At 37.0% G+C, this 72,089-nt stretch overlaps 3 protein-coding genes across 3 annotated transcripts in view; 2 read left to right on the forward strand and 1 right to left on the reverse strand.

The window, feature by feature from the left end:
* Positions 1-19,506, reverse strand: part of LOC144368669 (vomeronasal type-1 receptor 90-like) — a 22,654-nt gene extending 3,148 nt beyond the window's left edge. Inside the window, exons 1-2 of the mRNA XM_078027826.1 lie at positions 19,285-19,506; positions 7,596-8,543 (exon numbers count right to left, since the gene is read on the reverse strand). Of these exons, the coding sequence (XP_077883952.1) occupies positions 7,596-8,543; positions 19,285-19,506 (1,170 nt within the window). The remainder of the gene's footprint in view (positions 1-7,595; positions 8,544-19,284) is intronic.
* Positions 19,507-28,515: 9,009 nt separating this feature from the next.
* Positions 28,516-29,448, forward strand: LOC144368670 (vomeronasal type-1 receptor 90-like). Its single transcript, XM_078027827.1, has one exon. It carries the CDS (start codon positions 28,516-28,518, stop codon positions 29,446-29,448), a length of 933 nt encoding a protein of 310 aa, XP_077883953.1.
* An 18,405-nt stretch (positions 29,449-47,853) lies between these two features.
* LOC101957603 (putative vomeronasal receptor-like protein 4) lies at positions 47,854-48,798 on the forward strand. The gene has a single exon (XM_005342502.4). The coding sequence runs from the start codon at positions 47,854-47,856 to the stop codon at positions 48,796-48,798; it is 945 nt and encodes a 314-aa protein (XP_005342559.4).
* The last annotated feature ends 23,291 nt before the right edge of the window (positions 48,799-72,089 follow it).

A 72,089-nucleotide genomic window follows, 5' to 3' on the forward strand; every position in this document is an offset into this window, starting at 1 on the left:
TGTCATTGGAAAATAATTTTATGAAGATTATTTTTAATTCTGAACATCATTAATAAAGATTTGGGTGAGTGGAACAGCAAAAATGCTTTAGAATATTGTATATTTTTCATTAAAGATGAAATATTTTTCCTCTAGGTTATTTTAAATTGCTGTTATTTGCTACAGAAATTTCAGTGAGAATACAAAAAAAAAAAAAACAGGACTTTCTTTTATTTTGAGGGGATTCAGTAAATTTAATATAAGCAAAATATATCTTGCTTTTTAAGAAATTGCTACTTATGCAAAAATTATTGTTTTAAATTTTATGTATTTTCCTAATGATTGTGCATTAGTAAAGAATAAAGCTAGTAGATCAGCTGGGAGAAGGCAACAATTCTAGACATTTTCTGGATCAAGGAACAATGATTTTTAACATAGGGGATATAACCTGTAGCCAGATCAGTGGGCCTATATTTATGTATAATAGTATTACTCTGCCAAGCCATGAATAAAATAATGTTTATTTCATCAAAAGTTTAAAATTCTTCAGTTTTCTCTCTTTGCATCTCTGGGAATTTTTTTTTTTTTTTAGAATAGAAAATTCAGTGAAGCTACATCAAAGAATGACTAACTCTGGAATATTTTGATGTTAAATTCTATGTCCTTTCTCAATTATTTGCATTAATAGAGAAGAACTCATCTTACCAACTTGGACATGATGCCAGCAGATTGGGCTAGCATGAGTAAAGCTGTGCTAAATGGAGGACAATAACTGTTATGGAAGGTTGCTAATCAGGAATTTTGCATGGAGACAGCTAGGCAAAATGCAGCAACCGATTATCCTCAGAGAAATCTAGATATGTTGTTAGGAAAGGGACCTTATGAGGGAAAGCAGCAACAAATTGCATATGATCCTGCCATATACTCACAAATTACTGCAGATGAGGATAGGGCATGGAAGACTTTACAAGGACATGTAGATTTACAAGGTCAATTATCTAAGGTCACACAAGGAGCTAATGAACCTTATGCTGAATTTGTAGATGGGCTTATTCAAACAGCTACCAGAGTTTTTGAGGATACAGAACAGGCAATGCCATTGATTAAACAGCTAGCCTATGAAGGAGCAAATCGATGGTGCAAGGAGGCCATTAGACCATGGAAACATGAAGATTTAAATACATATATTAAATTATGTAGAGACATTAATGAACAGGGGCAAGTCTTGGCAGCTCCAATACAACAGGCTTTAGATGCCAGGCCAAAAACATGCTAAAATTGTGAACAAACAGGACATTTTAAAAGGAGTTGCCCCATAGGAGGAGGGTTTAACAAAACTAAGTATCAAAGGGGTAGAATACCGGGTATTTTCTCACGATGCATATAGGGAGACCTTGGGCTAATGAATGCCATCCTCAAACCAACATGAAGGGTATTCCATTATCAAAAAACGGACAAGGAACAGGTGTTTACCCATGATATCATGGAGAAAAGCACTGGGCTTCATTGCCAAAAAATGGACAAGGGGGCCTAATGTTCCAGGGCCCATGACCACAAATATATGGGGCACTGGAGGAACTCGGCAACACCACCAGGGTAGTGCCAAGGACACATTATCCATTAGATCTCTCATCAGACAAACCAGAGGGAGCACAGGGTTGGACATCTGCGCCTCCACTGAAGCAGTACTAATTCCAGAGATGGGAGTTAAATCATTCCCACAGGGGTAAAAGGACCTCTTTCCCAAGGAACAGTAGGCTTATTATTGGGACACAGTTCTTCTACTCTAAAAGGACTTATGATAAGTCCTGGGGTAATTGATCCCGATTATGAAGGTGAAATAAAAATTATAGCCAGTTCTCCAAGGGGTATATCAGTAATTTCACCAGGAAATAGAATAGCACAGTTATTAATACCCAGCCTACATGATAAATTTTCTAGTCGTACTATAGAAAAAGGTTCCAGGGGATTAGGCTCCACAGGTGTAGATTGGGCTATGCTTTCTTTAAATTTAGATTCTCTCCCCATGCTAAAACTAAATATTCAAGGACATGAATTTAATGGGCTACTGGATACAGGTGCAGACCTTAGCATCATCTCTCTTCAAGAATGGCCAAAACATTTGCCATTACAACAAGCTACTCAAATGCTTCGAGGCCTAGGAGTGGTGACTCATCCCCATAGAAGTGCAATGGTTTTAGATTGGAAGGATGCTGAAGGATGTGAAGAAAATATGCAGCCATATGTATTAAATCATCTTCCTATAAATTTATGGGGATGAGATGTCATAGATCAATTAGGACTAATATTAACAAATAACATCAATCCAAATGTGCCCACTATTATGGCTAGACAAGGTTTTAGGAAAGGAAAAAGATTAGGAGAACAAGAACAAGGTATAGCAGCACCAATACAAATAGATCAAGGAACAGACAGACATGGATTGGATTTTCAGGAGGGGTCACTGAGACAATAAAAATTACTTGGAAATCAGAAAGACCAGTATGGGTTCCTCAGTGGCCCCTGACTAAATGAAAGATACAAGCAGCCCATGACCTGGTCAAACAACAATTAGCAGAGGGACGTATACAACTTTCCATATCTCCCCATAATACTCCCTTCTTTGTCATCAAAAAAAAATCTGGTAAATGGAAGTTATTGCAAGATTTAAGAGCCATTAATAATGAGATGGTTATTATGGGACCTGCTCAATCGAGGATTCCCCAATTGTCTACTTTGCCAAAAACCTGGTATGTTTTAGTTATAGATATTGAAGATTGGTTTTTTTTTTTCAATTCTAATTCATCCTGAGGATAGCCCATGTTTTGCATTTACTGTACCTGCGGGGAATCATGAAGGTCCTGATCAGAGATATGAATGGAAAGTACTCACTCAAGGGATGGCTAACAGCCCAACTATATATCAAATTTATGTTAACAAAGCAATTCAGCCACTTAGAAATCAAAATCCAGAACTACAAATATTTCACTATATGGGCAATGAATTAGTAGCACACAAAGATAAAAACACAGTGCTAGAAAGTTATGCCACACTTACAAACTTATTAAAAAATTATAATCTAGAGATAGCAATAGATAAAGTACAATTACATTTTCCAATTAATTATTTAGGAGTTCTGTTATCCTCAACCATGGTCCATCCACCAAAAATTCAAATGGGAGTAGATCAACTCAAATCACTTAACGACTTTCAAAAGTTATTAGGAGACATAAATTGGATAAGGCCTTATCTAGGCATACCAACAGGAGATTTGGGACCTTTACTTAATATCCTAAAATGTCCATCAGATCCAAATTCATCCCGCATGTTAACGCTTGAAGCAAGAAAGACAATAAAAATTATTGAAACATATATGGAAAATATGCATTTGGATAGAATTGATATAAGTTTGCCCTTATTATTTATTGTACTACCAACAAAAAAATATTCCTATAGGAGTATTTTGGCAAGAAGGTCCATTATTGTGGATACATTTATCTTATTTTCCTAACACTATTCTTACTAGGTATCCTGAGGAATAAAAGCAGCAAAGGGAGTGTTTAGAATTTCTCTCAATAAAATTATTACTCCCTATACTATGGATCAAATTGATGAATTAGCTAATGAGTTAAATACTTGGGCAATAATCATGTGCAAATCTAATGTTTCATTTGATAACCACTTACCATCTAATCCTTTGTTGTCTTTTTGGTCTTCGCATCCTGTATTTTTTCCAAAAATGACAAGAAAAACACCTATCATGAATGCTTCAAATATATTCACTGATGGGTCAAATAATGGTGCAGCAGCAGTAGTGAACCCTGATCAAACTTTTACATTTTAGTACTCAAACAATCAGCTCAAAAGGTAGAGCTTAATGCAGTATTACAAGCTTTTGTGATGTTTAAAGATTCTGTATTTAATTTATTTTCTGATAGTCAGTATATAGTTAATGCTATAGTATCCCTTGAAAATGCTGGTAGGATTTCCCCTTCCTCTACTGTTTTCTCTTTTGTTTTCCACTATGCAAAGTCTAACCTGGGACAGAAAAGATCCATTTTTATAGGACATATCATGGCACATACAAGATTGCCTGGAGCCCTTAGTTTGGCCAATGATTTAGCAGGTAAAACTACACGTGACATACATATTTTTTCTATGCTAAAAGAAGCTACAAATTTTCATAAATCCTTCCATTTCAATGCAAATACTTTAAAATAATTTTAAAATAACTAAGAAACAAGCTAGACAAATAATAAAACAATGTCAAAATAGTGTGACCTTTTTACCACAAGTTAATCTTGGAGTTAATCCTAGAGGAATGATACCTAACCGTATTTGGCAATGCACGTCACACACTTGCCAGAATTTGGAAAATTAAAATATTTGCATGTTACAGTTGATGCTTCTTCTTGATTTTTGATGGGCTCCCTTCATGTCGGATAAAAAAAACTGAAGATATTATAGCTCATTGCTTACAAAATTTTGCCACTGTTGGTGTTCCAAAACAGTTAAAAACAGATAATTCCCCTGGTTATACTTCTACCTCTTTTAAACAATTTTGCTCATCATTTGGCATTACTCATATAACAGGAATCCCATACAATCCACAGGGACAAAGCATAGTTAAAAGAACTCATGAAACTATTAAAATGTACTTATTAAAGCAAAAAGAGGGAATTGGAAAGGGGTATATATCCCCCAAAGGTAAACTTAAAATAACCCTTTTTACTCTAAACTTTTTAAATTTGGATTCATCAGGGCTTAGTGCTACGGAAAGGCATATGTGTCAAAAAAATGTACATAAGCCTAAGGTACTTTGGAAGGATATTCTAAAAGGACAATGGAAAGGTCCTGACCCAGTGATTGTCTGGAATCGGGGGTCTGTGTGTGTATTTCCACAGGGAGAACAGCAGCCAATTTGGATTCCAGAGAGATTAACTAAGGTGCTGACCCAGTGATTGTCTGGAGTCGGGGTTTTGTTTGTGTGTTTCTACAGGGAGAACAACAGCCAATTTGGATTCCAGAGAAACTAACCAAAGTGAATTCTATGGACCAAAACAAAAACGAAAACAAAAAAAGGTGATTTGACTCAAATCCATAACAGCTGATATCCAGAGCTCTAGTTTAGCTATTCTTACATCTATGACAGTGATTAACCAGGATGCTTTTTTCAATATTTATTTTATTATTGCCTTTTCCCACATCATAAAGTTCTATTTTATTTTTGAGCTCATACAGCCCTAGGTTAATGTTTTTCTGATCAGTTTTATTTTTTGACTGTGGAGTTTTTAAACATTGCAATGGAGATTTCACCTAGGTAAAGCTACAAGGCCTTTACTATTGTCTTATGTGTTGTATGTTATGTGCGCACACTTCTGTTTTGTGTTGTATGTCTGTATGTGTGTATGTCCATATATCTTATTTGAGGAGCGCTCATGAATAAATGGATCCGAATTTTTTTTATTCACGTGATTTTAATGGTTTAATTTATTTATTTATTTTTATTTATTTTTTTTTATAAAGAGAGAGTGAGAGAGAGAGGGGGACAGAGAGAGAGAATTTTAACATTTATTTATTTTTTCTTAGTTCTCGGCAGACACAACATCTTTGTTGGTATGTGGTGCTGCTGAGGATCGAACCCGGGCCGCACGCATGCTAGGTGAGTGCGCTACCACTTTAGCCACATCCCCAGCCCTTTAATGGTTTAATTTAGACTGAGTAAACAGCTGTTGAAAATTGTTTTAATATGTGAACAAATAAGGAGGTTAACAGATCTGTTTGTTTGCTTTCACCTTGCCTTCTCATTATATTTAATAATTCTGTTCAGGATAATGTAAATTGTTCAAAAAATTGTTTTCTTAGTGCCTGTTGGAATGTTACATAATTTTTTTTTCCTAGCATCATTGCCAGAATTCCTATCTTCATCCCAGTGCTGGTGAAGACAAAGATAAAACCAAACTACAGCTTCTTCGGTAGTTATCACAACAAACTGTATAAACTGATGCATCAGTGAATAATAACTCAACAAGTAATGCTCAGTCAAGGAGTCGATTTACTTTGGGAGGAAATGGACATATTGACAGATTCCTCTGCTTTGAACTGCTTGCAGAACTTGCCTGGACTATGTATCACTTGTATGCATTGTGGACTATCTGTTGGTGCAGCGAATTGTGGTAGTGCTGGAGTAATTTTGCTGATGGTGTCACCGGTGGTACAATTTTTCAAAGGAGCCCTCAATTGGCTTGCTGTCATGGCATTTTTCATCCTCCTCCCTTCTAGTAGTGATGGTCTAAAATTTGGGGGCCAACAGAGGTGAAGCAAAGAACCTCACCCCCCCCACTGGCACCAAGGCCAAATTTGGGGGCCAACAGAGGTGAGGCAAAGAACCTCACCCCCCCCACTGGTGCAAAGGCCTATCCACAAGTATGGCTGTATGCTGGACCAGTAGTCAGTGATGGGTATGATCCGATTGCAGTGGTACCAACCTAAGACAGGAGGCTGACACCTAGAGGTCAGTTCATCCGATGATGGGTAAGGATCATATGTTGAATTAGACTGCCTAACAGGCACAGTCCCCTAGCCACATTACTTGTTGTTTAATTATACAGAAGGGGGGAGATGCTGAGAGCCACAGCCGAGTCTGTATGGCTCCTGGGTATTTTGCCAACAGTATTGATTGACAGGCAAGGCATAAATATCCGCCTCTGCCGCTACTTTTGAGTTCTCAGTTATTTTGGACTTCTTGCGCTATTTTGGAGTTCTCATGGGGATTTCCGGGGATTCCCCGGGAGTTCCCATTGGTTGGGAAGTGCAGGAGGGGGGATTTCCCGGAGAGCTATTTCCGGCTGGGGGTCCCTGCAGGAGCCGAGTGGCTTTCGGGAGGATTCCCCAGGAGCTGTGTGAGGTTTTTTCTTGCAGTTCAAAAATAAAGTTTGTTCTTGCTTCGGTGGCTCGTGATTTGTGCCCAGCCAGACTGGGGCAATATCACATGTTAATATGGATCCATTTTAACTTATACTATAAAGTGCCCATAGATACTTGACTTATGTAAAACACATTTGTAAGAATGACAAAATGCCATTTATATGTACATACATGCCACAAAATAAGATAGCTGTATTCTAGTGATTCAAAATGATCCATAAAACCTGGGACACATATAGATATTAGATTACCAACTTTCTTTTTTCTGGAATTATCATGGGAGACAACTCCCAAGACCTGAATAAGTGAATGGAAAAATTTTATTTTACCTAATCATTACTTGGTAGAAAAATTGTCATTGGTGGTAGAGAGTTTTAATTTTCTACAAATAGTGCATGTTGGCACTCATGCCTTGAAGTTGAAAAAGTTTATCACACAGAAGCCAAAAACATAAAGACTTTCTATATCAATAACAAGAAAGGGAATTAAATAGATGGTGGGTAAGGAGTGCAAAAAAAAAAAAAACTTAACAGAGCAAAGTTTTATAGAAAATAGAATGATGAGGCTATAATGATGACTTATACAATTAAAAAAAAATAGAGAAGACTTTGCAGGTTTCCAACATAAAAATGATAACAAATTGAGAAGATGAAAATTGCCCTGATTTGATCACAACACACTCTACACACATCTTGGATTATAATGCTAGGTCTCATCATTTGTTTCTTGGTGCTGATTAGCACCAAAGGACTCAGTGTGGCATAGCCATTGCCCACCAGCATCTGGACACAATAACGAACTGGATCACTGTTCCATGACATTGCAGAAGAGGAGGATACAGCAAAGTCACAAAAGTACATAACCACAAAGAGACCCATGAGCAGCAGGATGGCCCTTGTGTCCCTCTGTGCTGGGGATGCTTTTGGAGACAGGTTGGTATTATGAAGGTGCTGGCACTGCCTCTTATGCCTGCACAAGAGGGTCACCATGTAACCACTTGAGAGGGCCATGAGTCCTATAAGGAAGACATCCTGGAAGGTCACAAGAGAGAAATACATATACCTGAGCATGTAATTTGTAGACAAAAGAGAGCAGGACTTAGTAACAAACATGAGACTGTGTGTGGTGACATTGGGAGTGGCAACAATAGAGATCAATAAGCGACCACTGATGAGCATATTAAAGACCCACAAGAAGGAAAAGCAGCAGAGGCTCTGAGGTGAGGAGCTACACTTGAACTTTGTCAAGCAGCAGCTTCTGGGGCTGAGGGTGACAGCCTGGAGGACACTCAGCAGGCAAGTGGTACAAAAGGACAGGCCCCTCATCAGCCTGTACAAGTAAATCACTGACTTACATATTATGTCATCCCTTAAACTCTGAGACCCCAAAGTGTCTGCAGTTATGAACCCCACGGTCAGCAGCATCACTAGGTGGACAAGAGCTAAGTGACCAATGGTCAGGTCAGTGGGCTTGGGCCTGTGCTTGACAGGAAATGTGGGGATGTGGGAGAGAAGCAGAGCAGTGTTGGCTATGATCCCAACACTGATTTCACAGAAAAACATGGTGCTCAGGTGAGGAAAGCTGGGAGCTTCACTGTTCCTATTCATCCTCATGAAGAAGCAGGTTTTGGTGAGAATCTGAGAGAAAAATTTTTACCATGAGTATCACCATCCTCATCAATCCTTCCTACACTATGGTCATCAACAAAATGTGTGTGTTCTTCCTCAGGCATTCTTTCTCCCTGCAGAGCCCAAGTCAATCCCACATCCTCCTGAGGTTCAGAACTCTCTCTCCCCTGCCCTCCAGGACAGACTCACAGCTGGATGGACACACACAAACTGCCAGACCCCACAGCATCTCCACACCGCCATGTTAGACTTTTCAAATGTAAGCAGAATGCCTCTTCCTCTCTACAAACCTGATAAAGGTCTCAGTTCAAAATAATAGCTCTAAATATGGGATTGAATTCGAGTAAAAAAATTGTATCAGCGTGGGGGCTGGGGATGTGGCTCAAGCGGTAGCGCGCTCGCCTGGCATGCGTGTGGCCCGGGTTCGATCCTCAGCACCACATACAAAACAAAGATGTTGTGTCCGCTGAAAACTAAAAAATAAATAAATATTAAAATTCTCTCTATCTCTCTCTCAAAAAAAAATTGTATCAGCGTGGAAATAAGATCCTCTTGCGCAATGGCTGCCAAGAGGGTAGCCATGCAAACACTTGTATCATTTGAGGGTCTTCTTTGTTCTGGTTAATGGCTAGAATATGATTTATTGGTAGAACACAAATGTGTCTAAGGAGTGTCTGAAGTCACAAACAGTGACTTTACATAAACCATCTGATGCTATTAAATTCAGGACTAGAGAGGTCAACTAACACAACTGGACCATTAATATTATTTGAAAAAATGGGTAATCACAACAATTGCTTCTTGTAGCTATTGTCTGTGTGACTGTATCAAATATCCAATAATGCCCAGGACACTAATACCAACCATTATTGTTATTATCAGATAGTCCTCCATGTATGACTTGAGAGTTTTAAAATATTTCCAGCTCTGCTATAGCTTGAAAAATCAAAGAAAAATTAATATGAAAGTAGCATACTTTTAATAATCTCTAAATGTTGGACACATGCAAATTTAAAACTCATTTCTTGGAATCATTATAGGTAACTCTAAGTCTTAAATATTTTAGAAACTCAAAACAGAAAAACCTAGTCTTATCAGAATGCAGTTATCAATTATTATCAGAAACACACTGTAGGCTTTTTTTCAGCAGGTCAGAGGCATATGCAATCATAGTGGTAAACACAGACATATTTTAATGGACTGGGATGATTCTTTTCTAAGGATTTAGTTAGTGGTTTTCCATGGGAGTCCAAGTTTTGAAGTCTTCCAAGAGCAAGAAACAATGTCTCTACAGAGTTATGAATATCTAGTGTAAAATTATACTAGTCTTTCAGTGAGCTTTGTTCTACTGTGACTAAAAGACCTGCCAAGAACTATTTTAGAGAAGAAGATTCTTTGGGGGCTAATGGGGTTGGGGGGGGGTTTTTAGAGGTCTCAGTTCACAGATGGGCAGCTCCATTCTTCAAAGCCTGAGATGAAACAGGAGATTATGGTGGAAGACTGTGTCAGAGAGAAGTGGCTCACAAAATTATCAGAAAACAAAGAGAGACTCCATTTGCCAGATATAAAATATACATCCCCAATCATGACCCACTTCCTCCAGCCACACCTCACCACCCTCAGTTTATACTCAACTAATCCATAAAGGTATTCAAAGTGAATGCACTGATTAGATTTAGGCTCTCATAACCCAATTACTTTTTCTCTAAATCGTCTTGCCTTGTATCACACATGAGCTTTTGGAGGACACCTCAAATCCAAACCACGCATTGCAGAACTTGGGGGTGCCCACCATGTTGAATAATGTTCTGCACCATGCAGCTGTTTGCTTTAACTGAAGCCTTTATTCATCCATAAGATGAGGGAGAGAACATGGGAAAATAGGTTTCTGTCATGTATTAGCACAGATTTATTTTCTGAAACTAAACCTGTGAGTATACACTGTTTTCACAGCCACACAGAGATGCAGTTCTTCAATTACTGAGGGACAGCTGCACTGTTCAGATGTGGTTGCAAGTAAAACATCAGAGGTGGGTAGACTCTAGGTCTCAACAATTTGAAAATTTTGATGTTTAAAATAGATATTTCATAATAACAATTTTAAAAAGTTTGGTTTCTAACATATTAATCAAGTAAATTTATCTATTTACACACTCAGATAATTAAGCTTCATACCTCAGATATGCCAAGTAGAGACATCAAAAATACTCATGGTATCATCCCATTCTGAGTTTTACAAGTCACAGGCTGTCATGAAGTCATAGACTGTCTTTAAGCACACAGCACCAAATGGTCTTCTTAACCTTTCATTTATTTGTAAACAATATACACCCATTCTCTAAACATCTATTGCATTTAAGTTACAAAATATATCCAGATAATATTTCAAAGGAGTAGGATCAATGAATGAGCAAAACCTTTTACCTCATATCCTAAAAGAATAATATGAGATGAATCCTGCTGTCAACTTGAATTCTCAAGTTATTCCCATGAAATTCAGGCTTCCCTTGAAAACTATTTTGAAAAATTGAGTCTTAAAACTACATAACCTTATAAACAGGTGAGGTAGTAGCCTGTTTGAAAAATCTGTAATTTGAGGAGATAGGACTACATAATTCTCAGATTTACTAATGGACTGGAGTCCTACAAACATAAATGGATGAGCACAGACAGATGTACGAAGATGCTGCACAAGCTGTCAGGAGGTAAGGGGGTTACTACCTGAAACCAGCAAATCTTCCTTGAGGCAGAAAAGATGATCTCCTTTCACCATGCCATGAATCCAGGAAAGTGACCCCATCAGGTGCATCCACCAGCCACCCCTGATGTTAGCTTGCATGGAGCCCCCCAAAAGACTATGTAAACTATCACCAAGCATCAGTTCACTCCAAATTTATATACCACACCTATATTAGTGAAGCCCATGCTCCAGGTATCATTGTTATATCTGTATGTAATTACTGAAAGATAGGTAGATAGATATTTTGAACATTGTATTAGACAATCATTTTTCTGTAGAAAATCAATATGTTATGACAACAAGCTAAAATAAATCTGCCCTGTCTTTTCCTATCCATGCCTCATCCCACTCACATTGGGGGAGACTGCACAGTTCAGGGGGTCAGGGGACAGGACAGATGCTCTCCACACAGAGAAGGATAATATAGAGGTTCTTACAAATGACAATTCCAAAATGGAGCTGATTCACCTAATGATCCAAGTACAAGAATGTTGTCTTGCATATGGGAGAAATCCAGTTGCTTTCAGACAGACTGGAGGAAGATCAATAAGGAGTTAAATCACAGGGAAAGTAACGTGGAGAAAAATCTCTAAAATAGCTCACAGTTGTAAGCCCACAACAAAAAAGAAAAGGGAAAGGCCATATGAGGAGTGGTGTGAAAAAAACAATATGTAAATGGAATAACAAAATTCAGCTTCTCAGGTTGAAGGACCTTGTCATTCATGGTGAAAGCTGGCCAACGCATAAGAGAAAGGGAACACCAATCACATTCCTACTAATACCTGAATCCTTAAAGCATTCACTTCAGACATTGTTTTATTTTGCAATTACTAAGACCAGAGGCAATCTTGAGCTCTATACTGTCATCAAATTGACCAGAGATAAGTGAAAAATGTTCATGTTGGTGCTCCTGAGCCAGCACTCAGGAGAAATTGGGAGTACAATGGAAGAAAGAAAGTCTTCAGCAAATCCCACTGTGAGTGTGGGTACGTATGGTTACGTCACTGACCTGATGACAGGGTAAGGAAGGGAAGGGAGGAAGGAATTGTATTTTTTTCCATGACATGAGCATAATCTGCATATTTCTCAAGATGAATGTGAGGCATGGTGATTCATGACTGGCCTTTAGCCAGGTGACTTAGGTACCTGAGAGAGCACAGCTTGGCTTGATATCACTACACCACAGTAGCTGACTTCACCATGATTGCCATTAATATTCTTCTTTTTTATAAACAAAGGTAAAAATAGGGGAAAATTTCCAGGAAATGAGAGTGACCATGCACACTGAAGTGAGTTAGGTCTGCAGGTATGCTGGTCAACACACCCCAACTTTTGGCAGAATTTGAGCTGGAAAAGAACAAAGGGAACCTGGGGAGACTGATGAAACTGGGGGAAAGCAAAATCATCACCAACTCCACAGCTGCTGCTAAGGATGACACAGCCACAAGGTACCCACCAAAAAAATCCTCACCATAATTGAGCTTTCCAAAGACCCCATCACAATTATAACCTATAAGCTTCTCTCCTAGTCAACAAGAGCTTTACAAAGACTGTCAGCAGGATCTCTGTGGAGAGCTTATTGTGGGTCAAAGATTCCTTGGTTGTAAAGGGCAGTTTTCTCCTTGTAATAAGTAGGTCTGTAATCAAGCTTCTTATTGTGCAAAGGTTACTATTTTTGTTTTTTTTTTTTTGGGAAAAAACTTGTAAAACATCTGTATGACCTAAAATACGAGACAAAGAGTTACTTTTTTATTGAAGTTAACTTTATTTCATTTATGTATTTTTATGTGGTGCTCAGGATCAAAACCAGTATCTCACATGTGCTAGGCAACTGCTCTACCACTGAGCTACAAGTCCAGCCCATGAAAGTAACAGTTAGGTATCCACCCACTGTCATGACTAAAGAAATTTCTAAAGAATTTTCACATCATGTGTCCAGAGATTTTTAGCATTAGCTCCTCTGAACCACTGCAGCTTAACTAAAATTGCTTCCTAAAATTCCTCAGATATCCATACTCATCTGTTCTACATCAAGGGCACAGCATTTGTGAAATTCATGAGGTCAGGGAGGATGAACTAGAAAATCTGAGGACTACGTGAAGGCAAGAATGGCATCCATTTGCCCCCAAACTTGCTCCCCATACACACACAGAGAAAAGTAAGAATTATATACTCTGTGTTGTAAATTAAAATATTTTTAAAGTATAGTATAGAGTGCTTGCTTACACATGGGTATCTACAGAGTCAATATTTTACACCTAATTTAAGAAAACTATCAAGAATGGGTAATTACTATCGCAAAGGAAAGAAGCAAAAAAGACCTAGAGCTGCTTTCTCAACAACATTAACTGTCAACACTCAGAAATACTAAGTGTCCTCTGTGAGAAGGTCTCTCTGATCAACCCAATAATGCAACAAAGACAGCATCATGTTCTCAATAAATGACTTTCCTCTTCCTTTTCCATCATATCCTTTGTGTTTTATTACCAAGAAAACTAGATTTATGCACATTTATCTTAAGTACTTATAAATACTTATCAGGAAGTGGGCAGCAACTAAAATGTAACACAAAAACATGAGTTCAGGGAAGAGGAGAGCATTTTGTTGTAACTGGGCACATGTGTAATTCCAGCAACTCTGAAGGCTGAAACAGTGTAATCACAAGGTTTAGGGCAGCCTGGGCAATTTAGTGAGATCATGCTTAAAAAATAAAAAGGTGTGAGAATGTAGCACAGGTGAATAAAATTATTTTTATTTTATTTATTTTTATGTGGCACTGAGGATCAAATCCAGTGCCTTGAATGTGCTCAAGAAGTGCTATATCTATGCCCAGTTCCATTAAATACATTAATAATCAATGAATAAAATAAATACAAATTTTGTTTTAAAATTTTACCCTCATGAATGGGTTTGACATAACCACTATTAATGAAATTATAAGAGGTATTTTTAAATATATGGTCAAAAAAATACATGGACAGGGCTGGGGATGTGGCTCAAGCAGTAGCGCGCTCGCCTGGCATGCGTGGGCCCAGGTTCGATCCTCAGCACCACATACAAACAAAGATGTTGTGTCCGCCGAGAACTAAAAAATAAATACTTAAAAAAAAATTCTCTCTCTCTCTCTCTCTCTCTCTCTCTCTCTCTCTCTCTCTCTCTCTGCTCTCTCACTCTCTCTTTTAAAAAAAAAAATACATGGACAGCCTTCATCCTCACCAAATTCTGATAAATTACATTCTAAGCCCTTTTCTACCAAGGTAAAGAAAATTTCTACCATCATTGGTTCTTTTATTTATGATGTAATTACAGTCCAACTTTCATTATCCCCTGATAGGACATAGCCCAATGGAGAGAGCTCATGTGAAGTAGTGTCTCCACTAATGTAATGTTTGTTAAGTTAGTAGGAGTGCAAAAAAGGTTTTGGTGAGAAAATGCTGGTTCATATCTCCTATGAATGAGCATATTCAAATTCTTTCAAAGGTGATACTTTAAATGAAGAATCTCTCTTCAAACTAAATTTTTTAAAATTAACTTTATTTTATTTATTTATTTTTACGTGGTACTGATAATCAAACCCAGTTCCTTAAATGTGTTCTACCACTGAGCTACCACAAGCATTTTAAAAATTCTTTTTAAAAACTCAAATTACAGATCACTTATTTTTAAAAGCTTTAATAGATTACAAAGAAGCTAAAAAAAATTGAGTATATTTAGCGAAAACTCATAGCAAAAGTCTGTAAAATGAAAGGAGAATAACATGTTCCTTGAGAACTGATATTAAGTTAACAAAAGTCATTATATTCCAGCAAAGGAATGTATAATTGAAACCAATTATAGGATTTCATATCCAAATTTATTAATAGCATTTTATATTAAAAATTACTAATTTTATGAGTCACTAAATTAAAACAATAAGAATGCTAGCAAGAAATTCTTCCATGGAGTGAAAGGAAAACAGCCCTTGAGATGCAGATGGTGATTGGAGGTGGCTGCTGGTCCAAACCTGAAATCTGACTGGGAGGCCCCTGGTTCAGGCCCTGCCTGCCCCCTGATATGCATCAGGAACAGAGAGGCACTTACCAGATTGTTTGCAGGGGATGCAATGACCTCAGGCAAACCAGCATAGCTCATTTCTCTACAGGAATGTAATTTTAGTGCCTCTCTAAGTGTGATAAGATCTCCCTGGGGGAAGAGAACCATGGTGTCCCATGTGGGACATTTACATGTTACTTAATTTTCCTTTATTCTTTCCTGGACAGTGGTATTCAGGGGAGAGCTGTGCTCAAAACTTCCCCTAAGTTACCCTGACACAAAAACATGTAACACCTGAAGGGTCAGATCATGTAGTCAATAGCAATTTTATTACTTTGATATCAACTTTAAATTAGTGTGAATTTATTTCAGACTTTGTAATTCCTGTACTCTGGTGATATTCCTGGCACCTGAGCCCTCCCAGAGGCTCTGAGGGGGGTTCTCTCCCTGCAATGTATGACAGGCATTTTCTTCTTTAAGAACTGTCCATGGAGCACCTGGTTTCTGAGTACTACAGGGTCCTGTATTCCATGGTTTCCAAGTTCTGAACTTCAGGTTTCAAGATGCCAATCAAATTTAATGATGAGCTGGGCATGGTGGTGCACACCTGTAATACCAGCAGCTTGGAAGGCTGAAGCAGAAAGATTGTGAGTTCAAAGCCATCCTCAGCAAATTTGGGAGGGTGTGAACAACTCAGTGAGATCCTATCTCAAAACAAAAACAAAACTAATAATGGGGTGGGAATATGGCTCAGTGGTTAAGTGTCCCTTGGTTCAATCCTTGGAACTAAAAGGAAGGAAGGAAGGAAGGAAGGAAGGAAGGAAGGAAGGAAGGAAGGAAGGAAGGAAGGAAGGAAGGAAGGAAGGAAGGAAGGAAGGAAGAAAAAAGAGGATTTAATAAGAAATAAAACAGTACTATGAGTTTCATGGGATAAACTCAACTAATCTGTATAGACATTATGCTCTAATTTTTAAAAGTTAGTAAAACCTCCATACTAAAATGAATCAAACTATAGAAAAATTGAGGCAGAGCTAGTGCATGGTGGTTGAGGTAAGCCAAGGCACATTTTTTCCTGGACAACAGTACTCAGGGGAGATCTGTGCAAACTTACCAAACCTGATGAAGGAAATCTGAAGAATTCTATGTAGAACAAAGAAAACTATGTCTCAGTGAAATTGGGGGAAAACACTAAGGAATCAGTTTATCAGAGGCAGCATGCACTGTTCTTGGGCAAAACCAATATAAAATTCTGTTTCCAATGTACCTTATAAAATTTATACTAAAAATGATTAGATATGTGACCAAGAGGTACCCCTTGATCTCTAATCAAAATGAAGTACCATCATTATAAGGAGAATTACTGATATCCGTGATACTGGAATTAGAAGATGATCCTTTAAATCAGCTATTATCAATACGCATCAACATGCAACACACCAAAGAATGAATGTTCTCTCCCATATGTGGGTGCTAACACACAATAGGGGGGTATAGTAGTTCAGTGAGTTTGAAAAAGGGGAATGGAGGGGGAAAATAAAATGGAAATCGGAAGGCAGTGGAATGAATAAGACATATGTTTTCTCTGTTCATATATGAATACATGACCAGTGAAACTTCACATCATGTACAGCCACAAGACTGAGATCCTAATTAGAATAAGATATACTCCATGTTTGTATGAACATATCAAAATGGACTCTACTGCCATGTATAACTAAAAAGAACAAATTTTTAAAATTAAAGTTCATACAGATATAATATGTAAAAATTATCTTTTTTCTGGAGAGAGATGGAACTTTCAACAGAATCTAATGAAAACACAATGACAAAAATATGTAACTTCTGCTATGTAAAAATTCATGATGGACCTGGGGGAAGACTAGACACTGCAGAATAAGTCTCCAAGATACCTCAAAACAAGTCAAAAGGTAACAAAACTCAGAGAGAGTGATAATAAAATGTTCAAAAGTGAAATGTACATAAGTGGCCTATTAATTATTCTAAAATATCTGTCATTTAAACCACAGGAAGGAACCAAAATCAGAGAATACTAGGAGAAAATAATGGACAAATTTACCAAACCTGATGATGTGAATCTGAAGAATTCTATTTAGAACAAAGAAAACAATGTCTCAGTACATTACAGTGAAATTGGGGGAAAACACTACGGAATCAGTTTATCCAGAATAAAAATAAAATAGCCACATGGTATTGATTGATGCAATGCTAACTAGCTAAGTAAGATGAATGATAGCAACACTGCAGATACTGGCAGTACTTGTAAAATAGGTGGTTATCTGGAAGTGGGCTTGGATTTATTATAAATATATATTTCAAATTCCTTGGCAACTAGTAAAATAAATTGAAAAAACTGTATTTGCAACAGGTGTAATGGCACATGCCTGTAATCCCAATAACTCTAGAGGCTGAGGCAAAAGGATCACAATGTGGAGGACAGCCTCAGCAACCTAGTAAGGGCCTCAGTAACTACTTGAGATCCTGTGTCAAAATTAAAAAAAAAGAATCTTAAAATGGCTGGAGATGTGGTATAGTGATAAAGTGGCCCAGGGTTTAATCTCAGTTACAAAAAATAATCCAAAAATATTTGACAAAAAAATGACACATGCAATAGTGTAAATGGCTCAACTAGTTTACATAAGGCAGGCAAAGTATTGAATACCAAACAATGAAATCAAAATCGCATCTGTAGAAAATATTAATTCAAGTGTTTATAAGAATTTTAGAGATATATGTTCATGTTTTTTGTTGTGTGTGTGTGTGTATGTGTGTGTATATGTGTGTGGTATTGGGGATAGATGACCCCTGATTTTATTCATACTAGGTAAGTTCTCCAACACTGAACTACATTCCCAGCCTGACCAATGTTTCACTAAAAATATTAAAATTTAGAAGCTTCCATAAGGTGCTGAAAAATGAGAACAAACTGACTATCTGTTGTTTATGATAAAATTACTTTAAATATAATAACACCTTGATCAAAAGTAAAGGGGTGGATAGACACATAAAATGCTCACATTAATCAAAAGAGTGGAAGTACCTATATTAATTTCAATAAAACATATTTTTGAGCAAGAGAATTATTGGGGACCAAGAGCTCATCACATAATGACAAAGGGGTCATTCCTCAAAAGATATAAATATACAAGAGTGAAAAGTGGATAAAACTGTAATGAGAAACAGTTTGATGTATATAATAACTGAAGATTTCAACACCCATTCATTGGGAATGAACAGATTTAGCAGGCAGAAAATAAGTAAAGACACAGTTAAATTCACCAGTGCCACCAATCAACTGGATCTAACTGACCTTTACACATTACTTCTTCCAACAAGGTCAGGACACACATTCAAATTTGCAAGAAACATCCAGCAAGTCAGACCACATCCTAAAAGACGAGGTCATGAAACATGCCTTACCCAAAACTTTAAACAAATCATAATGTGATACTCACTCTAGGACCCTAATTTACTTAAGATAGAAAGCAGAGAGATAATGGGCAACTCCCCCAAACACTTTGGGAGTTTATACTTCTGAATAAGGCACAAAGCAATACAAATCAAGAAAAAATGTTAACTGAAAGAAAATGGAAAAGTAATCTATCAAAATTGTGATATGCAATAAAATCAGTAACAGTAAATTTTTGGAACTCAATCTATATTTTGGAAAAGGAAATCTAAACTGAATCATCTAAACCCCTACTTTAGGAAATCAGAAGATGAAAAGCAATTTAAATCCAAAGTAAGCAACAGAAAAAGAATGATACAATTTAAAACAAAATTGAACAACATTGAAATCAGAATATTAATGGAGAAAACCAAGGAGCCAAAACCTGGTTCTTGGACCACCTTCGCTGACCTGTGTGGGAGCCCTGGCCCAGGTGGCCTGGATTCACCCAGCGGCCAACAGGGAGAAACATGCCATAGCTCAGGTCCAAGCTGAGGACAACCTCCTCCAACCTGTGGGGGAATCCAGGACCAGGTTAAGTGCAGATCCACCCCTTGATCCACCTGGGATCCCAGGCCTAACCCACCTCCATCTGGGGACATGGCCCTCAACACACAGTAGCCACCACCTTGTGATGAAAGATGGGGCCTAAGAGCAGCTGCATCAGAACAGGCATCCAAAGCCAGTGTAAAGCCCACACTTTCAGCCCCATCTCTGTAAGAGTTTGAATTCATCTTGGGTCACCCCATTGCTCTCTTGAGTTACCTCCACTGTTGCCACCGCTGACTTTAGTTGCAGTAGCATCCATCATGAGACACCACCAGGGTCTGGAAGCCCAACAGCAAGGTGAGGTACAAATAATCTGCAAGGATCCTCACTGCAGGAAAGGAAGACACATAGACAACATGAAAAACCAAGAAAACAAAGTGCACCAAACAAACCAGGATACTATGATAACAAAATCGAAGGACAGCAGAGTCAATGAAATGTCAGAGAAGGAGTTCATAATATATATAATTAAAGTGATGGGTGAATTTCAGAATGACCTAATTTTTTTAGAACAAATACAGGAAAAAATTGATCACTCCAACAAAGAGATAAGGAAGCAAGTACAGGTAGCAAAAGGTATTTCAAGAAAGAGATAGAGATTCTGAAAAGACAAAAGAAACTCAGAAATCCTTGAAATGAAGGAAACAGTAAACAAAATAAAAAACTCCATAGAAAGCATCACCAACATACTAGATCATTTGGAAGACAGAACATCAGATAACAAAGACAAAGTATATAATCTGGAAAATTATATACTTCACCACACAGTGAAGATCCTAATAAATCATGAACAGAACATCCACAAATTATGGGATAGCATCAAAAGACCAAATATAAGAGTTATTGGGATAGAGGAAGGAACATAATTTAAAACCAGATGAATGCACAAACTCTTAAATGAGTTAATACCAGAAAATTTCTAAAACATGAAGGATGAATTGGAAAACCAAATACAAGAGGCTTACAAGATACCAAATATAAAAAATTGAAACAGATCTATACCAAGGTACATTATAATGAAAATGCCTAGCATACAGAATAAGAATAAACTCTTAAAGGCCATGAGAGATGAATCAGATCACATATAGGGGGATACCGATATGGATCTCAACAGGCTTTTCAACCCAGACCCTCAAAGCCAGGAGATTGTGGAACAACATAGACAAAGCTCTGGGGAAAAAAAGGATGCCAACCAAGACTCTTATATTCAGCAAAATTAAGCTTCAGATTTGATGATGAAATTTTAAAAAAAAACCTTTCATGATGAACAAAAGTTAAAAGAATTCACAGTGAGAAAGCCCACTCTAAAGAGCATGCTCAGTAAAATATTCCAGGTGGAGGAAATTAAAAACTACAATGAAAATTAGCAAAGGCAGAACCACATTAAAGGAAAGGTAAGTCAAAGAGAAACCAAGTCAAGTTAAAAAACAAAAATAAACCAAAATGTCCAGGAATAGAAATCATATAATAATAATAACCCTAAATGTAAATGGTCTAAACTCATCAATTAAAATACATAGACTGTGTCTGGGGTTCTGTCTCAGTGCCTAGCATATGTGAAGCTCTGGTTTGGATTCTCAACACCACATAGAAATAAATAAAATAAAGGTCTATTGACAAAAAAAAAACATTAAAAAAGACATAGACTGACAGATTGGATTTAAAAAACCCAACAATATGTTGCCTTCAAGATATTCATCACACAGGAAAAGACATCCACAGATTTAAGCTGAAAGGGTGGATAAAAGTACAACACTCGCATGCACCATGTAAATAAGCAGGGTTTTTCCATCCTCAGATCAGATAAAGTAGACTTCAAACCAAAGCTAGTGAAAAGAGATAAAGAAGGAGATTTCATACTGCTTAAGGAATTCATACTTCAACAAGATATAACAATCATAAAATATCTATGCTTGAAAAAATGGAACATCTATGTCAAACAAACCCTTCTCAAATACAAGAACAAAAAAGACCACAACACAATAACACTGGGTGACTTTTATACATCTCTCTCACCACTGGATAGATCTTCCCAACAAAAACTATACAAAGAAACTATAGAAGTCAATAATTCAATCAATATGTTGACTTAACAGACATATATAGAATATTCCCTCCATCAACAAGCAAACACCCTTTCTTCTCAGCAGCACATGGATCCTTCCCCAATATAGACCATATGTTATGCCACAAAGCAAATAGTAGCAAATACCAAAAAAAGAAAAAAGAAAAACAAAAAAACCCAGAGATACTACCCTGCATTTTATCAGATCATAATGGAACAAAAAATTAGAAACCAAGTGTAAAATAAAAATAGTACATACTCTAACACCTGGAGACTAAATAATTCACTATTGAATGACCAATGAATGACAAAAGAAATCAGAGACAAAATTTTTTAAAATACTTAGAAATGAGAATAGTGATGCAAAATATAAAAATTTCTGGGACACTATGAAGGCAGTTCTAAGAGAAAAGTTTATTGCATTGAGCTCATTCATTAAAAGAATAGAAAATAGCCAAATAAAAAAAAATAAGATTGTATCTCAAACCCCTAGAAAAAAAAAGAACAAATATACACCAACAGCAGTAGGAGGCAAAATAATTAAAATCAGAGTTGAAACCAATAAAATTGAAACAAAAGAAAAATTCAACAAATTGAAAAACAAAATGTTTGTGAAAAAACTAACCAAATTGAGAAACCCTTAGCCAAGCTAACAAAGAGAGAAAAAACTCAAATTACTAAAACCCGTGATGAAAAAAATATATCATGACACACTGCTGGAACAAGGACTTAAGCATTAGAACAGAGACCCTGTGCGTAAAATAAAACGAAGGCACACAGAACCAGCAGTACCCAGAAACAGGGTGCTCTATGTAGGAACAAACCAGGGGGAAAGAGCCCATCACACATTGTAGGGCGAGGACCCTCAGAGCCACTGGGAAACCATGACGGGTGCCAGGAATCCATCACCCCAAAATAGAAGCATGGTCAATTGTGGAATGGTTTGAACTCATTTGACCTCAGGATCAGAATGAGTGTAACTGGGCTTGTCAATATGATGGGAACATGAACCCAATCAAGATCTCTCTCCTGAAGTGTCTAGGGAACTTAGAGAAAAGTTTGGGGCCCAGCTCTCCCAGGACTGTTGTTATCCACCAGAGAAGAAAGTAAAACTATGAGTCAGGGGACATGTTCCACTGGGGAATCCACAGTTCTGTGTCCTCCAGTGGGATCTTGTCACCTTTGCAGACATTAAAATTACATCCCTGAAGAGACAGGACTTAAAGACATCCTTTCCTAAAACTTCACATCTCTTTCGGTGCTTCTCAACTGCTCTGAGTCCTTCCCAGCCTCAGCCATCTGGGTAAGTGCCTCTGTGTCCTCAGATGCAGAATTAGTGTTTGGGTGGCCATAGAAAAGCTGTGGGAGGAGGGAATCTGTGCCTTTTAGTGAAATGTCTGGTAGCTGCAGGAGACATCAGCTCAACAGCCCTACTGAGCCCAGAGGACTGTGTTCTCATGGTGCAATGAGGATATTCTCTTCTAAGAATGTTTGCTTCTTCAATTTAGACACTCCTAAAGTTACTCAATTTCTCATAGAGAATATTAATTAATTTTAATTTTTCTATTTATTTTTGTAATTTAGTAATATCTAGTGACAACTTATCTATTCTAGAGTCTTTATATATTATCAGGAAAGCCATAAGTTTTAATTGGACATTTAATTATCTATACCTTTGCTTCTGTCATGTGCATAAACAAATAGAGAATCAGCAAGTGACTTTCAAAGTTTAAATTATTTTAATTTTTAAAATCTTTAGAAGGAAATGAGGTACTATGTTCAAAACCTCATTTCGTAGAAGAAAAACTCACACTAGTATTAAATATCTACTTAAACTTTTTCAGTATGTCTTTGCATTCAATTTAATTTCACAAATTAAAAATTCCCCTATGCTCTACTCTAATGTATATTCAAAACTTATCAATGATGATAAGTTTTGAATATACATTAAATATTTTTAAAAAATCAAACGAACATGCTGGTCGTTTCCCATTACTGGCTCCAAAACACCCAGGAATATAATTCAGAATAGTTTGGAGAAAGTATAATTGTGTTCATGAGTCCTTTATGATTTGGTCACTAAAGAAGAATACCCTTTGTAATTTCTGTTAGATTGCAAATATTTGAATCTAATTTTGTTTAGAGGAACATTTAGGTCAGTCAAATCCCACCCTACCATGAAAAAAACACCTACATTTTAGATTTTTTTCCAAAACTCACTTTTTCATATCTGTAGCATGACTAGCTAAATGTCAACCTATATCATTTTCTTCTCACTAATACTCAAAGGGTAAAATCAGACAGGAAAGCCAAAGCTGTAGAGCAGGAAAGCAGGACTTGAATCTTCCATCACTACATCAATCAGGGAGAAGGACTCTTCTGCAGGACTCCTTAGGTTTTCTAGTAGTGACAGACAGCTTGGGGTCTGTGAAGAAGCACCTCTGGAGATTACTGTTTCTTTAGTTTAAAAGAACACTTTCACTTCTAGTGGCTTTTTTCGGGTGAAAGTTAAAATGGGGTAATATAAACCCCATAGCTCTAATTGTGAATCCCAGGCTGTCCTTTGCAACTCTGACAATTCACAAGTAAACTGATGATTCTCATCTCTATTTCTCACAAAGAGCTGCCATTCATTTGCCAAAACCTTGTGCAGGGTTTTGCTCATCATGTTGCTAGAGTCTCTGTATCTCACACAGATGTGCTCACAGGACTAACATCTGCTGGGCAATGGTTTTGCCCTCCCTGAGGTGCCAGTCATCTCTCCATGTGCTCTTCATAGATTTCCAGCAAAAGAAGTGCCACAAGGTAGAAAGTGCTGCCTACATTGATCTCAGCTCCAAACCCAATTGCTTGAAGCAGGACTAATCTCACCTGCTTAATCCCTTTTTTCCATTTTTACATTAATGAATAGAAGGGAGGATGGGGAAGATTGCAACAATGAAGTGGAGCTGTGTGATCATGAAAATTCATGCAATATTTAGTGGTGAGTAAGTAAAAGGATTTCTCTGTCATCTCATCCCTGAGAGAGGCAGGATGATGCTTACACTGTAGAGGAGAGAACAGATGTGTGTTCCCTTCAATCCTTCACCCTGGAATTTGAACATCCTAAGAAGGCAAATTGCAGTGAGTTTTGCAGAGGGGTTTCTCCTCCTGTAATTCTCTCACTTCTGTCCGGACCTCTAGCTCATATCCACCACCTGAGCAGTTCTCACTAGTTTGAGGGAACGTGTATGATGATGTATGTATCATGAGCCACCCGTGGTATTGGTGACTGCACATTGTCTAACAGGACTGCTTCCATGATCTAGATGTTAAAGGGAGTCTTCACCATCAGGGTCCCCAAGTCTTTAGTATGAGCACTAACAAATGAAAGTTCTGTAATTTGTAGACATTTCTTTTTTTAAAATGTGTAATGTGTTCTACTCATCTACTTGCTTACATTTTCCTTCCTCTTACCAGATGTGGATTCATCAAGGGTGACCTATTTCAGAAATTCAAGTTATAGTCACTGTGATTTATACATCCTTCCCCAGAGAATGTCGAGTTTGGGGGCAGCTTGATTTCTCAAATGCATAAAGTACAATATTAGTGCTGATACAAGAGGGCATCAAGATACCAAATTGGCAGCATCAACCCTAAGACCCTTATTGAGGAGGGGTTCTCCAATCACCCCAATGATGGCAAAAAGCTTGTATTCTGTCCCCTGATCACCTAAGGTGTGCTGTGCCAGGTGTGATTGAGATGGACCAGAGAAGGGAAGGTTGGTGCCACAAGATTTTCCTTAGCTCCCCTTTATGAATTGTTCTCATTCCCCGGGATGCTTTCCCACAATAATGGTTCATCAGCGTGGACAAAACTATAGAATGTTCTTTACATTAACACTGTGATATACTTACATAATTTTAATCATATATACTTGATGTACAGCATTTGCTGATATGATTGTGGTTCAAAACTGGAGACAGCAAGATGACTAGAAAAGCATTTTTCTTGGGTTTCTCTGGAAACTACATGGAGAGAGAATAATTGTGTTTAGGATTACAGCAAATTGTGTCCCTTGATTTCATGTAGACATGAGGAAAGGGTCTAAGCTTTCCTGTTACTAATACAGAAATTCTCTTTCAGAAAACAAGTTTCCACTGGCTTTAAGGCAATGAACAAACAAATCCATGCATTTGTGAGTATGATTGCAAACTCATAGCACTATACACTCCTGCTTTTCATTATTTCTGGTTGGAGGACTGCAGATTTCTCAGTAACACTGAACTTAAGGTCACCCAATGGCCTTGAGACACAAGTGATTAAAACATTTCATTCAATGAGTGTTTTCATGCTTGTTTTTTACAAGGTTCAAATGTTTAAATAATTTTAAAGTAGATCCTGTATGTCACATAATGCATTTTTTTTGTTTTGTTTCGTAATACACTCTATTATTGTTGTTGAAAGAGGGCAATATTATTTTTTTCTTCACCAGTAATTGAACTCACATTAATGTTAAACACTGAGCCACAACCCCAATCATTTTTTTTTTTTATCTTGAGGCATGGTCTCACTTAGTTGCTTAAGGCCTTGCTAAGATACTGTGGCTGGGTTTTAACTTGGAAATCTCCTGTCTCAGACTACTCTCCCTGGCCTAAAACATTTTAAAAGTTATTTATCACATGCTAATGTAAATATATTTAAACTTATACCATAAAAATATCCATAAATATTTGACTTATATGAAATCAATTTATAAGAATTAGCATATGCCATTTGTATATCCATTGATGTCACAAAATAAAACAATGTAGTACTGATGATCAAATGTAATTCAGAAAAGCTTAGAAGCATATGGACATTTTATTTCTATATTCTAATCTTTCTTCTGGAGTTATTATGAGAACAACCCCAAAACACTGAATGAGTGAATACAGAAAATTTTGTCACTTTACCTGATCATTACTTGGGGAAAATATTGTCCTTTATTAGTTGTAGTAGAGGGTTTTCATTTTCCATGAATATTGCATGCTGAAACTCATGCATTGAACCTGAAAACGTTGATCACACAGAAGCTGTGAAGAGAAAAGCTTTCTAGATCTATGATTAGAAAATGAGATAGATGGTGGTTGTGGAGTGTCAAAAAGAGTTAAAAGAGAAAAGTGGCCCAGGATTTGTAGCACATAGGGTGATTACAGTCTTTAATAGTTACTTATAAAACTTAAAGTATCCACAGAAGTGTTTGCAAGCTTCCAACATAAAAATGAGAACTTTGGGGAAGATGGAAATTGACACACTTTGATCCCAAAGCACTAAATACATATGTTGAATTGTAATACTGGGCCCCATATCCAAGTACAAAGGGTATATTCCAATTAAAATTTTTTTAAAAAACAAGAGCATGCCAGTTTTAACCAATTATGTACATAACCTTGGTTTTATACATAGCATCCTATGTTCATGAATGTTTACCTTTTGTTGTTTCTTAGTATTTTTCTTTTCTTAGTACTGGGAATTGAACTCAGGTGAATTTAACCACTAAGCAACATCTCCAGCCATATATTATATTTTATTTAGAGATAGGGTCTTACTGAGTTGCTTAGCACCTCACCACTGCTTAGGCTGGCTTTGAACTTAAAATTGTCCTTTCTCAGCCTCTCAAGCCCCTGTATTTAGAGTCGTGCCCCACTGCACCCATGTTTAGTATACTGACTTATACATTAACATGTTCTAAAGAGTCATGAAATGATTTAGCCTCACATGCATAATTTTCTAATGACATTTACTTTTTAAAATATGACTGGAAATGATTTGAAATATATACCTACAATTTCAGACACTTGAAATAAAACACAAACATGCCTTATATAGGAAATATTCCATTGGTAGATCAACATCAAATTTTCTGTCTCAAGTTTATGCTTGGCCTCTGAACTGAAATTTCTTAATTCTAGGAGATGACAAATGGGACTCTTTTGAAGGTCCTTCTTTCAGACTAAGTTCAACTTCTTGTACTTTAATGAAAACTTTACAGTGGAATGACTCAGAATCACTTTCACTGTGACTTTAATTACCACCCTGATTCCAGATGACTGAGTAGGAAAAAATAGAATATATTTCTAATAATAATTGATAATTGGACATGGAACACTTAGGGCAATTATTCTGGTGATAATAATAATATGTATATAAGACATATAGGTACACTGGTGATTCAAAAACTGTCTTAAAATATCACCAAAGAATTTTCTACAGATAGTGATAAAATGCTCCAAAATTATGGAACTCTTTTGAGGCAGCAACAGAGGTAGTTATTATTAAAAACTGAAATGTCCTTCCACTCACATGTGAGGAATCACATAATTAAAAATAATGGTCAATATTTCTTAATGTCATTATATGTTAAAAACACTTCCACATTTGGTACTTCACCCTCTTGCACACACAATAGCTCTTGAATTCAGGTAATATGCCTGCCCATATTTATAGTTGAGATGATAAGAATTAAGCATCAGAGACTCTCAAGATCACACTTGAAATAAATGGTAGATTTTAAATTCATATTCAAACAACATGTCTTACAGTGTGTAGTTGTTAATGTTGGCTTGGTTGATGTATTAAAGATATTAGGTCTGGTAATAAACCAGACTAAAGATAAAACTCCAATAATATAAGCAGGTATACAACTACTCCATCAAGATATATTTCTTGAGAGAGTTGGAATTCTCTATTATTATGCAAGCCTCCCATATAAATGCATCAATAATTGTACAATTTTTAATATGTACTTGAGGCTGAATTGAGAAGATAAAGATAGAAACCAATTAAGGCACTATGCCAAAGACTTCAAGATGATATTATAAACTAGAACTATTTTCAGTAGCACATTATAATTCTGAATACACAGGAAAGATGATAGCCCCCAAATCATTACACAATCCAGACATGATTTGGTAATAACAGGAAAATGGCACCCGGAGAGTGTCAGAGAGACTTGAATGCTGAAGTGAGAAAAGACTGTGTTGGGGTGAATCCACACTTGTCCTGATGGTAACAGGAGAGGCTGAGATTAATGGGTGTTATACTATTCAAAATAAACTCTTCTTCATTTTCTCCTAAGATATGTACTATGTGATTCATTGCTCAAAAGATGAAAATCAGCAACAAACTCTATGATTATATTGGCATAAGAAATGCATTTTTCTCCAAAGTTGGCCTCGGGATCTCAGCCAACTCCATCCTCCTTCTCTTCCACATCTTCACCTTCCTCCTCCAGCACAGGCTCAAGCCCACTGACCTGATCATTGGTCTCTTGGCCCTAGTCCACATAGGGATGATGACAATTTTGGGGTACATAGCTACAGATGTTACTCTTTCTCAGGATTTTGGGGATGACATCAAGTGTCAATCTGTCATCTACTTGCACAGGTTTCTGAAGGGCTTCTCCATTTGTGCCACCTGCCTGCTGAGTATCCTCCAGGCCATCACTATCAGCCCCAGAAGCTCCTGCTTGGCCACATTTAAACATAAATCCCCACAGCAGACCCTGTGTGTCCTTGTTTTCCTGTGGGCCTTCTACATGTCCTTGAGTGCTCACTTCTCCTTGTCCTCTAATGCTATTCCCAATGTGACCTCAAATGTCATTGTGTTTATTACTAAACCCTGCAAAATTGTTCAAATGAGTTGCTCCTTCAGGCATTTATTTTCTGTATTAGGTGTATTCCGGGATGTCTTTCTCATAGGGTTAATGGCCCTCTCAAGTGGGTACATGGTGGCCCTCTTGTGCAGGCATAGGAGGCACATCCAGCACCTTCACAACACCAGGCCTTCTCCAAAGGCATCCCCCGTGAAGAGGGCCACCTGGACCATCCTGCTGCTCATGAGTTTATTTGTCCTCATGTACTGTTTGGACAGCATCTTCTCCTCCTCAAGAACTATGGGGAATAATGACCCAGTTTATTATTATATCCATATGATGGTGGCCAATGGCTATGCCACAACCAATCCTTTGCTGCTGCTCTGCACTGAAAAACAAATCATTAACTTTTTGAAATCTTTGTGGGTGAAGATAGCGCATATTTAACTAGTGATGATAGATAAGTTTTCTTAATATGCCAATAAACTGGCTTATGAACAGTAAATTATAGCCTACAATATATGCCCTCTGAAGGAAGTTAATATGGAGATATGCATGTTTAGTTAAATCTGTTACTTTAAAAAAGTGAATAACAAATTTATATAATGTCAATTCTTTAATTTTTGAGTTAACACAAGGGCCCAACATATCTACTTAGTGTCAGCAAGTGATTGTTATGAGGTGGCCTTCATGGCCTGGGTGAGTCATTGAAAACACATTGAGAGTGTGTTTTAATAAGTGCTTAAATGAGCTGTATTCTTCCTAATAAATATGTCATACAAATTACCCCAATCCATCAATTGTCCTCTTATTGATCTTTTAAAAAGAACTGAATGTAAGGACTCAAGTTACAGTATTTACACTAGTGCTCAAAGTAGCATTATTAATGATAGCCCATGTTGGAAATACTTCAATGCCCAAAAGCGTATGAATGTATAAGCAAAACATGTCCCTGGCATACATGGGATATTATTCAGCTGGAAACAAAAATACATAAATTCTTGAGGGAATATATCTGATCTGCACTCTTAGAAAGGATCAAAATATTTAACCAGAGAATGGGACCAAAATTGTATAAGGTTGCAACCCAGGTATGCATAATATGTCAAAATACTACCAACTGTCATGTAAATGCAAAACATACAAGTAAAACAAAGCTGTTGGAATTAAAAAAAAAAAAAAAAGATAAAGTGGTAAATTTCTTGTTATATGCATCTTACCATAACAAAAAGTGGCCCATGACTTTCTTTATGTTAAGAGAGACATGCCTGGTTCTGAAGGACAAACAGCACATGTTCCCACTCTTTTGTAAAAAAAGTAAGTAAATATAGTAGAACAGAATGGAATGGTGGTCAACATGGAATGGGAAGAGCAGGCAAAGGACACATGGAATGAGTTCAGTGAAGGGCACCAAAAACAGAATGGAGAAATCACTTCTGGTACTTCTCTGACCCAGTAAGGGAACTATTAGTTAAAACAACCTAAATTGGGTTTTAAAATTAAATTACCAATATTAAAAACCATTATCAGCTGAAAAGATGAAAATCATTATTACTATGTTCTGATTACTACAATTTATATACATGTACTGACTTACCATAATGTAGTCCATAAAAATACATATGTAATTATATGTTTTTTAAATGAGGTTTCCAGTAACCTTCTAAACTACTGTGAAAAAAAATTCTAAAATAAAAAGAATTTTATGCTGTGATTCTAAAGATGTCAAAATATAATTTTTAGAATATTCTAACACTTTTAAGGCATTTTAGTGAATTGGATCCAAAATTTTACCTTTCTAAATATTTTTAGTCGTACTTGGAGACATTTTCTTTATTTCATTTATTTATTTTTATGGAGTGCTGAGGATCAAACCCAATGCCTCACATGTGCTAGGAAAATGCTCTACCACGAAGCCACAATCACAATCCACAAATCTTTTTTCATTTGTTTGTTTTGGCCAAGGATTGAACCCAGCAGTGATTAACCACTGAGCCATGTCCCTAGGCCTTTTTAATTTTATTTTATTTTTATTTTGAAACAAGTTGCTTAGGTCCTTGCTAAGCTAGACTGGCCTCAAACTTGTGGTCCTCTTGCCTCAACCTCCCAAGTAGTTGGGATTACAGGTGTGCACCACCTTGAAATTTATCTGAAGATAGAGGAGGAGCTCTTGTTATGAATTCAGTTAAGCAGCGCTCTGTGCTCTGCAGTCTTTCAAGGGTATGTTCCCTTAGGTGGCAACAGTTTCTTTATTTTCTGGATAACATGTTATATATGAGGTCAAAATGTCAAATCCAAATTGTAGAGGAACACAGGGAAAATTACTGGCCTTGATAATGTGTCATGGAAATTATGAATTTGAAATATTGTTTTAATCAGAAAAAAAGGAAAAAAAATCAGAGTTGCTTTTTTAAATAGATGTACTTTATGCCACTGAATATTTCAAAAGATGAACTGTAGGAAATGTTGCAATGATATATTTTACTGTCATTACTCATATTATCATGACTCCTATCTAGTAATTTTGGCTTTAAAATTATGACCTAAGAAACAACTGAAAATTGAAGACTGGTTCAGGTAACTTGTGAAAATGCTGCACATGTATATCTCCTAAATAAAAAATATTCAAAATGCACAATAACTAATGCCTTAGTTAACAAACACATCCAACAAATTAAAATGATGGTCTACTGTGCCACAGGAGTTGCAGAAAATGACAAATGGAGAAGAAGAAAGGAAACATGAAAAGACCTTTCACAAAATAAGCTCTAGAGACAGCAGGAAGGTGTCTGAAAAGATGCTCAAAAACACATGTCTCTGGAAAAATAAAATTAAAACTACCAGATCCCAATAAGAACTCAGAATAGCACACACTCACTCAAAACAATATTAACAAATATTGCTTGGTGGTAGAGCACAGGAAGAACCCTTGATTGTTGCTGGGATGCCATATACAGTCTCTGGGCAGGAGTGCTCTGGTTTTCTTTTTCCATAATAAAGTTGCCATACGGTCCATGAATCCCACTTCCAAATTTTACCCACATTATTTCTAAACTGATGCCCACAGGAATGGTGTATGTTACTGAAGGCTGCACCTTGTCCCTCATGCCAATTGAACAAGAATGACGTGGTTTTGACAAAAAGGAAAAGCAGGTACATTATTGTTTTGCTATCAATGGAGAAGCACAGGGGGCTCCAGTCCCAGAGGATGTGATTCTGCTTATCACAGGGAACAGAGTTTCTTTTTGTTGTTGTTGTTTTGTTTTGTTTTGGTTTGGTTTTTTTTTTTTTGGGGGGGGGTATTGGGAATTGTACTCAGGGGCCCTTGACCACTGAGCCCCATCCCCAGGCCTGTTTGTATTTTATTTAGAGACAAGTTCTCACTGAGTTGCTTTGGGCCTCACTTTGGCTAAGGCTGGTTTTGAACTTTTGATCTTCCTGCCTCTGCCTCCTGAGACAAGGGCTTGAGCCACTGTGCCCAGCAAAGCAAGGATTTTAAAGAAGCCATTGAAAGGTTGCCTGTTAAGTAGTCCCTCTAGAGGAATTTAATTCACTTGTTAATTTGGGAGACAGAGGTTTCTTAGGTCTTTTGGTGCCATCCCTGAAGTCTAATTCCTTGGTTCCTGTGGTTGGTGTGTGCTCAAAGGCATCTGGTCTAGGATAGGTAAAGGTGATCTTGTTCCCCACTGCCAGGTTGTAGAGGGGGTAAGAGAAGAGAGGAAAAGAAAACATGTCCTTTTTAAAAGAAGCCTTATTGGCAAAGCACCAAAGCATGAGGTGAACGACTTGTACATATGCAAGTGTGGACAGCAGTTTCCTTCACTATCACTGTACACTGGAAGGAATACACACATTCTTTTGCAAATTTATAGAGAAGAAAATATACTTTTATAAAATTTCCATTAAACAAAAATAGTAGCCTTTTCCTTAGCTCAACAATGGAAACGAAACTTAAATGAATTTTACTAAATAAAAGAAATCAGGATGCAAAGGATACTTCTTTCATTCCATCTAAATCCCATTCCTGAGGAGACAATAAAGACAAGACCTGAGAGGACTGGTTTTCAGGATTAGACAAAAGAACAGCCCTTGGGTAACAAGTGGATGTGGCCTGGCACACTGTGCCTGCTGTCCCAGCTGCTCAGGAGCCTGAGGCAGGACCATAAGCCCACAAGTGTGAGACCAGGGTGGGCATCTCAGCAAGATGGTCTCATAAACAAATGAACAAAAAACCCAGAAACAACAACAGCAAACAAAACAATACCAAGGTCACTTTTAAGGTGAATAGTCTTTTCTGTACTGTACGCATAAAATGGATGCCTGCCATTGTTCAAAACCATGGAATTCATTTTGCAAAGACTGAACTCTAATGGGGGTAAGTTAAAAGAAAGACTTTAAGAAGGAACTGAACTGAGAAATTTTGATAAATGCATTCTATCCTCAGCACCACATAAAAATAAATAAATATAAATAAAGTGATTGTGTTCATTTTTTTAAAAAAAAATTGTTATACCAGTTTTACTTACCATTTAGCTTCTGCTGGATCTCTAACTTTCCTAGCCTTATATTTAAAATGTGAATTAAAAAACCTACAAGATTCACTAGGCTTATGAAAAACCAGTTAACACATAAGAAAAAAAGCATCTCTTTTCAATCCAAGCTGCTTGGCTGGCTACCTTGCCTGTTTTCAGCCAGGTTTTTTACCCAGTTCCTCCCTAATGTTCCAACACAAAAAATAAATAAATAAATAAATAAATAAATAAATAAGGAGAAGAATTTTAAATGTACAAGCTTTCTTTTTTTAAAAGAAAAGAAAAAGACTTTCCTAAAAATTTCACAAACTTTCCTTGCTCTTATCTGAGGTAAAACTACACTCTGACCTGATTTAAAAATAATAATAATAATAATAATATTACACCAATGTAAGTTTTAAAATATTTTGTATGAGTTGATGTATTTTTCTGGTCAGTCTTGTTTAATCTAACTATAAAAGTTTTTACATTCTGTCTTTATCCAAAGGCTAATTCCCCCAGAGTTAAATCTCAAATACATCCAAAAATTTCTTTAACACATCCTCAAGAGGATATAAATATGGTTATGTTGGAAATAAGTGTGGTAAGTATCAAGGACAAAAAGGTCAGCTAACCTGAAACTTTTGATTCAGTTTCCAGAATACCTAGTGGATTTCTGTACCTGGCATTTCCAATTGTACAGGCCTGCATTATATCTCTATATTATGTAGTTGATATCAAAATTTATATTTAGACAATGAGTGCTCATAAATAAAAAATTTTAAAAAAATAAATGGATTCAAATAATTAAATTCAAATCAAATAATTAAATAATATATAAAGGTCTTTAAGGTTAAGGCTCTTTGGATTTTCTAGGTGGCCAAACAATAGTCTTAATTACTAAAAATTATCAAAGATACAATATCTATAATTTCCAAATTTTTTTCAACAAAAAAAAATTGATGATTAATGGTATTGATCATGTTGTTCTTATGTTTTATGTTATAATTAAAATAAATAAATTAAATTTTACATAAAAGGGATTGATCTTCATGAGTATAGTTTCTTAAAATCATAATTAAAAATTACAGCTGATGCCAAATTGATCTCTCATTTTTTTTCAGCTATTCAAGAAACAGGATGCTGCCTCCTTCCTTGATTCCTTCTTTAAAACAGAATTTACAAAAAAATAATAAAAGTTGTCAACAATAATTGTAAGTCAACTTTCCACATTTATCATGTCATTGTTATTAATAATTTTTGTTAAAACACCTTATACTTTTACAACAATAGTTGTTAATTGTAATAAAAATATATGTATTAAAATAATGATATTGTTCTCATTTTTTAGGCTATGATATATTGGCTTTTGCTGATATGTATGCTCAATTAATTACTAATGATTATAACAAAATTTTATCTTTGACAGACATAGAGATTCATGTTTTATGTCTTACTTATAAAAAAACCACTTCTTCAATATTTACAGTTTTCATCCTACTATCAATCTGTATTAACTCAATTTTTACCACATATTAATTTTCACATACCTCATAATGGATGACTATCTTTGTTATCTCAGGTAACACATTCTCTTTCTTCCTTGATTTCTACTGTTCCTACTGCAGAGGAAATAACAATGTGTACAGGTGGAGGTAAACAAACAAAAATAATATATGTGTTTACTGATGATAAATGGACTATTATACTTGACCCCAAGTCTCTCCACAACAAGCTGAGTTCACTACATTCTCCTGGCACTAAGACTGTTGTCTAATACTTTAAACATGACTATAGATTCTCAATATGTAACTAAACTTCTTCCTCATATTTTTATAGCTGTGTTATGGCCTTGTTTGGATTCCAAATTACTCTTTTTTTTATCCCTTTAAACTTTTTTGCAGCATCATGTGTCTCCTATCTTTCTCTCTCATATAATCAGCCACAACAAAATTCCTGAACCTTTGATGAAAGGTAACACTCATGCAGATAAAACTATAAAATCCCTTTATTTTCAGAGGCTATAAAATCCCATGGATTTTTTTTCATCAAAATGCTCCATCATTAATAAAGATGTTTTCTCTCTTCACAACAGGCTCATGCTCTAGTTAACAACTGTTCTTATTGCATACACTTTTGGGCCCCCATGTGGGAGTCTGTAAGTCCATGAGGCCTACATTCTAATATGCTTTAAAAATTAATGTTATCCATTTTCCTCCTTTTTAGTCTTACTCCTTTCTTCATGTTTCCATTGATACTCATTCTGGGTTCACCTGGGCTGGTGCCCATAGGTCTAAAAAGCGATATACTTGCATTTCTCACTTATTCTTTGTTTTGCCACCATGGGAAAACCTGCTCATTTAAAAGTGGACAATGCCCCCCACAAATACATCTCATGCTTTTGCACAATTTTATAATCAAAGTAATATAATTTTGAATCATAATATTCCTAATAATCCTATTGGACAGACTTTGGTTAAATGAGCACATTGTACTCTTAAAACTTACCTTTTTAAACAAAAACAAAAACAACTAAAAAAAGAAATCTAGCCTCTCTCTCATATTAATAATGCTTTAGATATTGTTTTATTTATAGATGATGCAGTCTATATACAATAAAAAGTCACAATTTGTCTTCTCCTTTGGATAGACGTTTTATTCCCAAACAGCCATTACAAAAATTTTATATAAAATACAGGGTTCCACCAAACTCAGGAAGACAAGCCCCTATGCCTCTGATCACATGGGAAATGATTGACTGCTATACTTACACCAACAGGTCCAGTTTAGATTCCAGATCAGGGAGTGAGTCCTTCCAATTATGAGTGGACATCAGGGACTTCACAACCTGATCCCCAAGTTTCATTTGATTGTGGATGAGGAGAATCTCACCAAACAAAAGGACAAGGATCACTCTCCTCAAAAGAGAAGGCACTCTGAAAGAGGATTCCAAGTACTAGACTTCCAGTGACTTGGGGAGATATGAAATCATTAACAACTTCAGCTCAACAGCTGTTGGCTCAAATAGGGTTAAAATATACTCCAGAAAACTTAGTTACTATTTTGAGTGCTACACTCACACAAACTCTGTAAATTTTTCAGTCTTAACAATGTTGTTGTTCTGTTGTTGGACCCAGCTGTGGAAGTTCAGTACAGTCTGAGTCCTTCACTTCTAAAACCCATTATAATATCTGGGTTCGCTTGGCTGAAATTGTCATATACCTGCAAAAATGTCTCATGGTAACCGTTGTCCTCTTAGCAGGCTGTGTTCTTACCATCCCCACAGAATTTAATAGGCCACCATCCTGCATAATGCATCCATAAAAGGTCTCTTCACCTTGATGAAAACTGTGATGATTCAGTAAACTTCTCTCTAAGGCAGAATTGAAAGCCTTGTGATTTTCCTTAGTGAGTATCCCTGGACTAGGTGTCAGGGCTTACAAAACAACTATGAAATGGGCCTGTGCTGTAGTAAAAAAATATTAATCTTACCTCTATGGCAATCTAAAAGCTTAATGAAGAACAAAACAACATAATTGAGCTATTCTAAACAATTGGGCCACAATTGATTATTTATTATTACATAATAAAGGTTCTCAGGAGCTTAATAATGTGTGTTGCTTTAACTTAAGTGATAACAGTAATTCTATTTCAAAGAAGTTAGATTACTTTAAAGACATCATTGATAAGGTCTAACAAGATGATGGAGGTTTAAACTTAATGGATTGGCTAACTTCATGGTTACCCAACTTTACGTGGGTCAAACAATTATTCCTAGGTGGATGTTTACTGATACTGGGATTGTTATGTGTTGGTTTCTGTTGTCAATGCCTACCCTAATTTTGCCTCCACCAGCATTAAGAAGGAAACAAATGTTATTTATCCAAAAGGCCTTAAGAAAACAAGAAAGGGGAGCTGTAGTGGTTCTGTGCTTAAGATGAGTTTTCTGATGAATTTTGTGATTGTGGCATTGCTGGCTAGGAAGTTTCTGTACAAAAGTACAGAATGTCTGGCTGCTGGGGGACTTCCATGTAAAAGACACAGGATGCCTGGCTGCTGTGTACGGGTCTGGTGAAACATCGGAGGAAGAGACCACCAAGAGACAGACTCATGCAATTGCAGAAGGGGATTTATTGAGGATCCATTCCAGCGCGCTGGGGCTCCATACTCACTCAAGAAGGGAGAGCAGCCCAGAGCCCAGAGCAGAGGTCAAGCAGAGCTTAAGTACACTTTTTGGGGAGGGTGGGGCTTTGCATACATCAGAACAAATCATCATGAGGCGTGGGAAAATTGAACAACAACTCTCATACATGATTAGCACATTCATTGGCAGGAACAGGTCGGGCGGAGGTGATTGGTCACTCCTAAGCAGGGTACACATTCAAACTGATTGGTTAGGGCCTTGAATGCCTACGTGCCAGGCTACACAGGGTCCTAGGTTATTAAACAACCAGAGGGTCAGGGGGAATATTTACTGGGCAGTTACGGGTATTGTCCTAACAGCTACAGGAATTTCAGGTTTTGGGTGTAGCAGAGGAACTTAACAATACCTAGTCCTTTATTTTTTAACTCAGGCTTTGCAGCTTAGAAACTTTACCCTTTCAGCTGTAGCAGTGTTCTTTAAGAGGGTTTTGACCTTCATCTTAGGTACATAACTTCTGGAAAAAAGGATCTTGCTTGCTTTGTAATTACAATGTCTCACCAAGCTCTGGGGCTCCTGGATCTGCCTGCCTATCAGTAACTTCAGACAATGAACTTTCTTGAGAACTGCATAAACATAATATTGCATAATATAACTGTGAAATGTAACTGTAAAATAAGCAACTTATTGATAACCTAAACAATAATGTAGTTAAGGTACTAATGACCTAATGTAAACTGTTCACATAAATAAAGCTTAGCATTAGCCTCTCAGCCAGTCTGCCACTTTCCTGCCTTTACTCATTGTCTCTGTTTTACTCTTTATTATTATTATTATTTCTTACACTACTCTAATATTTCATTTCACTCCAGTCAGAATGGCAGCTATTATGAAGACAAATAACAATAAGTTTTGTGAGGATATGGGGGAAAATGCAAACTCATACATTGCTGGTGGGACTGCAAATTGGTGCAGCCAATCTAGAAAGCAGTATGGAGATACCTTGGAAAATTGGGAATGGAATCTTCATCTGACCCAGCTTTCCTACTCTTTGGTGTATACCCAAAGGAATTAAAAACAGCATACTACAGCGACACAGCCACATCCATGTTTATAGTAGCACAATTCACAAAAGCTAAACTGTGGAACTAACCCAGATGTCCTTCAGTAGAGGTAGTATATATATATACACAATGGAATATTACTCAGCATTGAAAGAGAATAAAGTCATGGCATTTTCAAGTAAATGGATGGAGCTGTGTAATATGATGGAAAGTGAAGTTATCCAATCCCCCCAAAAAATGCTGAATGTCTTCTCTGATATAAGGATGCTGATTTATAATGGGGATAGTGGGGGAGCATGGGAGGATTAGATAAGCTTTAGAAAGGGAAAAGGGTTGGAAGGAGAAGGGAGTTGGCCCAGGGGTAGTAAAGATAGTGGAATGAGATGAACATCATCACCCTAAGTATATGTAAGAAAACACACACACACACACACACACACACACACAATAAAACAATGGTCCATTTCTCTTTGTAACTCCAGGTTTTCTCCAAGAACCTCCTAGAACAATGATCCACTCACACTATTCTTCTGCTAATCAGCTGCTTTGCTTTCCTGTACTGTGCAGACTCAATCATGTCATTGTTCATAACTATGACATGGAGAAATGACCTCATCCTAGTGTGCATCCACAATGCTGTGGGCAATGGTTATGGCACAATCTGTCCTTTGGTGCAGATCAGTGCAGACACTCAAATAATAAAAGTTTTGCAATTTAAATGGAGAAACAAAATGAGATTCTGACAAAACTGGCCTAAGACAACTTTGCCCCTCTCATTAAGACAATTTTCTCTACTTTATAGAATTATCCTTCTGAATGAAAAACAATTAATGTAATATATTCAATTTTAGATCAGTAAAAGTAATCTATATGACTACTAAGGCCTTGTATAATTCTACCCTATATCTGCATGACAGTCTTGATTTACACCCATGGATTTTTACAGTTTCTTGTTATTCTGTATCTCAGACTTTTATAATATGTACACTTTCTTTGTCCTGCATTCTATTACTTAAAAATTCTCTTAATGAAGTTCCACTTGAGATATATTGTTCCTTTTTCTCTTAAGTAGCTGTGCTGTAATTGCTCCACAATCACAAGCAGGCATGTGGAGGACAGCTGTAGCCAAGCCACTCAGTAGGTGAGGCAGCAGCTTTCCAGTCTGAGGCCACTCTGGGTACCTTGATGAGACCCTGTCCCAAGGCAAAAACAAAAGGAATAAAAGGCTTGTGATGCACTTGAGTGTTCAACTCTCTCTAGATTCATTTTCCTGTACAGATAATAATAATAATAATAATAATAATAATAGTATGGTACAACATCTTTTTTCTGAACAAGTAAACCTCTATGGCTAGCGAGAAGCTTGTGTGTTCTTTCTCCCTAACCCCTCATCATTATCTTCAATGCATGCTCATGAATTTCTTCAATTTCCACTTATTTTGTATCTCAGACCCTTATTCTGGGGTTATTTTCTTTCTTCCTGCATTATCTTTCTTGAGAATTTTTTATTTCTTGAGAATTTGTTTTTATATGTGCCATAAAAATCAAGCAATGCTGATACATCCTACAACATAGATCAATCTCAAAAATATTAAACAAAGTAAACAAAACCAGAAAGAGAAAATCATGTATGGTACAATTCCATTCATGTGAAGTGTCAGCAGTTAATCAGTAAACTCACAGATGGAAAGGGAAGCTGTGGTCACAAGGGCTGAAAGGTTGTTGGGGAGTGTTTTCTTATTGGTTTCATGGTTTTCTTTTGTAGTCAATAAAAAATTAGAAAAAAAAATCAAGGTGATGATTACACAGCAATAATGGGACGGTCACTAAATTTTAAAGGTAAAATTATCAATATTGGCAGAATTTAACCTTGAGAAAAAAATACAAAAGACACTAGAAGTCTACGTCATTGCTAGAGATACCATCTCTTGTAGAAAACAGCCACTGGGAAGCTATGGGATTCCCCATGTCCTCTGGATCCCTCACTCAAACCTTGAATGGTAATTATGGCTTCGAGGAGTTTGGACCCTACTATGTGTCAGGGCCTACTCCAGGTTCTTTATATACTTTAATCCTTACCTTTCTCCAAGGTCTTACAGCATGCTTGGAGGAATCCTTATTTTATTTTATTTTACTTTTATTTTGTTACTGGGGATTTACCCAGGGGTGTTTAGCCACTGAGCCATCTCCGCAGACCTTTTTATTTTATATTTTTGAGATGGGGTCTTCCTAAGTTGTTTTAGCCTCAATAAGTTGATGAGGCTCACTTTGAACTTATGAACCTCCTGCCTCAACCTGCCAGGCCACTATAATTGCAGATCTGAGCCACCACACCATGCAGAATCCTAATTTTACATATGATTTAATTAAGGCTGAGAGACAAACTGAATGTTCCAATGTCACCCAACATGCAGACTAGGGATATGACTACTCATATGAATTCTAAATTAATCATTTACATATGAGAATAAAAGGCCTATTAGTGTTTTTTTTTTTTTTCCTAAATGAAGGAGGCAAGATGAAGGTATTTCACAGGGGTACCAGGAACCTGTTGAGTGTGATGTCAGTGTTCACTGTCATGATTGTGGCCATGTTTCATATGGACACTAATATATCAAAACTCACTGCATTGTTCACTCAATGTGTGTAGTTCATTGTGTATCAGTTTTACCTGAATAATATTTTAATTAATGAAAGATCTGAGCATACAACAGAATAATAGGGATTTTATAAATGCAAAAATGACAGGAAAAGATGCCCAATATTATGGCTCATAGTGAATTGCAATTAACACACCCATAAACATGGCTAAAATTCAAAATTCTGACAATGCCAACTGCTGCTAAAGGCAGAGGACAAGAGGAGCACTCATCCAAGGCTAGTGGGGTCACAATGTGCAGCCCATCTGGGGAGATAATCTAGCAATTTCTTATTAAGCTGTGGTCTAATCATATCTTTTTTGGGGGGAGGGGTACTGGGGAATGAACTCAGGGGCACTCATAAAGTGAGCCACAACCCCAGCTCTCGGCTTACTACATATCTAATGATGAAACGACACCCTAGGTGTTTGGCTAATCGAGTTGAAGGCGGATGTCCATACAAAATCCTGCATGCAAATGTGTGTAACTTCTTGGAATAGAGATGTGGCTCTGTGGGAGAGCACTTGTCAAGAGAGAATAAGGTCTCAGATTGCATCTCTAGCATCACACACACACACACACACACACAAAATCTAATTTCTTTATTTATAATTGCCAAGAAAATGAAGCAACCAAGGTATAATTCAGCAAATTTACATATTATTTGTCAAAAAATGGACACATCCATTAAATGGACTGTGCTTCAGCCATGAGACAGTAATGGGCTGACCAACATGGAAAGACCAGGAGGGGACTTAAGAGGCTAAACCACAGACAACAACAAGGTCAGTGGTTCCCTGGGATTTGGGAGGAATATGAGAGGATGCCAAGAAAAATCCTGGGGCCTTTGGATGTGGAATGCATTGTGTAAGATACCACAGTGATGCCTATTCATGACTGTGCTTCTCCCAATAGTTAAAACAACTGCACAATCAGGCAGGGTGAGCAGCCTGTAATCCCAGAGGCATGGGAGACCAAAAAAACCTAAAAGTTCAAAGACAGCCTCAGCAATTTCTTAAGGCCTAATCAACTTAGCCAGACCCTGTCTTTAAAGAAAATATAAGAAGGGCTGGGGATATTGTGCGGTGGTTAAGCACCCCTGGATTCAATCCCCAGAATGAAGGAAATAAAGGAAGAGAAGGGAAGGGAAGGGAAGGGAAGGGAAGAGAAGGATGGAAGGAAGGGAGGAAGGGAGGCAGGGAGGAAGGAAGGAAGGGAGAGAGGGAGGGGGGAGGAAAAAGAAACAACTGCACAAGTAGGTTAATAGAAACAAATACATCTATACTGATATAATTATACAGTTTTGGTAATTATATCAAATGCATCAAAGAAATGCAAGATGTAAAAACTAGGAGAAACCATGTGTGGGGAGCAGGCACCCAGGCACATGGTTCAGGCTCATGGTCTTCATTATTCTGAGAACCTAAAACTGTTCTAAAAAAAAAAAAAGTTTATTAATTACAACAAACTGAACAAGCTTAGGGTTTTTTCATCTTAGCCAAACCCTAGTCCACGACTCCCTCTTGATGATCAGCAAATGTGTATTTGTACTGAGAATTCAGTAGTCATAGCAGCCCTGTCTTCCTTAGACTCTATTTCCCTGTGAGATTTTGCTGGTTGTTTCCTCTCAGTTGCTCAACCAAGTCCATGTTCACAAATTTTATTTTCTTTACAAAGAAAAGTGATCAAAGGACTTTAGAAGGACACTACAACAGTAGATATACAGAGTGTTCAGATTTTTTTCCATCAGACAACAGTGACTCAGTATCCCTCTGTTCCATAATGTGTGATTCCTAAGGAACATTTGTTCCCAAGTGACCTTCTTACACTAATGATTGAAAAGAAAATTATCTGAGAACCTTTTTTTTAAAGTCTGCCTCATTTCCACCAGGTGACCATTAAACTGAAAGTACTGTTCATTTTACTAATGATCAAGGTTTGACAGGAATTCAAGATAATGGAAGTAAAGAGTTGTGCTCATACACATGAAAGGACAATGACATAATACTTTGTTCATAGGGACAATCCATATCTGGACTTTGTGCATGACAGTGAGCTGCTAGAATCAGGGATCAGGGCCTGTGAATCAGTTCTGACCAGCTCAAGGTCCTCACTGTCCTCACAACTGTGTTTAGTAGAGGTGGACACAATCAGGGCCAGTCAGGAGCTTCCCTGACATTTCTTAGCAAGAGTTAGCAGGAAAATGTTCTCATTTTGGGTGATAGAATGACAAGGAAAGTGTTCCAGGTGACTGACCTTTAAGGTCCTCATGCTGTGACTAATCTGAAATCTGCCAAAGCTGAAGAAATTACCTCCAGATACAAGTGTGGCTCATGGGCCTCTCGGATAGGTTTTGTCTTTAATGAAGGCAATATACTGCTGCATATTGTGTGTGGCTTAGGTGACAGAGGTGGAGACATGGACTATAATAGGGGACAATTTGAGGACCTAAAGCTATTAATGGCAGTAAAAATCACCAAAATGAAGAGAAAACTGTCTCCTTCATGGAGGAGGCCTTTAACCTGTCATCATGCCCAACCAGAGAAACTCCTCAGTCATGAATTCTCCCTTCCCTCATTTCCCTTCCTTCTTCCTACTTACCTCCCACTATTGCTCCCTTCCTGGATTTCTTGCTAGGAGAAGATGTCCCACATCACTCTCCATATTTTCTTCTCAAATTTAAGGCATTTAGAAATCAAAACTGCCTCTGAGGCATATTCATTGTATAGGGGTGTCATTACTCGGAGCTGATATATCTGAGAATGTAACTATGACATTAGTTATTTTTGTTTGGTCACATGTTTTTATTCCAGTCCAGGACTCTTTGGCATCAGTAGAAGAGCCTCTCAATTTGTTTGCTATGAATTCTATGCAAATAATAATCAAGCATACTCTGACCTTGGAAAGAGAGAGCTAAATGTAAAAAGTTTGCATCCAGATGATGCTTGTTTACCATTGCCTGATAATGGAAGAATATATTTTTCTTTTCCTCTGGGAACTCCCTCCCTGCCTACTGCAAGACAGGTGCTGTCAGACTTCAGATGCAACACCAAGATTATCAGTCCACCGAGAGATGAGCTAAAGCTGTCTATCCCATAAAATCTCATCTTGGAAGCCTCAGCTCTATGGAAAGAGAAGGCAGAGGAGACTGCGTTGTTGGCACTGGAGAAATGCATTTTGAAGTCTGCCTCTAACTACTTCAAATCCAGGCACAGGTATTTATTTCTAATGTGCTATAGCACTTCTTTGAATTTGTAATATGATTTATCTGAATTTTCATTCTATCATTTTAAAATTCATAATATTGTTATTATTTATAATATTACAAATATTATTATCTTACATGAGTGATTTTTTTAACCATAAAGACTCACAATTTATAATAATTTAAAAGGCCAGCAATTTCTAGTTTTACATTATTTTCCAGAACTTAAAATGTCTCTAAACCTCATTTGATAATTTATAAGCTCACAGACTCACCTGCTAAAAAGTATTTCTAATATATCTTATTTTGAATAGCAACTTCCAACACAATGTATAGTGTATATTTACATGAAAAAAAAAAAGACACTGCATTCTTTCAAATGGTCCTTGAAACACTACATCAGAATTACTTTACCTTCCTCTTTTTTGCACATAGATATTCAGTGGAGGTGCATTTATGCTTTTTAAATTGTCCTAAAGATGCAGGAAGACAGGAACATAATAGAATAAACAAGTTTGTAATAATTTAAAACATACCATACTATATACTACATATAGTAATACTAAACTATGGGTCGGCATATTGAAAAATTTCTAGAATTTTTCTCTTCTCCCAGCTGTTCTATGAGCTGTAGTTATTCTTTACTAATGATAATCATTAAAAAAGTGTATAGAATTTGAGAAAATTTTCAATTAGCAGAATGAACTGTGCATAACTTTCCTATGCATATATACAGGAACAAACCAGTGAATCTTAACATCAAGTACATTTACAAGAATGAGTTTCTAATAGAATAAGCCATTTTCCATGCTTCTATAATTATATCAAAATGGATTCTACCTTCATGTATATAACTAAAATGAACCAATAATAAAAATTTTTACTTATATTAAATATATTAATGCTTCTAGAATTAAAATAACAAATTCCTTTGTTATAATTGTGCTGAATTTCTTGCAGTAAAGACAGCAGTTTATAATAATATACAGAAAATGTCTTTTATCTTTTCAAGAGAATTTTTTCTCTTCTAAAATATTTTCCACCACTCCTGCCACCCAAATCTTGACTAATGATATTCTGAATTGAAAAATTCCTTCACAAAACACTTTCTAATTAGTTTTGTTCCAGTCACTGAGTTACCACAGACTTCACATTTGCATGTTCATTAAAGTAAATTAAGCAAAATCTGGTTATTTTCTAGGTTAAAGTCCCATTTTGCTGCTTTCTGCACAAATAGCCCTAGGCTTCCCACTGGGTCTCCAGGTAAGGTGAGCCTGCTTTTGTGACAGCATTCCTCCTGTTCTCTCCTCTCTTAACTCTGCAATGCTATCTTCTGTTCTACTTTAGAAAACACACAAATAATTTGGAGAGTAAATATCCCAACAGCCAAAATTAGTGTAAACTCCTCTTTTCTTTGGATTCAGCTTTTTTTAAGTTTTTTTTTTTTATCATAGTTAGATACAATACCTTTATTTTACTTATTTATTTTTATGTGATCCTGAGGATCAAACTCAGTGTCTTGCACATGCTAGGCAAGACTCTCCTGATAATCACAACCCCAGCCCTAGATTCAGCTTTTTAATTAAAAGTATCTGAAGAGCCTCATCCTGATGCTATTTTATTGGGACACTCTAGGATGGTCTCTTTGCCTTGCCATGACTGAAACTCTTGTGTTTCTGTATTAATGTTTATGTGTTTTGCCTATAATTCATAAGCATTATGTCAAGGATATGGACTCTCAATAACTCTGCCTTCCTTTATAAAGTTATTTGGATAAAATTTGAGAGTATAATAAAAATAACATTATGTACTCCATCATTCTCACTGCTCATATGGAGACTCTGGAAGGAGTTATAACTACTTTCACAATGTCACACAGATCAAGAACTTTAAGTCCTGAGATTAAAGATTAATGAGATTGAGTGAGATGCCAGAATTAGAGTCATGGTCCTGCTATTCAATGTGCTGTTTACCATGTACATCTGAAAAATCAAGTGGAAGACAATTGATGTCAGTTCCCACTTCTGAACAACTAAACCTCTCTTAGTACCTGACTGAATAATTTGTACAGGACATTCCCAGTAAGGCATCCCCCATTACTATGGAGATAGCAGGGCTATTTTCTCTAATACAAAAGACTTATGAGAATGAAAACATACTGTGGTATTACTTACAGGGATAAGAACTGTGAAGGAGATCCCACCAACTGTGTCCCTGTTTTCCTGGAATAGATATGGAATGTGAAAACATCTATATTTATTGCATGTAGTAACTTGAAAGTTTGAAGAAATAACTGTACAATCCTAACAGAATCCAAGGATAAAAGTATGTCAAAGAAAACCAATCATGCATAGGCATTTCTTAAATATGGTAGGAAATCCTTAATATATCACATTTACACTCCACACTAAGATTAGAGAGAAAAAGTTATGAACAGTATTACAGTGCTTCATATGTGTCAGACACATATCTAATTACTCATTCCAAAAATGCTACAAGAAAAGTGTAAGCTGGTTGCCATTTGCCCATGAAATCAATTGAAACCTAGGTGAAGTGAAAGTCTTCCCCCAGCTAATAAATGCTGGGACTTGAGATAAATGAAGGTCATGGGAGAAGAGGACAGAAATTACTAAATCCCTTAAAATTCTGCACTTGAATAAAGAAATCATGGGAATAGGCTTATTGGTACTATTTTCCTGAAGGATTCTGATTTCTGCTTATCCAAACTTTACATCCACAGCTTATGGTAAATAAATTTTATATAAGCCACAGTGTTTCAGATATGGCACATGCAAGCCAGAGAAGGGAGCATCTTCACATAGAGAAAGCTGCAGGGAAGATTGAAAAGCAAACAAAAGCTCACCATTAAATAACGTGATTTATGCTACATCAGAAAACATGGTATGAACAGGCTCAAAGAGAGGGGTGAAATCTCATCACTTCCAAGTGATGAATGGGAAGTATGCAAAATCATTCTTCAGAAGAATGCATGATGCTTAAGGTGAAATTTATTCCTTACTTATTTTTTACCTACATTTTCTTTTCTCTTTCAGTGATTTCATGGAACCAGGGCTTTATTCATGCTAAGCCAGCACTCTACCATGGAGCCACCACCAACCATTGATTTGAAATTAACATTAAGACTAAGAGCCTACCCTACTCACAAAGATTTTTGTTGTTTTGTTAAATGATGATTCTATAGATTGTAAGGGAAGGTAGAACTGGAAGCATGGCAATGAAAAAGGTGTTGTTCTCCACTGCCCCTGTTTTTCTCCCCAGATTCCCCATAAAGATGGACCAACATTTCAGTTATGTTGCCCTTAAAAAAGGCTTCTATCCCCAGGCTGGCATTGGGATCACAGCTAACACCTTTCTGCTTTGCCTTCACATTGCTGCAGTCTTTATGGGCCACAAGCCCAGGCTCACTGACCTCCCTGTCACCCACTTGGCCCTAACCCACATCCTCATGCTCCTCACCATGGGCCTTTTAGTGTCTACAAACATTTGGGAAACACAGGACGTTCCAGGTGACTTCAAATGCAAAGTACTTGTCTTCCTGCACAAGGTCATGAGGGGGCTGTCCATCTGCACCACCTGTGTCCTGAGTGTGCTTCAGGCCATCACCATCAGTCCCAGTGGCTCCTGGTTGGCCAACTTCAAACTGAAATCCACAAATCCCATTGTGGGGCTATTTGTCTTCTTATGGGCCCTCATCATGTCCCTCTCCAGCAACCTGCTCCTCTGCACTGTGGCCACTCCCAATAAGACCCAGCCTGGACTTCTGTTTGTCACTGACCACTGTTCCCTTCTGCTCATGAGCTACAGATACAGGAGCCTGTTTCCTGCCTTGGTGGCATTGAGAGATCTCTTATTTCTGGGTCTTATGGTTCTTTCAAGTGCATACATGATAAATCTTTTGCATAGACATAAAAAACGAGCCATGTCTCTTCATACCTCCAGGTTTTCTCCACAAAGATCCCCAGAAGAAAGGGCCACTTACACTATTCTGTTGCTCATCAGCTGTTTTGAGATCTTGTACTGTGTGGACTCCATCTTTTCACTGTTTATAGGCATGACATGGACTGGTGACCCCATCCTGTTGTATTTTCAAATGCGTGTGGCCAATGGCTATGGCACCATCAGTCCTTTGGTGCTGATAAGTGCTGACACACACATAATAAAAGTTATGCAAACCAAATGGAGAGAGAAAGTTCAGCTTCTGGCTAAACTGATGTGAAGCTACTTTGCCACACTCATTAAAACAATTTTCTTTAGTTTATAAGTTTTTCTCTCTGAAGAAAAATCATTAACATAGGAATAATATTTTTTTGTTAGAACAAAGTAATCTAAATACTTAGCAAATATCTTGGGAATAATATTCTGTTGTATGTACATCTTGTTTTAAGTTATTTACATTAATTGTCTCTATACTGGCCCTCCTTAGCATATTATAAACTATTGTAGTTTCCTTTTACTTTGGATCTCAGACGTTTACACTGGGTCTGTTTTCTTTCTTCCTGCATTGCTGTTCTTAAAGTTTCTTTCAGTGAATTCTATTAGAGGCACACTGATGTTTTTCTCTCTGTCTCTCTCTCTCTCTCTTTTTTTTTTTTTTTTTGTCTAATAATATGTGCATGCTTATATCTAAGCTACTCAGGAGACTAAAGCAGGAGAAATGCAATTTCAAGGACACCCAGGGTGACTTAGTGAGATTCTGTCTCTAAGTAAAAATTAAAAGAACAGGAGATGGAGCTCAGAGGCAGACCACCCAGGTGTTCATTCCCTATACCAAAACCACAACAACAACAAAAAAAAAAAAAACCCACAAAACACCATGAGACTGCACTTCTTGACCAAAAGAAAGCCTCCACTAAAAAAAAAAAAAAAAAAAAAATAGAAATAATTGTTGGAAACCATGTGAAGAATTTGAAAGCCCCATACACTTACAGTAAGGATATAAGGTGATTCATTGAGTATTGAAAAGAATATGATATTGCTAAAAATGTGAAAATAAAATTACCATATGACCTACCAATTCCATGCTTAGCTATTTTCCCCAAAGAATTAAAAACAGATATTCAAACACTTGTGCATATATGTTAATAGTAGCACCATTTACACTAGGAAATAGATGAAAGTCCAAATGTTCATCAAGAGAAGAATGGATAAACACATTTGTCTATATGTATTTATATGTATATCCATATCTGAATAAGCATATATATATATATATATGAACAAATATATGATATAAACATCCATATATATGTTTGAATATTACTGTGTCATAACAAATGAAATACTGATACAGAGTACAATGTGAATATATATCTCAATAATATTAAACAAAGTAACCAAAATCAGATATGAAAAGTCACATATGCTATAACTACATTTACATAAATATCCAAAGATTGGAAATCACAGAATCAGAAAAGAAAAAGGTGGTTGCCAGTGGTTGGGAGGGCATGAGAGGGTGAGCATTTGCTAACAGATACATGGTTTTCCTCCAGTGATTGAAATGTTTAGAACAAGGTAAATCTGGTAATTTTACCACAGCATCCTATGAGAATTTAACCTCAATAAAACATAAGAAAACAGTCACTAATATGGCAGTATGTAAAAATGTGGATGTGTAACCGATGTGATTCTGCAATCTGTATTTGGGGTAAAAATAGGAGTTCATAACCCACTTGATTCTAATGTATGAAATATGATATGTCAAGAGCTTTGTAATGTTGTGAACAACCAATAAAAAAAACATTAGAAAAATCCCTGAAGACACAAAAGTCTACTCAACTAAATCTCAAGGTGATAGAGAGAAACTATGGAGTTATTGACTCCCACAAGAATTCTGCATATCCAACCTGAAGCATAGAGGGTAACACTAGGTTCCAGAAATCAAGACCCAACTATGTGTCAGGCACTCTGTTTGCTCATTAGTTACTTTGTCCTTATATTTCCAATATGTTGGGTTCTATTTGGAAGAATCCTGATCTTATAGATGAGTGAACTGAGTCTGAAAGATGAGTGATTGTTCCAAGGTCACCTGCCATGTGGACCAAGGCTCTGATGATTAATATGTGTGACTTCCCATCTACTGTATTATATAACACAATAAAAAGCCAGTCAGTGGTTGTTTCTGGAAGAAAGAGGAAAAAAGAGGAAGAAATTACACAGGACTGCCAGAAACCTGTGGGTGTATATCAATGTTAACTATCTTGATTGTGGTGTTTGTTACATTGGTAAGTAGTTATGTCAAAACTTAACAACATATGTGTTAAATATGTATAGTTTATTGTATTTTAGTATTACCTAAATAAGGTTGTTAAAAAATTGAATGAAAAAAAATAAATAAGCTCCTTAACAAATAAAAAAAATAGGGGATAAACATTTGACAAGTAAGCATAGGAAAAGTTGCTCAACATTGTATGTCATTAAGGAATTACAAATTAAACACACCTCTAAGAATTTACAATATTTAAAGTCTGACAATATAAAGAGCTGTCAAGGTTGAAGAACAAGAGGAACTCTCATACATTGCTGGTGGAGTCACAGAAATGGACCACCACTCAGGTAGACAGTTTGATGGCTTCTTAAAAATCAAAACATACAGTTCATAAGGCCCAGGAGTTATATTCCTTGCTGTTAAACCAATGGAGTTGAAAGCTTCTATCCACACAAGGACCTATCTGTAGATACCTGTAGCTTCTCCATTCACAATTGCCAAGAACTGGAAGCAACTAAGATCACCTACAGTAGCTACTTGCCTAATATTAATGAAAACACTGACACATCCACACATTGGAGTGTCATTCAGAAATTCAAAATACAGGGCTGGAGTAGTGGCTCATTAGTAGAGTGCTCGCCTGGCACGTGCAAGGCCCTGGGTTCGATCCTCAGCACCACATAAAAATAAATAAATAAAATAATGGTATAAAATAAGATTCAAAATAGAAAAGAAAGAAATTCACTACTAAACATGAAAAGAAGTGGAATCACCAGGAGAAACATCCTACATAAAATCCTACATCTGTCTGCTTCCAACTCTATGACATTCTGGAAAAGGTCAAAACAATAGACAATAAAAACATTAAAGGTTGCCAGGAATACAGAGGGAGTAGAAGAGGATGAAAGGGGAAGTACAGGAACGTTTGGGGTGGTAAATCTATTCTGTAAGATGCCATCATGGTAAAAATTGACATTATACTTTACAGTGTTCACAGAACAGTAAAACAAGTATTTTAATATGTAATTAAATATTAAAATCAATAATTATACTATCAATATTTGTAAAATGTTTTGATTCTGTGATTACATCAAATATTTTTCAGTAATGCAAGATGTAAATCCTAGGGGAAATTCTGAATGGGGTGGGGCAGCAAAATGTGAACATAATACTATATGCTTTGTTTTTCTGTAAAACTGTAACTCTTCCTAAAAATAAAGGCTATTGATTAAAACAATCAGAACAGCTGTGGGGTTTTCCTAAAGCCTACTATCCCCTGCCCTAGTATTGGTCCTCGACAATGAACAAAGGGGCCTTTGTACTGAGAATTAATGAGTAACAACAACCTTGCCTTTTTAGTATATTTCCCTGTGAGGTTTTGCTTGTCCTTTTTTGTCACTAGGTCAAAAAAATCTATTTTTGCAATTTTTATTCTCTTTATTATATAACAGTGAACCAGTACCTTACATCATATAAGATACTCATTCATCAATCAATAAGGGTTATGTGGGGCTGGGGATGTGGCTCAAGCGGTAGCGCGCTCGCCTAGCATGCGTGCGGCCCGGGTTCGATCCTCAGCAGCACCACATACCAACAAAGATGTTGTGTCCACCGAGAACTAAGAAAAAATAAATAAATGTTAAAATTCTCTCTCTCTGTCCCCCTCTCTCTCACTCTCTCTCTCTTTAAAAAAAAAATGCTTAAAAAAAAAAATAAGGGTTATGTATCCCTCTGCTCCCTAGGTGATTCTTTCACTACTAAGGTAAAGATGCTCTAAAGGAATTTTGCTACACTTATGCTTGAAAAAAAATGATTTGAGATAGTTTTGTTTAAAAAGTTAACCTCACTTTTCTTACAGAGAAGAAAATCTAATAACTTTAGATTTTCAGAAATCAAAAAGTTGAACATCAATTTAAATTAAAAACAATAAAATTCAAAGAGATAAAACCACATGATAATGTCAATCAGAAGTAATCTCTTCAAAGGGTTTAAAGTACATTCCTATTCTCTGTAGCATTATCAAATTGATATACTTCTAGGAAGTTTAGTGCATGTGATAGTCTTGAACACATTCCCCTCTGAAAAAGAAACTTTCAGTATCAAATCAACTGTCAAAGATGCTGATTGTAATTATATCTTTATGATAACTTTCCATTCGTCAACATGATGTAGTCAGAAAATTGTTTTAAGTTATATAAGGAAGTCAAACCAACAATCATGACACTCTCTTACTAGATTAAGGTAAATAGGTCAATCAGGGCCAGTACTCATGTTGATAAAAGCATCTTAAAAAGTGGAACAATTAAGAAACAAGTTTCCTCTGAATCACTGAAGATTTTGTGATTGCACTCTCTCTACACTATCAGGGATTGTACAGTAAAAGCAGACACAACTCTGTAAATTGAATGTTGTTTGAATCATTATTTGTCAGAGAGCCATGAACCATGAGCCACCATTACCTTGGTGTGCGACTGTCAACAACATCCAGCAAGAATGAAAACCTGTTGAAAATCCCCCTTCCTGTGCTGGGAATAGGCAGTCAATAGAAGTGGGGAAGAAGAAATCAGTGGTATATTCATTCTTTGTTCATATCATATTTTTTAAATACCTGTTGTAGAAAATGCTTAAAATGTTTCTAAGTAGGAGATTATGAATTTTAAAAGACTGCTTATAAGTCTTTAACTATCTTTACACATTGTACAATTTTATTTAATAACCAGAGAGCACTATTGTTATTCTCCATTGAGCTAGGGGCTTATTAAATATTCAATTGCTGACATAAGTTCCCCCCCACACACTTATTTCCCTTGGAATTTGGAGTACTTCTTGGAAAGTGTGCTGAGTTAATTAAGGAAGGTATTCATCATTAATAACACACAAGAACTACACACTGAGCAACCTTGTAACCACCATAACTAATGTTACCTTGAATAGAATAGCCACAAACAGCTAGGACACACTTTATAATTTATATTGAAAACAAATATCTGATAAAGTATTTGCAGAAAACTCACAGGTTGTTTTTCTAATTTTTCCTAATAAATTATAAGATCCAAACAGTAGAATCCTGAAATAATATAAAATAAAGTAGAAATCTCTAAAGTTTGTATTCAACTTCTTCTGACTCACCTGATAATAAATAGTATGACTGTAGTTCACCTTAATGAAGTTCAATAAGACAAATATGGAGAATAAAGACAGAAACATGATATTCATTTCTAAATGCACATTATTATAAGAGGATTACCCTTGTGTACACACTGGTAAAAACTGATTTATTCACTGTAATTGTTCACTGCATAAAACATCTTTCTCTTCCATGAAACTTGAATGTTGCTTAAAACTAAGTTTCAAGAGGTAAACATTGCTAAGTCCACAGAAGAAATTCACTCTTTGTTAACAGTTACATTCTATTCTTGTTCTGTTTTTCACACTGGAATTAAATTTAGACCACTAAGTGATTTTACGTAGGCTACTAAATGGCCCCCAGAGATGAATAACTGTTAATCATTATTGATGTGGCTTTGGAAGACTGGTCCCTGAGTGAAAGGTCTTAATCCCACAACCACAGTGCTGAAATTTCAAGCAGTGTCTGGAAAGTATGGATTGACTAAATGTCATGCTAGAATCTGTTTGCAGTCATGAGAACAAAAAGAAAATGGCATGAGATTGGCACCAAAATGGATATGAAGACCAATGGTGCACAAGAGAGGACACAGAGACAATCTCACATAAATACAGTTATCTCACACTAGACAAAGGCACCAAAAACATTCACTGGAGAAAAGAGAGCTTCTTCCAACAAACAGTGCCAAGAAACCTGGAAATCCATACCTACCAAGAAAAAATAGAAAGCCTCTCTCTCGCCATACACAAAAATCCACTCAAAGTAGATCAAAGATGCAGGCACTGGGACAGAGACGCTGTGCCTAACCCTGGTCAATGTAGGCCCAAATCTCCACTGTGTCAGCTTAATGAGCCTGCTAAAACACATGAAGTAAAATCAAGAATCAATAAATGGGATGGATTCAAACCACAAAGCTTTTTCATGGCAAATGACACAATCAAGAAGGTGAAGAGACAGCTTTCAGAAAGGGAAACCATCCTTACCACACACACACACACACACACACACACACACACACACATACACACACACATACACACACTTCAGATTGTGCTTACTCTCCAGGATACATTAAATACTCACAATACTTAATATTGTATCTACATATCTGTTGTGGTGACAGTACTGTTTCTGATTCATTCTACTATGCTCTCAACCACTTGTCCCTTCCCCTCCCCCTTAGCTTACTTCTGTCTAATCCAAAATACCTCTATTCTCCCCCACCCCAATTTGGAGTAGTTAGCCAACTGTGTTAGTTTTTATCTGATATTACTTGAATATCAGATAACATTCAGCCTTTTGATCTTTAGAATTGGCTTAGTTTCCTTAGCCTAATATTCTTAAGTTCCATTCATATACTGGCAAGTGCCATAATTTGACTATTCTTTAAGGGTCAATAATTCTCCTTCTGCTTATATTCATCTATTCAAAGGCACCTACTTTGGCTCATGGTTTGGAACTTGTAAACTGAGCTGCTATAAACATTAATGAGGCTTTGTCACTGTAGTATGTTGATTTTATGTCATTTGAATATAAACCAAGCAGTACACTGTCTGGGTCAAATGGTGGTTCCACTCAAAGTTTTCTTTGGAATCTCTATACTGTTTTCCATAGTGCTTGCACCAATTTGCAGTCCCACCAGCAATATATGTGTACCCTTTCCCCATCCTCAACAACATTTACTGTTGCTTTTATCCTGATGATTGCCATTCTGGCCGAAGTGAGATGAAATTTCAGTGCCCTCTTGATTTGCATTTCTCTAATGGCTATAGATGTTGGATATTTTTTCATATACCTGTTAACCGATTTTATTCACTTCTGTGAAGTATCTGTTCATCTTTTCCTATTTATTGATTTAGCTATTTGTTTTGTGTGTGACTGGATTTTAAATATAGAATAAACTGTTACTAAAAACAAATTAACAGGTTTTTCATCCCATATCTAAGATTGAATATGCTAAAGGCAAAGGGATTTGCTAAGGGGATCCATTATAGATCTAAATAATATTATTGTCAGTAGAATTAGTTCCTGAAATGGAGCCCAAATATAATATTTCTGTTTAACTACAAAATGTCATAATGCCACTTTTGAGTAGTTGGCCAATTGTGTTAGTTTTTATGATGTGAAATATAACTGAGGCTCCTAAATTCCATTTACCAGCTCAAAAAGTGAGCTTAAAAACAAAACCAAATTACACATCAATGAAGGTGACTGATATTTTTTGGCACCTAAAAGCATAAATGTTATAGATAATATTTTAAATGGTTACTAACAAGTTGCAGGGTTGGATGTTCATGTTAAAACAATTTAACTTTAAAACTGAATATATGGAAGAACAAGAAAACCCAGATGCAGGTGCTCTCTGCCCTGTTTTGGTAAACAAAGGACTTTAAACTTCTCAATGCAAGAAATCTGAAACAAACAACTAACACAGTTGGCCAACTACTCAGATTTCATATTTTCTTCAAGGACTAGAATTATCAGAGAAATACCTGGATTTTTTAAGTAGGAAAAAATAAGGATGAAGATTGAAGGGGGGGATGTTCCTGGAAAGAGTTGTTACCAGATATTCTACCTCATTTACCTTGAGGATATCAGAAGCAACCACTGTACATTTTCTCACCTTATGTGCTTTCTAATGATGTGGTTTTGTTACTCATCCTCCCTTCCTCTCCAGATTGTTTTCCCACTTCTGAAACACAGCAAAACTAATGGAATGAAAATATTCTCTGTGGTTTTCATAGACAGTATAAATAGAATCAGTCTCATATCTGTGTGGCATTTTGCAGCCAACAGAAGGAAAGTCAAACCCTCATAAAAGGTGGGGTGGGGAACTGTTAAGAAGTCAACAGGCAGAATCTATCAGGTTTAGTCACTATCAAGCTCTCATATTAACTAACATGAGATAAAATATTGAATGCACCCAGATGCATGGAGGAATTAAATTATTTAAGGGACAAGGAGACATACCTAATACCTCCAGAGCTCTCCAATGTCATCAGTTATTTCAAAGCAAACGGTTTCTAAGTCTTCATCCAGGCAGCAATTGACAGAACAGAGCCCACAGGCTCCACCTAATCACAAAGATTCTTTTCTTGTTCATGGTCTTCAGGAATTGTCACCTGGCTAGAAAATGTCACATGTGCTAAAGGAAGAGCAAGAGACAGAAAGCACATATCTGTCAACAGTTCTTAAGAATGACAGCAGCCATGACACTCAAATAAATTCTGTAATAAGAGCTGACTGGGGAAGCCAGATTCAGTTGCCCTCTTTAGAAGAAATCCTCTGCACAGGATGGGGAAGCCCTGTGTCTGCAAGACCCAGAGCTGAAGAGCACCCTGGTGTCATCTTCCTCTCTTTCCAGAAGCACCCATCTGATCCTTCAGCTACAATATGGAAGTTACTCTGACTTTCTGCTGTAATAAAAGATAGATAAATCATGAAAGTACAAGCAACACAACAGCCCATAGGCAGGCAGAGTTTGTCCCCACCTCCTGTTATTCAACACCCTGACCAACTCATTGGCATTAATTCTCCCTCTTTTAACTGGAAGAAAATGTGGGTTGAATGTGCTTTGGGCAGAAAAGAAAAATCATCTAAAACTTCTGTGCTTTTCAGGTGCTACTGTAGGCAGTGTCCTTTTACTCCCTCTGGAACAGAATTGTCTTCTGATCTCCTGTGCTCCCCTACTCTCTACATTCAATTTTAACTTCCTGCTTTTCCCTTAAAGGGATAAACTTCTACTACTGATGCAAAACTGCCAACAACTCCCAAGCAAGCTTGTTACAAATGCCTAAATGCAATGCCTACATTCCAGGAATCTGTTCAAACAGCTGATCCTAGCCCCTTCTCTACCTCCTTCCCACCTCATGTACTGGATACTTGGATCTACACTACTGATAAAAATTTACTTTAAAATCCCCATGCATGTTTTAAACTGCTTTTAGCTGAAGTACAGCTGGCTTCACTTTAACTACATTTAAATATATTTAAAAATATACCTTTGTTTTAGAAAATTGTTTTACTCCATCAAGTAGATACCTGTACAATATAGGGTCTGAATTATATAAAAATATAGTAAGCACACAATGGGGAACATATGATCTCCACATCTCCTAATTGGAGAATGAAATAAAAGAGAATTAAAGGAAAATCCTAAGTGTATATGTTTCTGTGGGGTGTGTGTGTGTGTGTGTGTGTGTGTGTGTGTGTGTGTGTTCCCCTTCAGTAATAAAAAGGAACTTTGGTGGGGACTGGTACCAGGGATTGAACTCAGGGCACTTAACCATTGAGCCACATCTCATTATTATTTATTTTTATTTTTTATCTTCATAGAGGACCTCATTAAGTTTCTTAGGGCTTCACTAAGTTCCTGAATCTGGCTTTCAACTTGTGATTCTTCTGCCTCAACATTCTGAGCCACTGGTGAGGGCCACAGCACTAAGGAGAAAGTTTTTACTTTTTGATGTGGTTCTGTCAACATTATTCATCAAAATATTTCTAATCTTTCAACAGACACATAAAGGTGACCTACTCAAGTAGTTCTTATTTTAAATAGTTGCTATTTAATTTTGCTCTGAATTCTCTACTCACTTTCCTGTTACAGCACTTCACTAAAACCTTTATTTAACTAATGTCTTACTCACAGATTACCACCAAAAAGAATGCCTTTTGTCACCAAGTACTTTTTTTTTGTCTAATACTATTTTCTCCTAGAAAGAGAAAGCAATGTTCTTTTTTCAGTTACCTCAATGTATCTTCTTTCATATTTCAAAAGAATTAGTTTCCAATTCTATCCCTCCAAAATCTTTGGTAATGGAAAGACCCTTTGGCCATTGATGGTTATGAACAGGGCATCTCATATACAATCATCCAGTTTCTACTAAGCCATCATTGACTGGATGTTGGAGAAGGCAGGCAGGTGTTTTTCAGTTTATGAGTCACTGGACCAAAAGGAGCTACATTCGAATCTGAGAGACAACTTCCTTTCACCCAGACATACAATTTAAGTTGGGTGCAGTAGCCAGATGGGTCTGTGGTTGTCTTCCTTGGGGAAGAAATAAGCATATCAATTTAAGAGAAGAATTAACATGGAATTTAAATGGCTAGACAAGTAGCAAACACTACCAAATACTCATTAAAATGTTTTCTCCTCCTCCTATAATACCATACATATATCTCTTTGGAATAGGGCTTCCTAAAGAGGAACTGTATTTTTCTGGTTGTTCTTGAAGCTATGTGTAAATTTATGATTAAGTTTTCATGAGAAGAGCAAACATGAACAACAACTATATAACTTTTTAAAATAAAATGGCTTGATCTGGTCTTCCACTGTTTCTTCTTTTTTTGTAGTTTGGAATGTTGATAACCAGATAGAATTCCAAAAGCCACATATTGAATTTGGCAAGTTTGACATAGTCAGAGACCTCCATGAAAAACAGGACCCTTTTGGAACTAGTGATAAACATCTCTCAAGTAAAATAAGACAACTAGCTTTTAGTCTTATGGGGTTAACAGTTGTACTAAAATGCCGCGACCCCCAGCCGGCAAAGGAAAACACGACACAGGATTCTTCCTTCAGCAGTTTATTCAGGCCTTTATTTTGACATGTCTTCTAGCTTCTACTACTACTACTCCTACTACTACTCCCTCACCCGAGCGCCCCAGCCTTGATAAAGCACATCAAGCCCCAATGCACAACTGCCACGTGCACTTTTCTCATAGGGTGCCAAGTCACAGCGTGCCAACTCATTGTGATAAGGAGTTGTTTGTCACAGACTATAGCGGAAACAAGCGCCATCTTGTAATGGCGGCCACAGTTCACAGAAATGGCTCACCACACTAAAAAATTAGGAGTCAAAAGTACAGCAGTCCTCAAGACTATGGGAGTGAATAATACCAGGGGATCAAAAGCTAGGAAAGTCAGCTCAGCCTCCTGAGACTATGGAGTCAGCATAATAGTCCAGCTCAGGTCAGACAAAGATAGGTCTGCACTATTTTAAAAATATTAATATCAGATTAAAAATCATGAAAAAATGGTTCAACATCTCTAGCAATTAGAGAAATGCAAATTAAAGCTACACTGAGAGTTTATCTTACTCCAGTCATAATATTAATTATCACAAATACAGTTAACAGTAAATGTTGGCAAGGATGTGGAAAAAAAAGCTGCACTCATACATTGCTGGTGGGACTGCAAATGGGTGCAACCACTCTGGAAAACAGGAATCTGGAGATTCCTAAGAAAAGTTGGAATGGAACCACCATTGGACCCTGTCATTCCACTACTCAGCTTATACCCAAAGGACTTAAATTAAGCACACTACAGTGACACAGCCACATCAATGTTTATAGCAGCTCAATTCATGTTAGCTCAGCTATGAAAACAACTAGATGCCCTTCACCAGATGAATGGATAAAGAAACTGTGTTGTGTATACACAATAGAATATTACTCAGCCATAAATAAGAATGAAATTATGGCATTTGCTGGTAAATGGATGGAATCGGATACTATCATGCTGTGTGAAATAGGCCAATCCCCCTAAATGAGAGGCAGAATGTTATCTCTGATATAAAGATACTAACACAAAATAAGCATGGGGAGGGAAGAACAGAAGTAATTTAGATTCGACAAAGGGGAATGAAGCAAAAGGAGGGTGATGAGAATAGGTAAGACAGTAAAAGAAATGGGCATGACCTTCCTATGTTCATATATAAATATATGATTTGTGTAACTCAACATCCTGTACAACCACAAGAATGGGAATTATACTCCATGTATGTATAATATGCCAAAATACATCCTACTGTCATTTATAAATAAAAAGAGCAAATAAAAATTAAATTAAAAAAAATATTTATAGTGGTGACTTTCCCAGATAATAAGTGCAACTCTAGGTGGTGAGGGGCAAAAACTTGTGCAGAATAGTCATTTAATTAATCAACAGTTATATTTACCTTATTTGCAGAGTAAAATGCACACCACAGCAGAAGACCTAGGGTGGAGACTTAAGCTGGAAATGAGATATGAGATATGGGACACATGAAGAGACATGATGAAGAAGGATGCAGAGACATTAAAGTTCCACCTCTACAGGTGATGACATTAAGAGACACGCACATATATCTATATGTATGCAGATATTTTTTGAAAATGATATGAATTAATAATTACATGGAGGTTTAGGAAAGATTTTAATCACCATGAAATTTAATTGGTTTGTACAGGTTTTATGGAAGCGGGTAGGAACAGGGTAAGCAGGCACATTTAAAGCTTCAACTCATACATCATATCTATTCGCATTCCAAAACAAAGCACATGGGCACTGCCCATTCAGAGACACAGAAAGTCACATGACTAAGGGTCAGGATGCACAGTAATCCCATAGAGGAGAAAGTGGATAGCTGGGAATAGAAATACAATCTACCAAATTTGGTTATCCATGACCTATAATTGAGAAGATATAGCACACTCTGTTTCTGTTTTCCTTCAAATAGCATATCTATGGGCCATGCAAATGGGGAAATCTGTTTGCCTGTGGACTTCTCAAACTAATGAGATTACCATGGAACCTCAACTATGAAGGATGACTCTTGATCTCTGGAGTCATTACTGGTGAGACACAGACAGTTGGGTGATTTCCATGTTCATTTCCATCTAATGTGTTTTGGTCCTCTGCAATATCCTAGAAATTCAAATTTGTGTTTAGTTTCTTATTTTTAAAAAAGTGGTTTAACTTAGTGTTCATATACCAGCTACCAATGTCCTCACTATGAATTACAATGCATCATGGACCTTTCAGAAGAACTCTCAGATTGTTTAAGCCTTTTGATGTTGAAGAGCATTTTTGAGCATTTGGGGGTATCAAAATAGGGAATATCCTTGGCTTCATGCTACAACTGTACTTCAGCAATAGAGATATATGTGCAATAGGCATGTTCATTTTTAAAACCTAATCCCAGGCTTTGCCACGTTAGAGTATAAGATGGCTTTGAATTTTTATCAACCCAGAAGAAGCTGAAGGTCACAGAGAGTTCTTCGGATTTTAATGTAGGCTGAATCATAAGGATCATTGAGGCTTCATGTAATTATAGAATTGAGATAACATGTTCCCTATGTGAAAATTTGTCAGAAAAGTTAAGCACTAGTAATCTCAAAAGTTTCAGGGACTAGCTAGATGGATTGCATAAAGTTTTTAGGGAAGGACAGAAAACAAAAAGTAAAATTGATTGTGAGTAATTTACAAAATTATTCAATTATAAAGGAAAAAAAACTGGGCATGATGGCACATTCTTGTTATCATAGCTACTCAGGAGGCTAACGCAGGAGGATCATGAATTTAAGGTCAGCTTTAGCAACTTAGCCAGATTCCCCCACTGCCAAGTAAAATAAAATAAAAAGAGATGGGGGTGTAGCTCAGTAGGAGAGTACTTGCCTAATATCTGAAAGACCTTGGGTTCAATCCCAGTACCGAAAACAAACAAAAAAAGGAAAATAAGATCTGTTCTGTCAGACAAGATACATAGGACAATTTCAGGGCAGAGCTATCTACAATTTCTGACCTGTGTCCTCAAAGATTTATTTGATAATATTTCATAGTGTGCCCTTACCTTTGGAATTGAAAGAGAATAAAAATTCTCAGAGGTGACTGGGCTAGAGTTCTGTGATGCACTTCTTGCTATAACTGGAAGAAAAAGAACATACGTTATGCATCTTAACTGGTTGTCAGTTTTAACTTCTCGATGCCTCAATATCTTTATATGACTCAGGGAGAAAACAATTTAAATCACAATCTCTGAAGTACCACATTTTATGTATAAAAATTTTAAAATATGGCAAAAGAAATAATTAAAATCTAGTAAATGAGAAAAGGAAGTAATGAAGAATAAGCAGAAAGATCAATAAATAAAAAACAGAAAAAAAATAGAGAAAAATAAACTAATTAAATGCTGGTTCTTGGGCTGAGGTATAGCTCAGTATTACAGTGTGTGATTAGCATGTGTAAGGCCCTGGCTTGATCCCAAGCACCAAAAAAAAGAAAAAAAAAAAAAACTTGTTCGTTGAGGAGACAGACAAAAGTGGTAAAACTCCAGTTGGGATGATGAGGAAAAAAGAGAGAATATACATATTACCAATATCAGTAAAGAAAAGATGATATCACCATAGTTTGTAGAGATATGAAAAGAACATATAGTGAAATATAATTTTGACTATTATATAGATGAATTGAAATCAGAATAATGTAATAACACTTCTCTTGTCCATGTTAGACAGTTGAATATCTCTTCAATATAAATCAAGGTAATATATTTAGGGATTTAAAAAATATATATAACAGCTGTTTGCTGAGAAGCACTCCTGTGGCCAGTAGTCGATTGTAGGCAAGAAACTAAAGGAAAAATAAAGGTGTTATTTTCCCTGGCCATGAGAGCAATGCGTTGTGTTTATTATGCTACATTTTCATTTAAAAAAATATGGTGGGAAAAACAAGCTACTCCTTCAAAAGCTTAATTCTCAATAATAAGAAAATTCAATCCCTGAATTTTTAGAGAAAAAAAGAACAATGTGGAAGGGCAAGCAACTAGTTTGTGGTCATGGCAGGGTAAGGACCCAGACTCGAGTTAGGAAACTGATTCTGACAACCTGCTCAACCAGGGGCTCACCCTTGCATCATTCACCTGTAAAAAGAAATGGTAATGGTACTTTTCTTATGATTGTAAGTTAAATGAGAATCTATGAGTTATTATTATTCAGTATATATTTGACAATATTTTGCACACTGGTTTTATTTTCTCCATTTTAAGAACTCAAGGAAATTATTAAGGTTCATATGCAGATAAGAAGCTACTCTAAAGTGAGTCTAACTTGCCCACTCCATCTTCTTTGAGAATTACAAATATTTTTTTTCTCATTAGATAAATTCAAGTGAATTTCCCTGCATTCATAATTCTTTTAAAGCTGTTAGCTTTTCAGTGCTAAAGTTTGGCTCTTCAGTTCAGTCTTAAACTTTCTAATGATGTGTTGGGTAAACAATATATGAATAAATAATATTAACTCATGTTAAATGCCTTGAAATTTGCACAGTGTTTTCATGGTGTGTGAACACTGTTTTCCTGTTATGACAGGTATTGTGGAATGTGCAGTTTGCTCTTGTTGGAGGCTTCCTGTTGCTTTAGCTTTAAGGTTATAGGAGGATAATGAGGTGCAGAATGTTGAATGGTATAAAGTTCTGTAGTAGAGACCACTGGTATATCAGCTCCCTCTTCCTGGAGTACCCTCTCCTCCCAGCCTCTTAATCCATTATCCATCTTATTCATTAGGACTTAGCTCTAGCACTTATGTCCTCTGGAATCCAGCATTGTGGCCCTTCCCAATGTAATGCTCACCCCTACACCCGCTGCTTTCACAGCATTTTGTTCCGCTAGCTAATATGCTTTACACGCTATGTCATGGTTGTCTGTCTTCTGTCTTTCCAACAAATTATAGAATGAGAAAACAGGTCTTACTCATTTCCATACCCAGTCCCCAGAAAAACTCCCAGATGAAGGTGCTCAGGGAAATTGTGTTGGATAGGAAGGGTTTGAGTTCAATGCATTAAGTTCAGAGAATGAGAATATATGGTTTATCCTAATAAAGGCATTTTTCTTTTACATTCCAGCCTCTTCCATGTGTGTGTGTGTGTGTGTGTGTGTGTGTGTGTGTGTGTGTGTGTGTGTTTCCACTACAGAAACATTTGAAGCACAAGAATGAGTTCAGTGGATTCCTTAGTGCTCTTGACACTGTTGGCAGCATTGCTTGGTGCTGATTAGATCCAGAAGTTTTGTGGAACCCTGGAATACACCATAGATTTCCATTTCCACTGTCCAAATCAAGAGCAAGAAAAGCTTGCACTTTTGTGTTACACATACTGGCCAAGTAGCTACACACACAGTTCAATTTTAATGTCTTCACAAAGCCAATCCACAAAGCTACAATAAATTAGATGTTGAAGATGAAATAGCAGTTTTTTTAAAATTAAGAGTAGCATTTTTAAAGGAGCAATGGTCTCCTTCCCTAATCTTTACTGTAGAACAGCATGAAAAATTTAGGCTCTGCTGCAGTGTGTTAGGCACCTCTGTGATTTCCTGCTTTCTAGCTACTGGGCTTAGATATCATGAGTTGGTATTGGTTCATATTGAGGAAAAAATAAGAAAATCACATAATGAGACATATATATCAAAGTATAATCTACCTGATCAATAGATGACAATTTCTTTTCAAGAAGTACTCTTGAACCTGAATGTAAAATCTAATAGAAGACAAATCATGAATGTATTTTGATGTCCTGTAAATGGTATTGAGTAGAGAGCACATTTAAGTATGAGAACCACAGCTGAAGCTTAGCTGTAAAGACCAGATTCTGTATTTATTCAGATAAAAAAGACCTACAAAGGCGTGGATTGTTTGAAGGCCTGGGCTGCGCATATTTGTTCATTCTCCCTGTCCACATCTCTTATTCTATAGTGGAGCCATTAGAGAGCAAGGTGACATAGCCCATCTCCTCATTAATTCCTGAAATTCAAGTGCATCAGATGCTACTGCAAAGCGGCAGAAGTGCTGATATGTAAACTTGATAAGGGAAGCTCCTGAAGTAGATTGATGTTTGCAGAATTTGTAAATGGGCAGGATAACAGTGAAGAACCATTTCTCTAGTTATCTAGCTGAATCTCAGCTTTAAAATGCATTGTCTATCTCATTATTTAACTCTCATTATCAAAATTGTAAACCAAAGGTATCCCATTCATCATAAATAATCAGAAGCTTTGTCACTGTTGTGACTAAAAGGTCTGACCAATACAATTTTAGAGGAGGAATAGTTTATTTAGGGGCTCATTGATTTAGAGGCCTCAGTTCATAGGCAGCCGGCTCCATTACTTGGGGTTCAAGGTAAGGCTGAACTTCCTGGTGCAAGAGTGTAGCAGAGGAGAGCAGATATAGACTTGCTAATTTAATAATTAACTTAATAATTTTTATATTATCACATGATAATCAGGAAGCATAGAGAGACTTCACTCACCAGATGCAAAATATATACCCCAAAGTCATGCCCCAAATAACCCAGTTCCTCCATCCACACTCTACTCACCTTCTGTTGCCACTCAGTTAATTCCCATCAGGGGACTAATTCACCCATTGGGTTTAGCCTTTCATAACCCAGTCATTTCTTCTCTAAACCTTCTTGCATTGTCTCACATGTAGGATTTTGGGAAACACCTCACATCCAAACTATAACATCTCCTTTGTTCTAAGAATTTGGGGCCTTAAAATGCAATTAGTGCCCTTAGGGGTAGAAGGGGTGGATGGAAGAAAAGAGGCAATCTGGTTACTTTGTTTGTTTGTTTTTAAAGTGAACTTACACCCAGTAATTGAAAATTTAATGATGTAAGCCAGTGAGCACTCATAAAGTAAGTGGCCTTATTAAGAATGAAAAATTGAACCTGATTTTATAAGTTTTTTTGTCTAAAAATTTAAACACATGAAATATTGTAAGAAATCATTTTGAGTTTTATTTGTTTAAATCACAGTACCTCTCTTGATATTCCTTAAAATTATACAAAAAAATCATTTTTTCATAGGGGCCATAAATATTGTAAGTCACTGATCCTTTAGTCTGAGGCTTAGTAGACTGGGTGTCTACTGAGAATGCAGTTCCCCAGCTCAGCAGGGCCTGACATAATTGTCTTCTTCATCAACCCATCAGGACATAAAGGAGTAAATCCAGATTTGATGGTGGTGAGGTGACAGTACAAGACTAAGCCAGGGTCTTCAGCAGGAAAACTTTCTTTAAGCAAATCTGAGGAAAGTAGCCAGAGGAGGGAGACAGGCATTATCAACTTTCGCTCTTGTTTTTCAGTTCAGTTTAACCTAGAAATGGCCTCTGAAAAACTGACACATTAGGAAAATTATTTTCTCAGCCTTGAGTATATTCACAAGTCACCAGGCTCCGAAATGAGTTGTCACTATGCTTTATTATTTTCCCTCATAGCTATTGCCTTTCTGATCCTGAACTTGAGAACTTCTTGACTTTTTAACAGCTTTTACCACTGTGCTAGTGGTTTTTTAAATTTATGGTTGTGTAAGTCAAGATTTGGATGAGAGGAAGATGAAACTGAAATATATCTGTCACCAATGTGTGTGTGCACGCATGTGTGCATGTGACAAAATTTATATTTATTCAACATCCTCCACAGTGTGTTACAGAAAAAGCAAAAATAACAATGTATAATGAAAGGGCATATATTACCAGCAACATGTTAGTAAGTATTTAAAATTCAAAGTATCTTCTTTTTCATTATGCAGAATAAATAATTAAAGCTGAACATTGGTGAACCACTCACTGCCTGTGCTATTTGACTCGCTGGTGATGCACTTTCTGCAACATCAACATACTCTCCACTTTTTTTGGCATAAATACACTTTTCTATGGGTTATTTTCACTCTGCAACAATCTTCTTAAACAAGGGAAGGAGGATTCCTTTTGAAAATACTCAATTCTCTGATACACAATGATTGCACAGTAACCATAATTCCTGGGACATCTTAAGGAAGCTTAATTTTCCTATGCCCACCACATAGATACTTGTTCCTTTGACATCAAAATTGGAAGACACACTTTTGAGACATCTGGAGTTTACTGTAATTTTTAAGCAAGTTTAATTATTATTTTACAAATTGACTCATCTCAATGATTTAATTATTCTTGATTTATCTTTAAAATGTAGCTTCATATCCCTTTTTAATGAGATGTGGGATAGGTTATTACTCAAAATGCTTTAATATCTGAATAAAAATTTTGGCAGTGTAATGAACCTTTTTTTTTTTAAGAGTGAAAGAGTGGAGAGGGAGAGAGTGGGAGAGAGAGAGAGAATTTTAATATTTATTTTTTAGTATTTGGCGGACACAACATCTTAGTTTTGTATGTGGTGCTGAGGATCGAACCTGGGCCTCCCGCATGCTAGGCGAGCGCGCTACCGCTTGAGCCACATCCCCAGCCCTGAACCTTTTCTTAATAGTAGTATATGACTTGAATTTGTTGAAGCTTCATGCATTCTCATTTAATCCTCAACAAAACCATAAAGATACTCAATCTTATTTTACAGGATCAAAGATGAAGCACAAAGAGGTTAAGTAATTTGCCCACAGTCACCCATAGTTAATGGTGAACTGTGATCAGAAATCAAGTAGTCTGATTCTAGAGCCCAGAATGAAACACTGTGGACAGATTTTTGGGAAGGAGCAGTTTGTGAGACTAGTTTGTGTCCATTTTCGTGTATCTAATTATAAATATGCTCTAGAAAAATCAAATTGGTTTGCAGTTGTTGGCAAATTTATTTCTGCATCTCCTTGACCAACTCTAAACCTCCAGGTCCTTGACTTTCTCCTAAACCAGTTTTAACATCTTCCTGATTTCCTCATTAATTCAGTCAAGTAGAATCTTTTGACTTCTGGTTGTTTTTTTTTTTTAAGAGACTTTTAACTTTTTGAAAATTACACTTTGCAAGAGTATTGCCAACATGAACTCATATAACTCCCATATAATAAGACCCACTTCCAACCAAGTAAAAGAGAATAACACACATACATACGTATATGCTGTGTAAGATATATATATATATTTTTTTTTTTTCTTAAATATAAAGAGAAGTATAATTTGTTACTATGATGTTAATATATTAAAAACTACAAGTTGATATTAATTTTAATTTTAAGAACTACAGACAATTTTAAGAGGCTGGCCTGTTGCTCAATGGACTCTCATTCTATTTGCCAAAGCCCAGTGTTTGATCTGATTTCCTCTCTTGTGGAGCCATAGATAATCTATGGGTGTTAAAGATTCATGGATGAGAAAAGAAGAATTTTAAACGTTCTCAGGGATCTATCTGTGTGACCACCGTATCTCTATACGAGAAGAGCATGACTCTCTGAGGACTGGAAGGTAAACAAAATTTGTGATTTCAAAGGGATTTCCTGGGATTAGTGAAAATAGTAAATAAACCACATCTAATGAAATGGTGGCATAGCAAATTTGAAAGGAACCCTCTCCTATGATTTTCAGCTCCAGAATGTGGTGTCAATTAGGTGCTGCCTTTGTCTGAGTGAGAGATTGCATCCCCATGCAACTTTATTTCTGTCAAGGGTGACACCTAGTCGCTTAGGAGAGAAGAAAATTTAGTAAAAAAGCGTGACTGGGCAGGTCTGTCCAGCATCAGCTATTTATTGCATAAGGTGAAGAACTGTCTGAGTTTGATACTGTAACAGTCTCTGCCATCCAGGGATGCACAGTCTTGTCATAAAGAGACATCAAAGCTAGAACATGAGCAAGCAGAATAAAAATGACACAGGAGAGGTGTAAGTTTTCTGGAGGTCAGAGGAGGAGGACATATCCACAGACGGACCTGAAGGGGCCTCAGAGCAGTGGTGGAAATCCAGAGAGGTCTGAAAGAACAACTAGGATTTCAACAGACAGAAGTGAGTGGGGCCCTTCGGTCGAGTCCACCAGCTCAGCAAAGATGTGTGGAAATAGAACAATGGTGTTTAAAGACTTATGAACAGTGAGGCAAAAGCAACATAGTGGTCCCACCTTGTACTAGGCTCCCAAGGGATAGCATAAGAGGCTGGTTCTCAATTCAGTATAAAAGCAGAAGGAAAAGATGTGGCCAAGAAGTCCATTTGATGGAAAGGAACTACTATTAATTGAGCACTTACAGTGTGTCGGGGACTTGATAGTTGTCAGCCTGGAGACTGGGACTATTGATAAATTAAAACCACAGCAGAAATAACTGCAAATTCAAATCACAAAGCTCACCTTCTTTCTCCCACTTCTTATGGCTAGCAGTGAGGAATGGTGGGGAGATCACTGCAGAAGCCACTGTACCAATCCAAGCCATAGGTAATGAGGGCCAGAAAGAGGAAGATGGCTTTGGAAAAGGAAAGAAGGACATAAAGAAGCATCCAAGAAGGCCAGTCTATGTGGCAAAGGAAATCGATGCCTAGGAGGAGTCTAATGCCCAGTTTTGAAACCTGGACTCAGAAAATGATGGGAATGTTTTACAGGGAAAAAAAAAAAAAAAGCAAGCCTGGAGAAGGGCCTGGTTTATAGGAAGAAGGATTAGCTCCATTTCATAGTTACCGTGAGATGGGTCAGGCTCCATTTAAGATGTAGGAGACATCTGCACAGAAGTGAGAGGTGAAGGCTTTGAATAAATGGCTAAGGTGAAGGAACATGGAAGGACCAGCAGACAGCTTTAGACAAGGCCCACGTTTAGGTGGAGGATAGAGACAGAACTAGGGGAGGAAAGGGAGAGGGAACTGAATCACAGTAACCAGCCTGAAAGGCAGGAGAGAATTTCAAAACACTGACCCCCAAAGGTTAGGAGTCCAGCAGCCCTAGTGCTAGTGGCCTCAAGTTGTACCACAGAGTGCACTGGGCATCCTGGGTCATGGGGCAGGGGCCTGGGACACACTCCAGCCTGAGAGGCTGAGAAGCCACAGGGAAGGTCAAGATGGGGAAAGAGACTGACTGGGGTGAGGCCCAGGTCAAAGGTGACGCTGTTCATGGGTGATGGGGATGCAGGAGCAGAGCAGACTGGGAGAATGAAAAGGCCCCAGAGAAAAATCGACAGTGGGGCTAAAGCTCAGAGCTGGGGGTAGAGGAAAATAATAAAAGTGGCCTTGCTTTTCTTCCTTTCACGCCTACAGAAAACCTGTTTTTGTATTTATTTGCCTCTTTTTAAAGATGAGCATTTATGTTACCAGACGTACCTCCAACTTGGAACACATCCACAAGTCACAGTGAATAACAACCAGCACTTTTCTGAAGCCTTCTATTTTAACAAAGCAGTGGTGCTGTTTGGCCCTGAGGGCTGCCTGTATGTACACTGGCTGGGGAAAGGCCTAGAATTCCTTTGTTCAAATCCAGGTTTACAGCTTTATTATTACTGAAAGCATCCCTTTCAGCAAATTACAAAATCAAACCCTGTGCTGGCTAATGGCACCTGAAGCTGCAAACAAAGGTTCAGTGGCTCTCCCCAGCCAATTTCAAAACTTGGTAAGGATTTTCATTTTGGTTGTGCTGAGCTTAGTGTAACTGGGGCAGCTGAGTTGCTATGATGATTTGTTCTCAAAACAAAGCACTTTGCTTCAATGCATTGAAACAGTCGATAAATCTACTTTATGTTGACTTGATTCTGGCATTAATTCTAGTTGAGACAACACTCCTCCACGCCACCCCCACGCCCGACCCCTGCTCCCATTAGGACTTGTGTATAGGAATCTGAAGTGGGCCAAGAAGGATTGGCTAAAAAATAATAATAATGCAACTTTGCTTTTTAAACCTAGGGCTTTACAATTCACAGAGTTGAAGGCTGTTAGCTTGTAGCCTAGAGAGCTGCACCCTGAGGGTGGCCTGCAGCTGAGGGAAGGTTCTCCTGAAGCAAAAATGTAGTTAATTGCTCCAGTGTGGGCCTAGGTTGAAGGTTGTGACTCACACTTTGAGCTCACCCCTCCTTGCAGGTGAGGCGGACAGGATGCAGGATGCAAGGACCTCAGCTGCAGCTTCCATTCCTCTTGTACATCTGGAAGTCGCCCCTTTCTGCCCCTGAGGTGTGGGAAAGGCAGGCCTTAGCTCCTCTGCTTGGGCCTCCTGGTATCACCAGTAGGGGTCCTCATTGAGTCACCAGTTCTAAACTGTTTAAGCTGGAGTCACTGAACACTTTAAGGATGACTACACTTTGACTGGGATGTCTCTGCCTCTGATTTCTTGTCTAACCTTAACATGGGAGAGAAAAAAAGGAGATGCCTGGCTTCCAGCATGACTTATTCATTATAAACAAATGGAGGACAGATTCACTGCCTTTTATTGGAACCGAGTATGTGCCTCAGGACAAGTGTGAGTCAAAACAGAAGTCCTGAGCCTTGTTGATCAGAGCATTCTCCCTCCAGCCCCACCTCCCCAGGAAGAGGTGCACTGGTGGGGGGTAGCACTGTGGGTTTCTTAAATCCTATCAGAGACTTCATGTTAAACCCTGGGCTTCTAAGTGAGCCAAATCCCCTCAAAACCAAGAATAATTTCAAGTTAAAGATAAAAATTGTCCAAATCTACAAAGAAATTCATTTGGAGTGAACAGAAATG

Source organism: Ictidomys tridecemlineatus, chromosome 11 (assembly GCF_052094955.1).
Source record: "Ictidomys tridecemlineatus isolate mIctTri1 chromosome 11, mIctTri1.hap1, whole genome shotgun sequence".
NCBI lineage: Eukaryota > Metazoa > Chordata > Mammalia > Rodentia > Sciuridae > Ictidomys > Ictidomys tridecemlineatus.

Bases quoted from the DNA above. Each gene is read 5' to 3' on its own strand.
- LOC101957603 (XM_005342502.4), top strand. From the start codon at position 47,854: ATGGACCAACATTTCAGTTATGTTGCCCTTAAAAAAGGCTTCTATCCC.
- LOC144368670 (XM_078027827.1), top strand. From the start codon at position 28,516: ATGAAAATCAGCAACAAACTCTATGATTATATTGGCATAAGAAATGCA.